Here is a 72,089-nt window from a genome sequence, read left to right as displayed (position 1 = left end):
AATTAGAGGCTCCGTCGCCTTTGGTGAAACACTCCGGTAAGCGATCCTGCTGCAACTCGACTCCTCGTCATCCTTGTTGTCTTCTTCGTCTTCTTCTTCTTCTTCTTCTTCTCCTTTCTTTCCTTCGCTTCTTCTTCGTCTCTCTTAACGTTGCCCGTTCTTTCCCCTTTCGCCCGTCATTTTTGCGGTTTTCTTCAGATATACTTTTTTTGCACTCTTCTTTTAGTCTCGTAAGTTGATCTACTCATATATATTCCAGCTTTTTCTAGATCATTATCTTTCTTTTTTTCTTTTTTCCCCTGTATTTTATCTTTTACATTCCAATATAATTTCGTAACTACTGAGCATCGATTTTAAAACATCACTTTTTAAATTTAGATCTTTAGGGTAGAGTTCTAGATAATCAAAAAGACGACATTGAGAAGTATGATCTGATTAACTGTTTAAAGTAAAAAGCATTGTTTAATCAGTCCATTGATCTATTATAGTAAAAGGAAATATAAAATGGCGCTGTGTAGTACTCATAAGCACTTTCCATCATGAAAATAAAATAGCGACTTTCAAAATGATATATGGCGACATCGACTGTGACTGTGTGTGTGTCGCCTCTCTATCTAGAACTCTAATTTAGAATAGTTATATATTTTTTTTATTGCTTTTTAAAATTATTATAGGCTAGAGACAGGATTCTCATTTCCCGTACTCAATTATGTTTCTTTAAAGTATTTTAGAAAATCAATAACTTCTTAAACGCGAAAGTCATTCTCTTTCTCTCTCGCGACTGACAAAGTGTATGTGCGGAGTATCTTACTGGGTTTTCAAGTAACAGTTTTCTTCAGTTGAATATATTTTTCCGTTTCACTAATTTATTGGCGTTTAATTAAATCATTATGTTTAACTATGTTTAGTCGTTAGTTGTTTAGTCTATTATATAATCATTAGCTGGGTGTCTACTTTTTTTGATTGCTTTCAGTGGGTATTAAATATCTTCTTTTATTGAATTGAAAAATAAGTTGAATATTTTAACGGCCACACATTAGAAACCACATTGATTCACGTCGTATTGTAGATACATGAAAGATTGTCGAAGTGCATACCTATATGAAACACATGTAGTGGTTCCAGCATATCAGATAATACCGGAAATACCTACGTGAGTTTCATTATCAGACTTATTATCTTCCCATGTAAGATTCGAACTCGAGTGATATTTCTGGATAGAAAATACTTTCCAGTAGCAGGATTCGATTCTTGACGACTCTTGACATCTGCTTACAATTGCAGGAATCAACGGAGAAGAAAATCGGTTTCTCATCGTCTTACTAACGTTTCTTAGATCGCTTATTCAATAATTATGTCAATACGTTTGTTCACTGTCTCATAAAGTTTGATCGAGGTTACAAGATATTCTCGACAGGATCGATTTTATAGAATCGCAGATACGCGAAGATAATCTTCAAGAATTGAATTTCGACTTCATTTGAGAAGCGATAATTATAGTCTTCCTCTTGAGATGTTCCATCGTACTTCGATTTCCCTCTCGATAAAATAGAACGGCAAGCCTTTCAAAAATATTACAATTTTTTTGTTATCGCACGACCGATACAACGGATCTAGATTTGCATGCCGCAGATGGATCTTCTGCGGGAAGGCTCCTTATTATTGTTATAACTGCTATCGAAAAATAATCTCATCAATTCACAATTGTAACGGTTTTCGTCAACCGTTTAATCTTTCAATTTCGAATAACTCGAAGAAAAAGATGCGTTCTCTCGTTTCTTTTCGGTATTTCCTCCCGGATCGGGGATGCGTTAATCGAAGAATAATGAGTAATTACGGATAGTTGATTTTCGCCATAATCGATTAAGGCCACCAGTTGTAAAAAAATAAAAAAAGTAAAAAGAATTTGTGCATCTAACAGATACGATTTCTAGCGTAACAAAAAATTGCAATTTACGTGAAAAAGATGAGATATTATATTGTTAGATCGTTAGAACATAAGTTTGAAGCTATGATTTGCTGTATTAATACATTGCAAGCTGTGTGTAGGTATTAATAGATATTATTTCTATAATTTTTTAAAGGATAAAATTATCTCAGTAGCTTTTTCTATTAAAAAAAAATTAAACGATTATTCTATTCGTTTTCTTAGCAATCACTGAACACTAAATTAATAGCGATATATAAAGAAAGTTCAAGGGCGTCTTTTTTCCGACTTGGCGCTTGGACATAAGAAAACAGATATTTTTAGAAACATAAGTATGCTGTATTTAATAAGTATGTTTCTGACATGTCAAGCTACCATCGAAGGGAGCTGCGTAGTGTGAAAGGCGTTTCCGGCTCCCTTCCTCCCTTCGAAGGATGAGGGTTTTAGTGACCAGGAATCTCAAACCTTGTAAGCCGCCCACCGACTTGAAGTAGATAGACCGTTGAGACTACGGTCCACTCTATGCTACAAATGCTTCGAAGCATATTTTGATTGGTCAATTAGTAAAATTCTTTTTTCCTGATTGGTTTAAAATTTTCAAACGTTTCAAAGCATTTGTATAGTGTTAAGTGAACTTAACCGCATCGTGGACATTGAGTTTCTACTTCTCCGGGGTGACTACCCCAGAATGAAGCTTTTCCCCACCTAAAAAATGTTCCTGATAATTTATACAATTTCAGCAGAAATATGAGAAGAGATATTTCCTGAAGACAAAAATCGCTTTAGCCATCCACTCGAGATTTCCGAGAATAACATAAAAAAGTGTTATTCAATGCGCAGAGATTATTAAGATAGAAAAAAATTACTGTAAATGCGTTGCGCCTGTTCGCATCGTTTGGCGCGAGAGAATCTTACTGCGAATATATAAATAATAAAATTTTCAGATACCGCGCAAATATCGTTACAACCTATGCGAGAGCAAAAACAGGAATTGCCGGCCTTACTGTAAATCGGATTAACCGCAACTTATCGCGAAACATCGGAGATAAATCTTTTTCACGCTCTGATAAATCATATATATAAAAAATTCGATTATAAAACATCATTGCAATTTCCAGAGAGCATATCGCAGTGGCTCATTGGGACTTTGTTCGACATTTCGCGCTCTCGTGGAATGCACGATGCAAAGTCGATGATGCATTTTGCCGCTTTTCTTGTCCGTGTGTATCGTCGACCACGTACAAATTTAATCCTGTCGTGCCGGACTTTTCGAAGAAATCGCTTGACATAATCGTTATAATGGGCCGATGACTGGACGAAATAATGGCACGCACGTTATTCCGGACTAGCACGAGGAATTTCCACGGTTTTTACGACAGATACGTGAATTCGGAAGGGGCCTTATCCGTGCCATTAACCACAAAGATTCTCGGAGGGCTTTATGACGTTTCCCCTGGTTATAACGGTGCTCGATAAACGCCTCGGCGTCGCACAATATCCGAACTTCGTCGATCACCGTAAAGCTGACCGACTATGTAACGGAAATTTGCTCCTATTTTCATTCCGCGCCCTCCATGAGAAACGCGGTCCGGCTTGATGGCCCATCAGGTGTCTGGGATAAACATTCGCGGGATAATGGCAAATTATAACGCGAATAGCTCGAATACGATGCATCGACGATCGATTTCCCATGATATTTAGGGTTGGGGATCAGCCTTTTATTCAAAGGTAACTGAAACTGAATGATTTACTATTACTTTGTATATATACTATATAATAATCATAATGGTTTGCTAATTAATCTTTCGTTTCAATATACTTCTTTTAGAGTTTTCCTAAATATTAACCCGCCTACTGGTGAGTGGTGGAAAAAGAAGTGAAAAAAGCAAGCGTAGGGGTAAAAAACAAGTTACGGAGAGGAAGAAGTAACAAATATCAGCTTTCTTGGAACGTCTTATAAAGAAAAAAAATAAATTCACATCCAATTTAAGTGATGTTAAAACAAATCCAGAAAAACTGATACTTATTTTATTAATTTTATTAATCTCTCCCTCTCCCTGATCTCGTTGCTCTGCAAGAAAATATTTTATATCTTTCGATAATAGATACTCGTAGCCTTAAAAAAAATTTTATAAAAGACATAACGTTTCTTGGGACTCCTCCCTCTTGTCCTTGTTATCCGTGGAACTTGTTATCGTAGAATATATAATCGTATTTATTATTGTAAAAAATTGATTAAAACAACTACTTGAGAGTCTTGACTTGTCAAACATGTGTCGTGAAAGCAATGCATTGAATCAGCAACCTTGCGATTAATATTCTTTGAAATGACTTAATTACAGAAAGAAATTAATTTTATTATTATCTTTTACCTTGTGTGTAATTTTACCATTAAAAACATTTTTTTTAGAAGAGATTGTTGCGTATCAAGGGCCCATTCACACCGCGGGGGAACCGCTGTCGTAACAATTTTCTCTCGATTGAACAAATTGCACACATTTATTATCTCATAATTGGGACTTTCGCGTGTGGCGAAGTAAAAAAAAAAAAGTAAAGCCAGCGAAGTAAAACCAGCGAAGAGCGGCACCTCCGAAATGCAATTGGCCGCATCGGCCCGTCGTGACGTCCCGCAACTTTTGAAATTAATAAACGAGCGATGGGTAAAATATGGCGCCGACAAAAGCTGGCGAAAATTACGAAAGAGAGCAGGCCGCACGCGTACCACACGTTTCACCGCTCGTAATGGGCGACATAGAAAGAGAAAAAGAAAGAGAGAGAGACACTGCGTCTCCTGTTGTACATTTCGTTGAAAAAGTGAAATCTGGCTAATCTCGCAGTCGCACTCTCGCAGATGCAGATGCAATTACGATTATTGCCCCGCTCTTGCGCCTGCTGTAACGCTGATGAAGTTTTCTATTAACCGCCACACCGCTACCGGGGATTTACGCCGCGTGCCGAGCGTACGTCCGGCACAACGTTTACCGGATCCGAATGTTTTACAGAAGTGTTTACGCAGCCGATACGAGAGTAAATTACGGATACGCACAAATTAAATTTAAAAATGTACCGGTAGCAATAACAGGCTAAAACAACCTCAGGTTCCGTGCAAATGTATAAAAAAAATTTCTGCTGCGAAATGTTTAATTGCTTTTCCATTATACCTCCGCAAACTTAAAGTTTACTTAAAACAATTTAAATAGTGTCATCGTCAGCCGCGAAATTATTTGATATTAAAAATACATATTTCAGAAGAATTAAATTTTTAAAGAGAGACGATTGCTACCGGAATTAAGTCAATTGAAGAATCGAAAGTCGAATCGATCGAAAAAAACTTATGGATTTCATGTTAATTATAACTAGCTTCTTTTAGAAATTTAATATAAAAAGTCGATTTTTAATTTGTCAAAAAATCTCTGTGGATTCAAAAATTGTAGATGTTGCGCAGCAAACGGCTACAAAATTGTTCCGACAAGCAATCGACATATATTAGAAAAGTCGACTCTAACGCCTTCTTGTATATGATCTGATGTAAAGTTGAGGAAAATGACTTCGAAGACGAGAGTGTAACAACGAGACAGAAGAAAGTTTTCGGTGTACATATATGACTCGTGTCGTCGGGACGGGAAGCGCAGCTGGTCCCTAAAGGGATTGGCCAGCTGTTGATGGAAGCTTTAGGTATGTCGGCCGCGGCCGAACCACGGCCGTGAGAAAAAGACGGACCGGTCGATCGAGTGACTCGCTTCGTGAAGCCGAGGCCGACGAGGAAGACCTTCAGGGACGTGGAACAGGCTCTCTTTCCTTTCATCGAGAGCCAGCCAGCCTTATCGAGCGTCGAAACGAGCGTTGCGAGAGCGCCTTTGCTTTTCAACAACGAACGAACGTCTTCGCCCGGCGCGACCGGCGCGGCGCTTGCGAAAACGTTGCGAAAATGTTATACGTGGCGGAAGAGTATATGATGCGTTTGTCAAAGTGTAACTTTATGTAACGGCCAGAGGTGAAAGGTGGAATCGAGGACAAGTGTGGTGTTGGCGTTGGTAAGCGCAGGTCGAAATAGGCTCTCTAAGACTTTGTTTAATACATTGAAGTAAATAGGCTAAAAAATAAACGCTTTGAAACTATATAAAGTTTCAAAAACGACATTACTTTTTGCTCCTCGACAGATTGCTAGATTGTGAAGGTTTATTTTTAATTGTCCAGAAACTTAAGTACAATTAGAAATATTGTAATATAATTTTTATTAAGGTTAAAATGATAAACGGGCTAATGAGTACTCAGCGCAATAGTCTTCTTATTAAATTATTTTATTCGAAATCTCATGGACGTTTCGACTATATTTTGGACCATCTTCAGCAATATAAAAATTTAGAATTTGAAATACTCTCGACAAGAACGGAATTTTCATCCGTCATCTATCCTCCGTTGCTGACACGTGGTTGGAAGGTCAGATAGCAACGAACATAATTTTTATTAATCAATAATCCAAATAATCTAATTAAATTTTTAATATTGTAGGAGTATTTACTCTGACTTAAATGTTTAATATTATATAACTCACGTTGAGATACATCTATTTTCGAAGGCTATCAATTATCGAAAGATATCATAAAATATTTTCTTGCAGAGCAGCGAGATCAGTTCCAAAGTCATCTGGTAGTGTCTTTTCTGGCGTGGAACGCGCCTCCTCTGCTCGGCTCGAAGGGTGCTCGCCGTATAAAAGAAACGTGTTTTATTCAGACGCAGCCTGGTTGTTATGAATAAATTCTCATTCAACGTTTTCATTCTTCAATTGTACAGTTTCTATCTTACGCGGTCGGGATTACTTCAAATCATTTTAGCTCTCGTCTCTTCGCCGTCTCTTTTAAACGTATTTAAAGTGTTTGCTCGTATGTTAACACGACACAAAAGAGCCGTCTGGCTCGAGTTGGAACGAAACCCTCGGTCAAATTTTTCAACCGTTCGTTCGGACAGAATTTTCACATTTGCAAAGAATGCTAGGGGATACTGAACTCAGGTCCTAACTATCCTCTCCGCGAGGAGAGAACGGAAAGAACGGTTTTGAAATGTCTAAAACGTTAGCTAGAGATGCAGATCTGAAAATAGTTTCGTTGGATTATCAAAAGAATTATGTAGGACGCTTGTTAGAATGTCAAAACTTTTTGAAACATTGCTCATCATTAAAATCTTCTTAATTAAGATTAATTTAATGATTCAACAAAATGCTTTTCAGATCTACATCTCTATCTAAATTTTTAGATGTTTCAACAAAATCGATTTTTCCGCGTTACAATTCGGTGAAAATTGTTACCGAGTGAATCATTGTTCTACACGATCTGCCGTATTTGCTGGAAGGTTTGCTTATATAAATCGAAAGCTTAAAACGGTCTCAACATAATCGAAGTTCGCGTGACGGGAGGCCAGAGAGAGAATGTATATACCGAGAGACATTGAGGAAAGCGAAACTCGATAATCTGTATCGCTTATAATTCGTCGAGTCACTTTTAATCGTATTCCGGGAAAGACAAGTGACTGTTTATGAATCATACTCTCGCGTACAAGTATCAGCAGGAAGGCATGTGTACGCGGGGCGTCCCAGATTTCCTCCGCTTTGTGTTCCATATATATAAATTCATCGACCGGAATTCAAAGATAAGAGTTTTTCTTAACGGAAGTTAATTAATTAGATACTATTATTTTCCATAACGCGTTTGACCATTTTCCATAACACGTTTTACCATTTAGCTTTAAGTTATCTTCACGAGCAATCTCGAGGAAGAGAAAAAGTCCATTAAGGTTCTCTTATAATTACATTACAAGTAAGATTTTAGCTGCACTTGCAGCCTTGAATTTTAAAATTGAAAATTCTACACTACACATTTGGAATTATAATCGAATTATGTACCCCGTGAAGAGAGTTAATATTAATCCGGGCAACAGTCGACGCCGATCAGACCTACATTTTTTTCCGGTTTGCCGATCACCCTTCTCGCATCGGGACGAAAGATTTAATAGTACAAAGAAAAAAAGAGGTTGTTTTCAAAGAGCGGCGGAAGTTGAAAAAAAAAGACCGATCAGGAAATACGTTCGTTCGCAATTTCCCTCGTGATTCTTCGGCTGTTTTCCCGGGGCACATTCTCCCCCCGCCGGGCGGACTTTCCGTACATGGCGACGTACGCGCGTACCCACCATCGTTTTCCCGGCACTCGATTGTCGCTCTCCGTGCACCTGTCATTGATTGCACGCGCGCTAGAAGGTTTACTTATGTAAATGCGTCCTTAGGAGAGCAGGGAGCCGCGAAAGGAGTGGCCGCCGCGCCGCGCGAGAAAACGCGCCCCAGAGAAACCATAATTCCTTTCTTACGGCGGGCGCGCGAGCCGCCTACCGCGCAACGCTTTACCTCCTATCTGCCCGAGTGCGACTGATTACAAGTAGCGGAGTTTAACGGTGTCCATAAATCTCCGGTACAATGTTGAGAGGCGTTAAAGACCGCGATATCGGCGCGTATGAGCCGTATTCGAAATGTTACGCCGCACATTTCGATTAGAGCGACACAGTATCCAATAGTTATCGGCTGCCGTGGCGCAAAAAAAGTCGTTATATCTTTCATCACGCAAACCCGCTCGTTTTGATTTGCATTTACGACGCGGGAAGGACTGTCATTTGGTGCAGTTACCGAATAAGGTATGCGCGTATTAAATTTATTAATGCCAGAGATTTCGCCAATGTTGTTCAATTCTTAATTTTCATTTAAAAACCAAGAGGGATTTAAAAAGAATAAAGACTTAGCTAGCTCAATCCTGATTAATTAAAATTAATAAAGTTAAAGGAGGAAACAAATTACATATAAATAAATATATAACAATTATGAGCAGGAATTAAATTATAAACAAATGTGTTTTTTTATTCGCGCAAGTATTTTCAATTCGAAGAAATAATTGTGGGTTTCGTAACCGCTATTTCATCGTAATAATTGGTTGTAAAATTGATCGTATCTTCACCCCGCAACCCGAATATTTCCTGCAACGCGGGAAGGAAACACATTTCGAACAAAAACCATCGTGTGTAGTACCGACTTGGGTCTTTTTTTTTTGCTCTTTCAACGCGAAGAGGAAGCGCAAACGAAGGAACGTGTAAATAAGGCGGGACGAAAAAACGTGCCGCGAAATGAACGCGGTCGCGCACCATATAGGAGCGATGATACATGGCCACGGTGCAACGACGTGCCTCATTGTTGCACGAGAGAACGAAGGGACGTTTCGTGCTCCCTCAAATCCGCGCTATATACGCGCAACAGCAGCGGAGCTACCGTACAGATACCGTACCGTGCATTTGTCAGTTTTCTCAGGGTTTTATTTTTTCCCAAGCTAAACAACGTTGCTTTTTCAAATTCTATAAAATACACATGTAAAATATTAGAATTCTTTTTACAAGAAGTGTAACACACCGATTGGGAAATATTGTACAAAGAAATCGGTAATTTCATAAACAATCGCAGAAATTAGAAAGTACTGTTTTGTAAAGTAATATTGTGAAATGAATCTTATTGTAGGTTACATAAAACACTTTTAATTTCAATTGTAATGATACTTGCTACTCGCTTAGCTCAAGCTACGTAGATTCACATACGCGAAGCCGACGATTAAACGCTTCTTCCCTCGTGACACACGCACGTGTCTTCCCTACAAACTTTTTCATCCCCGAAAGAAGCCGATTCGAAGCCGAATATCGAAGCCATGTTACCAACCTCGATTTTCTTTCAGCGACCAGTCCGTCTGCGGACACAAAGAAAGGTGATAAACGGAAAAAGATGAGGGAGAGAGAGAAAGAGAAGAGTACAATGACCTACTGCGCAACGATAAACGGCAGTGCAGTAGCTGTAGCATTCCGGGACTATTTCAGGCGCATTGTTGCATGCACACACAAGAAGTTTCATCCCTTGAGATCTTCCGGGGATGAAAGCGGGAGGGGGGGGGAGGGAAAGGTAGCGGTCGATCGTGATCATCGAGAACATCTGTCAGGTACGGCACGTCGCGAAAGCGCGGGGATAAAATGCCAGGGTGAGAGAAAAGGCACCCACGCTTTCGAAACGATGATGAAGACTACGACGACGGAGGGAGGGATAGATCCGCGGTTTATACGAAAGAATCGCAGCTATCGTGTATACCTGGCGCAGCTGCGCGCGTTTGATAGGTTTTCTGGGATTTCATGATGCACCTTGTATACACAGCGCGTAGATAGGTAGGTAGGTAGGTAGGTAGGTAGGTAGGTAGGTAGGTAGGTAGGTAGACAGATAGGTAGGTAGGTACGTATGTACGTGGGGTATTTCCGAAATATCGCCGGGTAGGGACTATTGTCGTCTCGTAAATATGGGAATAAATATACGTGTATGTGTACCTGAATCGAAGGGAATCAAACCGCTCCGATACTCGATTTTCCGCACAAGAAATCGTACGAAAAGCGATCGTATTATTAAAGATATTATAACATTCTTACGCGATATGAATTTGGGCTTAATGTGAAACCTAAAAATAAATCGCAATAGATGTGAGCAAGAAAATTATATCGTCTCACATTATATTTTTCCGTAGTCTAGTTCTTAAATCAAGATTATTAATAATGTATGGTGGCTTTCATTGTACGCGAACATATTTTGTACCCGTCATCTAAATAATTGAAATAAACTTTAATGGAAACAGACATTAAGAGGGATAATCTGTGACATATTGAAATTTTTTATGATAATGGGAATAATTATATAGATCTTTATAAAATCAGGAATTGTGATTATGAAAATTCAAGAAGTAATACTTTGTCTAAATTGACTACATCAATATTTAAACAGAACGATATATATTATACAATCAACATTCTAGAATTTTATACGATAGAAATGCAACCATATAAATATTGTCGGAGTTAATTATTTTAGCGTATTAAATTAATATTAAATTAAAGTACATAACAACAAAGTTTATCTATATAAATTTATTCGCGAATGATGATTCATTCATCGGCGTAGTCATTCGCGAAAATTCTGCGCATGAAACAGGCTGCGCACCTTTAAAGCCTTCTCGAGAAAAGTTCATCGAACTTTTGTACGGTAGACAAACACATTAAAGACTGGTTAATGTGGGTGTAATAACGCGGGACGCAGAAGGGTTCGAGGTAAAAAAAATGCAAGGGTCGGTGAAGTGTTAGTGAAAAAAAAACCATATCGAACTCTGATAAACTCTTGTTAAACATTGTGGGGAAGAATCTAATCCTCTTGTGTATAGAAGTCGAGGGTGCCGTTGCTTTTCTGAAAAAATTTAAAAAACAAAGAACTTATGGGCAACCGTGTAAGCATTAAACATTTGCGCTTGTAACAAAGAAATCTCGCGGCTTAAAGGCAGAGAGAGAGAGAGAGAGAGAGAGAGAGAGAAAGAGAGAGAGCAAAAAATACCATAAATTTAAAACAATAAATATTATTTTGAGAATAATATAAAAGATCGTTATAAATACTGAAACGTTATAAATACTGATCGTTATAAAAACTGAATAAAGAATAATTAACATAAATGATTAACAGCATGCTTATTATAATAACAAATTTAATAAATCTAGAATAGACCTTTCTAAAGAAAATGCTAATCAACGGTCGGAAATTATTTCTTCAGATATCATTCATTTACGTCACATTTAGATAAAGCGTGGAATTAACGTATAGGAGGGCATACGAAAAAAAATAAATAAATGCTATAAGATTTCTCAGTATTTTTTTTTTTGGAGTGATAGAAATTAATAAATTTACAGAGTGAGCTTTATGGAACTACCAAAAATGCTAATAAACGAAATAATCGTTGCTCCATCACAATTTCAATGCTATCAGATATTTTCATTGGTACCTCTGACACCAGTCATTTTCAGCAGGAATTTTTATATATTGTAATTTATCAGCGAGATAGGTTTACCGTGAGTAAATTGCGTTTAAGAATACGAACGGAAAACCACGTAGGTGCATCTTAACGAAGGTGCAAACAGCTGGCTTAGTTTCATTAGAAAGGTTCTGAAGTCCAAGAACAGGAGATTGACAGGCACAGTCGAGCCATAACGATCATCCCGCATTACCTTTCCATAAGTCAGTCGCTCGTAAATCATAAAGAGACGCGATGAAATACGAGGCGTCGCGTGCAACGATCGCTAAATTAATACATAGAAACTTGCGTCTAGCCGGACGGGCGTGCGTGGGATCTACATTCTTAAAGAGCTCATAAATGATAACTGAGATTAATGTATATGTATATACACAGATAGATATGGCTAGATGGAGATACGCGTTTGAAATATCGCCGAACCATTGTCAAAATATCGCAAAATCTACACGATCATGTCCTTCTGCTCGATTTGTCGAAGATTAATTTCTATTTTTATTACACGACAGCGACGTGACGTTGTCGATCGCGATCAAAAAGGATCGATATGTAATCGCCATGTATGCGTGCGATTTCTCATTGGAACGAGATCGGCGGCAAGCCTCGTGTTCGAAGTTCGGCGCGAGAATGTGTCGGGCGGTGCTTGTTGTTCCTTTCGCGAGTATAACGCGCGTGGACACTGCGGATCGCGCGCCGCGATAAGGCGAGTCGCGTGCCGATCGCTTCCGCGTTTTGTACCGTTATTACGTATACACGCGCGCGCGCGCGCGCGATTCCTTCGTCGTGCCGGCGTGAAACGCGTTACGCGCGTATTTGTGCGTATACGAGCGAGCATTCACGAACAGACTATCGGACCGGGCCGGTTCGCAATTCCTTTTCCTTTTGACGCGAGACTAGTCTCAATTTTGTCTTACAACTCAACGCCTTCGCTCTCAATCCTCGGCGCTGTCCGATTCGCGAGATTTATTTCGACGAACGGAGGAAACAGGAACGTATGTTCCGCTTTTAGACGATTTAATATAAGAGAGATTCTTATTTATAATTATAAAAATGTGTATAAATGTATATATAAAATGATTTTTATTTTATTAATTTAGATAATAAGAAAATAGATTTTTACAAGAAAAAAAATATAATAATGCTTAATTTATTAGCGTGTCGAGAGAAGCTCTCTATTTTAGAATATATATAATAATTATACTGTCGATTGCATTTAAAATATTGGAATGGGGAAAAAAGATGATACTACGCGATGATACTTATAATTAAGTTTTTTAAATTTACATCGTGTGTTACTGCGCTAATCATATAACAGAAATCGTAAAAGGATTGTTATTTCGAAACCCCTTTGTTTCTTTTTCTGGGATACAGAGTTCAGCGATTAGGCCACGACATGCCTTCGCATACATTAATATTCTATACGTCGATTTATGCTCGGTACATATGTACAAGATCGTTGTCGTGGAATTCGGCTGAACGGTAATCGATAATTATCAGCAAAAAGTGGAATTCGAAAAATCGGGAAAGAATCGATGGCTCAATCGCTAGATTTCTTTTTTACGGCGGCGCGACGCGAGGCCGCACAAACGGCTGACTCCGTCGGAATCGAATCGCACGAAATTAATGATCCCTGAAAGAGCCAACGGTGTCGCGAGTCAAAGATCACACGCGTCCGCATCCAGCCGCGACCTCAAGATTCCTCCAGTTCAATATCGCGCTCTTATCTCCGCGCACCTCGCCTTCGTCTTTTTGTTCCGCGTGACCGTTAAGGCCCCCTCTGCTAAATTGACTAATAAACTTTACCGTTTTTCTATGATATAATATTTCTGATCCTCGCTCCTGACCTCTGGCTAAATTATCATCCATCGTAATGTTAATTGCAACCGCAGCGTAAACCTGTGGCTATATGTAAGCTTACGCTATATCGCGTTAAATCATCCCATCATTTGTATGGTGACGCGTAAAGATGTAATCGCTTATTCACAAAAAGTAAGAATTAATAATTAATTAAGTTTCTAGAAAATTATATGCATAAGCATGACATGGCATTAAATAATAATATCATATTTTATTATACAAGTGACAAGCCCTGACAACTGAACTTCTTTTAAGAAATTGATATGATAAATTGATTTTAATTAATTATTAAATTCTAAGACAGCCTGATTCGAGTATTTACAGTGACCAACTGATATAGGGAGATATCACGAAAACTTGAATTGTCTGTGAACAGGATTTAGATCTGGCATGCGAAAAATGTTGTGCATACAGGGACTTTCACTCGACCGGCTGCGTGGCAGAAAGAAATGTCGAAAAATTTGCGAGCTAGAGAAAACTGGAACGCACGCATATAATCGATTGGGAATTATCATTTGCGATCTCCTTGGGATCAACCTTGCTTTCATTACTCGCATTCCGCGGCTGTTACCGAGCAATACAATGTCTCTCTACGTTTAACTGTCATCCACAAATTATTACTAATAACATTGATAAATAAAGTTATTTGTGAGCATTATTTGTGAAATCACATCACGATGCAGTGAGATGTCAATAAAATTAAGTGTAAAGATAACAGAAATAAAATAAGAAATCTGTTTTTTTCGACAGCTTTTTTTACTACTTGAGTATGATTAGCTAAAATAAAAAACTGGAGGGTGTATCAATAATAGTGTTTGATATAACGTTTAATACTTTTTAATTTTTCATATCATGTAGTTTATATTTTATTAAATAAATCATTCTATATTAATGACAATACAATTTAATTTAAATCAATACTGTTTCTTAATTTTTTATATACGTTAAATTACAATTATTGTAAACATTTCTCACTACAATATGAAATGTTTACTGTTTCGTTAGTTTTTGTTATTGGCCAGGCTTGGAAAAGTGATGCAAACGTCGATGACATATGGAAAAGCGGTAAGCTTTTAAATCCGCGAGGGGAAAGGATCGCATCCATGAGCCTCGGGGTTTGATAGAAAGGACAGATTTAATGCGTTGACAGTTAACTCCTTTATCCCATTTTGTCATTTGTACTTAACATCGACTTCTAACGGACCTTATATATTGCGCGAGCTTAAAGGAAATTCCATTAATTCAAAAGCTACATATATACAACTATGTTAATTTAAAACGCGAATATTACAAGACAATTTAAAAGCTGTTAAATAATTTAACAGCTTGAAATAATGCAATACTTCCCTGTCTCTCATTTACGTTACGTCATTGTTTAATTATGTTCACGGAAAACAAGTTATATTTTTTTCACTTCAATTCATTGCAATATGTATTACTTATAGTTCTTGAATACAAAGTACATAAAAAGTAATAGAAGACTAGTGCTTTTACTTTTCACTTCATGTAATAATCTCGAAGACAAACCGGAGCAGCTGATATCGTTGATATTTTTCGTGATCTAAGAAGATGATACACGAAAAATCGCTGTTGCGTTACTACAGCTTGTTTGATTCGTGTTTTGTGCCAAGCACCGAAAAATCATCACGCAATATCACGCGATTGAGAAGAAACCGACGCTTCGGACACGCATTCGTGCACAGCACCTCGTGGATTTTATTACCCGCTAATGATCCTCGGTCCTGACGGTCGGAGATATTTCGATCGCGCGCTGCATGGCGCTTCTCTCTTCTCGGATTCATTCCGCCGTTCGTGAGAAATCGGACCTAACGAGAAATAAACGAGGAGAAGGAAAAAAAGCGCGCGCAGGTTCGCAGCTGGCGGAAGGATAAAATTGGCGTAGCCGTGGCGGGATCATTTTCGCCAGGACTTTCGTGGTTCGTCGACCCGGTTTTCTCGCGACGCGTCTCGCTGCCGCGATCGCGAACGAGATGCGATTCCGCGAAGAAACAAGAAGAAGAGACCGAGGGACGGACCAATTGAAAACACATGATCGAGGCAACGAAAAAGGAAGCCGCGCGACGTTGTCGGCGACCTCGGAGGAGGTTCATTGGACGAGAAGAGTCAGCAGATCGTGTAATCAGATGCCGGGCTGAATTATATCTATTATATACGGAACGTTTATGGCGCCGATAAAGATCCAAAGTGCACTTCCTGTCGGTCATTACGAGGCGAAGGACGAGAATATTTCGAGCGATCGATGAAGTCGATACTCCTCGAGCGTGATAATAATTTGATCGACGCGGAGACGATCGCTCTCTCAAGTAGGCACCGACAGCTTGACGAAGAGGTGAGGAGGAGGGGGAGGGGGGAAGGGGGGAACGATGAAAATTGTGCTAATCGTAATTGCAATTACGATGCACGGTAGACATTCGCGGCGTATTGAGCGTGACGTTTAGTAATGATCTCGCATGCAGCGAAATTTTCCTCTCGACGCGCCGAGATCGTAGGGGCGATCGATTATTACGCACGAATTGATATGTGGCGAAGAATAAGTCTTTAGCAAGTGGTCGGACATGCGGGATCGGTTAAAAACACGCGAAACGGTGACGCATGAGATAAACGAACGTTCTGTTTTATTAACGTGGAATCGGTCAAAATATGCGAAACAGTTACGCATGAAATAGACGGACATTCTTCTTTTATTAATGTGGAATCGGTTAAAAAAAATATGCGAAACGGTTACGCATGAAATAAACGAACATTTTTTTTTTTTGATCAGCGAGAAATCGGTCGAAACACGCGAACGGTTACGCATGAAATAAACGAATATTCTTTTTTTTAATTTTATTTTGATTTAACTTTGATGACAATTTGCGGCGCGTCAACCACTTGGTCATTACCGAATCGGAACGTTTAATCCGTGGGGCGAAACGGATCTCTATGTCGGGGACGTTATTGGTAATGCCTCTTTCCCTACATTTTCTGTTCTGGATTCCTGTTTAATTAAGCAGGAATCCGTTGATTGGGTTAATGGACGAGTAATCGATCTGTTTGCAATTATTAGAAATGACTGAATAACATGGAATTAATGGACGATTTATTATGCCATAAATTTATTATCTCTACAGCCCCGTAATTGTATTGCCGCGCTGGGCTGGACAAAATAAGCTATAACCGCACGCATATTGCGAAGCTTTATCGCCGCTACTTCTTAAAAACCCACTTCATTCTGAAATTCAATTTCCCGGAAAGAATAGACTTATCGTCGACCTCCCTAGTGCCCGAGTTTCGGGAGGATCGTTGTCGAGAGGTTTCGCGATAGGTGCATGGTGATATTGCTTACCTAAGCGGTCGAGCTGCTTTAAGACGGCCCGAGGCCACGATCCTGCTTTATCAATCATTTGTTAAGCTCATCCCACGCCGTTCGCCCGAGGTTTCGCACGAGGTTGCCCGGTGTATCGCGCGATATCGTATTGCTCGCTAGCCGACTAACACCTACACGTGGACGGGTGCACGTGCACCTTGAGTGCGTCACTCTGAAATTAATAATGGATCGAGGATATACGCGGTCTGCGCACGGTCATACCGCGGAAGCACGCACCGATCGTTCTACCGGGTGTGCTCTTTGAGCGGGAACGCGTCGTTCCGCGTGCTTATCGATGAAAGCCGAGCGCGCATCCTGCGCACTGCAAGAATATATTTTTCTTTTTTTTTTCGCACGCTCATTCCGCCGGACTTAACTCCCTATTGTATACGACAGGCAAAAGTGACTTGCAATACGGAGTGTTTACGAATACCCCCCTGAGGCCGCCTACTATCCAATTACCGCGAAAAGATAATTAAGAGACTCGCCGAGCGCTTCGCGACAGGTGACAATAATACGTATGATTACGCCGCGTGATAACCGCGGCGACGCGGTATTTCTTATTTGGATTTTATAACACAGTCGGTTAATCACGTAATTATTAGTTTCATATCATCGAAAACGAGTCTCGCTCGTCGCTCGACGGAGTGGGATAAGTGTTGGCTCTCGCTTAAGCCAGATGAAAACATCGGACGACGGAGCGATCATAAAGTGAATTCGTCTAGGTATATTCACAGCCGGAGATGAGAGATGATATTTTTGTATCGCCGGTTACATTAACGCGCACACACCTTCGGCGTTTCTATTCGTGTGGAGACCGGGGGGACCAGCCGTTCATGATCAACGAGCCGTTTGGCTTCATCTTTGTACCTGTATCAATCACCGTATAATTTTTTGCGAATCTACGGGTAAACCGATTTTGAAATTAGAATACCATGATATCTCCACTTTCGAAAAGTAACGTATATTTCATTGTGAATTTAAAGAGAAATAGCTGTAGGATTAGCTCATCTTCGTACCTTCATAATTTTTCAAAAAAATTTTCAGGCTGCGGATAAACCGGTTTTAGAATTTAAATACCACGATATCTCCACTTTCGAATAGTAACATGTATCAAATTCATCGTAAATTTAATTAGATGAAAACAGATATTAGGATTAGTTTGGTGCATTAAATGCGAATATAACGCAGATCCTGCAATTCCAGAAAACTCGCTTAAACAGAATTTCCAATTAGCTGAAACTTTATAATCTAAAATTATAAATATTTATTATATATTTAAATTAAACGCTCGTTTCTTAACGCTCGTCAAAACGCTCGTGGATTAAAATAATTAATCGTGACATTTCCAAAGCTAATTCAATGAAAGTTACTACGTGCGGGCGCTTTGATCTCGCAGCTCCTCGATAAATTGAATCCTGAATTATTAGGAAGTGTTGCAATATTGAATCAGCTGGTTTATCTCGCGGCGCGCACGCGAAAAGGAGGTGACCGGAGGCGCGCGTGCATCAGCACGTGGCTTATTGTTGGCGCGGCGGCGCGGCGCTTTGCAATTTATAACTGCGCGGCGACGTCTCCTCATTCATTTCGTCGGGGAGGGGGGGGGGGAGACTCGCGTTTTTCGCGAGTGAGGATTCGGCGCGGTGCTCGTCGTCTATCGATCGATCGTCCCCCGTGGCCGCGATTCTAGGCGAAGAGACGGCTCTAGGCGTCGCTAGAGACGCCCGTCGTATAGGGCGGGATGACGGGAGATTGCACGTAGGATCTTTCTCTTTTTGTTCTTGACCTCCTGCGGGAGAGAAGTGCGCTCGACACTCCGCTCGCTAATATCGTGGGCGGCGTATCGTGGTGGTAGCGGTGCTATCGTGTCAAGGAGCCGCGAGGCCACCACGCGGCGCGGGCTGTGTTTCCACCCGCTCGCTCGTCACAAGAGCCCAGAGCTGACGATATCATCTGACGCGATGAGATGCAAGACGCGATGCGACACGCCGATTAGGTCGAGCGCTTTCTATCCCGTGGAGCTCTGCGCGCGAGATTCGCGTCGCGCATCCGATTGCGAGATTAGTACCTTGCTTCCAAAATAAAGTTTATCAACAATTTTTTCTTATTATCAGTAGTGTAATTCTAATTCTTGATACTTCAAAGAAATCATTCCGCTGAATTAACTAAAAACATTTCACCCCAGAAATATGAACGGCTTAACTTTATCGCGAATTCAAGCGTTTTGCAAAGGAACATTTAAGTAATGTTTCCCTTCCTCCTCTCTTCAAATTCAATCTCCGACAACATGTGTAATCTGCTAGCGGCAAATATATTTTTTTATCTCGAATTTAACATTTTAATGAAACTTGCAATTTTTAATTAAGTTAAACTAAAACATCTCGAATAAGAGAGAGAGATGAAAAGGGCAGGAAGGGAGTAGGCAGATTAGAAATAAATCAATGTTCAAATAAGGCATACCTTGATACTAGCTCATTAAATTTATTGATGAAACCTTAGTCTTGTGTACCTAAGCGTTGACATGAACACAATTGGATATAGATGCCAACTTGCTTACCTGTAATCAGAAAATAAGAAACTTATGTTATTAAAAGGAAAATATTGAATTTTAACTTCGATTTATAAGTCAGGTTATTTATCTGATTTCTCTTCCACAGACATGCAACTTTTATTATTATTACACCTTAATCTCTATCTCGCAACAGCATATCCGATTAGCAACAGATTTTTCGTATGATAACGTATCACACATGTCGCATCGTAAGTTAAAGAATCCCCGCGAGGACGCAGCCGCTATATTACGTAAATTCTCTTTCACCATTAATTTCGTTATTCGTGTCTCGATATTATCGTAGAGGCAATCTTCGCTATATATACATTTCCGCCTTCTCGTCGGCGCATTTAAGCGACGCGGCTTTGGATTTGCGCGATGCAATTCGTATGCATCCGCACGAGTGCAATGTTTATTCGCAGGAGGGACGGCGCCGTACGGAGCTCGTGAGTCATCCGCGCAAAGGATTGCGCTGCGCGCCTGAGGTATATGAGATGACGTGATGAGATATGAAAATTCACCTAAATGCAGCCAGCTTTGGAAACGACTCTAAAGAGAAGAGATATATACAGGATGTCCCGAAATTCGCGAATCAAAATATCATAGCAAGAAAGTCTTCGAAAAATTAAGTAAAAAAGTTATTTGTAAATTTTCAATTTAAGCAGTAGTTATTGAGATATAAGAGTTTAAATTTAGCCAATTATAGATTACGATTAAACGGAAACATGTCCGTGAGCGCATCGTAGTTAGTGGTCGCGAACTTCACGCGAGTACTAATCTATATAATTGGCTAAATTTAAACTTTCATATCTCAATAACTACTGCTTAAATTGAAAATTTACAAATAACTTTTTTACTTAATTTCTCGAAGACTTTCTTCTATGATATTTTGATTCGCGAATTTCGGAACACCCTGTATATAGAGGAATTTTTGCAAAAAATTCTCAGTGCTATCAGCTTAGTTATTACCTAATGCAAGGTTAAAATGCTCGGCGCATACCGATATTCCTTACAGTAATACACGAGCTACATGAAAATAGATCAAATTCTCAAAGTTTTGATCTCGCTGTGTCACTAATAAACGCGTAATGGACCATTGTTCTAATTACGTCGCGATGACAGCGACGTTAAAATACGAAAATTCAAACAATACGATAAAGCGCGGTGCACGAGATAATCGCGATACAATGGCGGGATACTTAATAAGACGCCAACTTGGGATATTCGGAGATTAAAGTGGGATCGGAGACTAAAGTGAGAGGTTTGTGCCGCATTGTGATGGTAAGCGCCATTGAAATGAAGCAATATTAAAAGCATGGCCAGTCGTGCACTCGGCGCACACAGGCCCCGACGTTGTGTCTCGAGCAGCTACGAGAGGATCATCCCGTCGTCCTTTTACCCGTGCACTTTTTATTCCTGCGCCCTTTTGTACTTGCGAAACTTTTGCATCTGAACGACAGCGAGGGAAGGAAAGGGAATGAGCTCTGGGCGCGATCTCGCGCTAGAGTAGGACGGGCAGCAACGGGAAAACAGGTCTCATTTTTCAACGAAAGGAAAGAGGGCACGACAGCAAACCCCGAAGCTTTTAGCCATTCTTTACTTAGCGTACGATTCTACGATAATAATGCGACCTTTTTTGATTGCCTCTCGCCCTCGGCGCGATAAAAACGAATGTTCCGCTATGCAAATTAGATTCTATGCATCCAATTATCTCGAATGCTGGAGATGAATTACGAGAGGCGCGAGCAAATTTATTTTCACGATGCGACTACGTAAGAATTACTTTGCCATTCTGGAGAAATAGCAGCACTTATTTTACGATAAATTAATTCCGATCGCCGTGTGCAATATCAGCGAGAAGTACATGTCACACGTTGTTCCTTCATCAATATTTATTTCGCAACGTTATTAATATAAATTACAAATTGCAAATTGCAAATTAAGATGAATTTGAAATTTGCAAATTTATATTTATAAGATGAAAAAAGTTCGAAAATTTAAAAAGTTATGAAAAATATTTACGCGTGTGCGTTTATATATGAAATTATCTTTACATATTTTGCATCACTTAAATTAAGGCTAATTTTGCTGCAAATTATCAAGAATCAATACCAAGTCTCTTACGTTAGTCTTAAATAAATACATTCAAGTAAAGTGTTTGCGAATACTTATTTAAGGAAAAAACGTGTTATTATGACTACCGTAATAATTTAATAATTTCCCAAACGTCCCGTCGCTTATTTATGTACTGTACCAACGGTTGCATTTTGACCTTTTGTCATAATCACGATTTCCAGGCTCTCTTGTCGCGATAAAAAAACAAAACACTCGAGCCCGCTATGCAAAGTGAATTGCGCGGATTTTGAAACAGCTGTAAATGTCGGCGAACGGACGGTCGGACACGACGGTGAGATCGGAAAGCACTCACCGATACGTGTATGGTAATGGTATGGTCCTCGAGAAATATTTATTTATAGTTTTCGAATGAACTAAACACACATATTTATTCAAAAGATTCCTTTCAACTCGATACCTGTCTCAGTATTGCAAGCGCGAGAGTAAACTGATTACTCGACGTGTAACTTCTACGATTTTTCGAGTAACAAGAAAATTTTATATAAAAAGTAATTTCATTAGATATCGGTAAGGAATTCTAGAATTTCATGTCAATTTCGATATAGCCGTAAACGAAATCGGATTTAAATATTTATATTTTATCTATAGATATGACGTGTGATTCTATAATATTTGATGATAATTTGAAGGAAGGTGCCAGCGCGCCATCGTTCTACGCCAGGGTCTCAAATAGAGATGTTTCCTCGCGTCAGTCCGCGACGCGACGGGATAATGCGACGAGGAAAAAGTTAATGCAACGCGCATCGCGACGGTGTGCGATTCGCCGCTTCGTCTCGTCTAGACAATCTGGAAACAAACATCGGCCGAGAGTTATTCCGGGCGAGCGTTAAAGGTTAAGGACGTGGGTTCGATAGCCTGCAAATCTCGCGAGGAATAATAATAATAATAATGATCCTAATAATAAGAACGTCTGTCGCCGATGAATTTACTCGAGGACGACTGCATTTATCCTCTTTCCCATTACTGGATACTTTTTCGTCAGGTGAAAGGAAACCACCACGGCGGCGACGACGACGGTAAACACGCATCCTCGATGTTACGCACTTCTAAAATTAAAATCGACCGGTCGTTTGTAACGATCGGTGACGAGAGCTCGGCTCGCTGTGTCCTTGGAGAGGCACGTTACTTTGCGCAAACTTAAGTTTCCTTAACCTTCCCTCGGCTGTTCAAGTAATCCTAATGAGAATGTCTATCAAATCGCAGTAAGAAAAAGAGATCTTGGTACTATTTAATATAAAAGTAATATAATAAAATAAAATTATAAATTCTCCTTCACGATGTAACTAAAAAAATATATACTTGGCGGAGACGTTATTGCGTCTCTTGATTAGAATAAAATTTTTTCAATAAGAATTTTTTTTTTATATAACGTCACGAGTCGTGTGAATTGAAGAAAAGAATTAAAATCATATTACTTGAGAATTCAACATTCGTGCGGTATTTAATTCTTGTCGTGAGATCAAAGATTTAACGATAAGTAGCGCATTTTTTTGAACGCACTTGAAGCGAAAGAACGTGTTCGGTGTCGCGCGCACGTTCCCGCGACGCATAATACGTCCGTGTGGAATTTCGCGCGCGGAATTGAGACAAACTGTGAGACTTGCTCGACGGCCCGTGAACGCAAATCGATTCGGTGGCGACACGTTAGTAACAATCGCTAGGTAGGTCGTCGAGCTGGATTGGCGTGGCGTAGCGCGGCGATTTGTTAGCGACCGATCTAGCGCCAGTTTTCTAACTTTAATGGCCCGTGACGGCCCGCAATTACATTCAGCTCGGTTACGCTCGCACATTTCGTGCGTGGGCACCGTGAGCGCCGTGAGAAATCGCCGCGCGATGCTATTGATTCGCCGACGAAAGGGGAAACCGATCGCGCGAGGTCCTACGATGTTAAAGGTCTAATTGAGCTATCGCGACTTTGGAGATGTATCGACTCCCCCGAACTGAAATCCTCTGCTGCATGCAATCTGCTCCACACATTTTCTCCCTTATTTTAAATGTACATTCGTTCAATTTATCAGAAGAACTTAATCAGTCGGATGAATTAGGAAAATTGATTTCTGTTTATTCAAGTATTTTAATTTATTATTAAGATATTTAATTAATTTAGTAAATTAATTAAAGTATTTCATTAATTAATTAGGAATGTATTTTAATTAACTAAATTGATTAACACCAATTTTTTTTAAATTGAATTTTTTTACAAAATTACAGCGCAAAATTATGGTTGCCGATTTGTTTGGAGTCGTGAGACGGTACTGACGTTTCCGTCCTGTCGTGGCGTCCGTGATCGAAAGTCCATGATTGCCGGCGATTTAGAAACGTGCGAGACGTTACGCCTGTCCTTGCGTCGTTAACGCGAATGGACGCAGGTACATACATTCTAACTGCCGGCTATTATGCGTTTCTTTTTTCTCCCCTCCTCCATACATGGGTCTGAAGACGATCCCGCGATTAAATTTGCGCACGTGCGACGTAAACTCTGTCGTAATGTCGTATTAAAACTCCGTTAAAAGCTTAATACGCGCTAATTTATTTGTCTCGTCGCGCGATTTTTGTTTCGTAGAAACTCGATAGCGCGAGATGTGCAGCGTACAAAGCGATTATATTTTTAATCGGATGTTCTTTGTCTTTTTCAACTGAAAGCGTTTAACCTTGGGATTAAATATGCACAAGTACGTGCAACGATTCTGTGACATTGTTAGCACATGTAATATGTTCGTGATAAAGAATGTCGCGCGTGATTTTCGTGGAATTTCACATGAATATAAAATTAGAAAGTTTCTCATTTATATATTACAAAACAATTTTGTACTTATACGTATTAAATAAAATACCTCATTTTTTTTTCGCCTTTCTGATCTCTCTTATTCTCTTTGACAAAGAGCTATAAATCGTCAATCAGTTAATCTGAGAATAACACCAATCCCGTCGATCGGTCGGGAAACCGCGCTTACGCGAAGAACGGGTGCGTATCCGTTTAATGGAAAGTCCGTGATTCTCGCGGCACACACAACCGCTGAGACGTACGCGTGTCCTTGTGTCGTTAACACGATTTGACGTTACTCAACGCGATATGCCGGCGTGTGAGAGAGCGTGCCTACATTATCTTGGCGACGCCAAGTAAGTCGGCGAGTCTCCGCGCGCGCTTGCAAAATCCGTCGCTACACCTCCGTAAAAAGCCTCGCGAAAACGTTTCTTTCGCGTGAAAAATCCAGCCAATGCACGTATCCAGCCGGCTGCGTGTGTTCCGTTTTCTTTTCCTCGCCGACAAAATCGCTCTTACGTCGGATTATAAAAAAAAAAGTATGCAACAATCGCGATCGGCACGACAGCCCCGATGTTGTGTAAGAGTGAGTGTAATGGATTGAGCATATGTTCTTTTGTGAAACTTAATTACAGTTTTATTTAACACGGATCGAAGGAGCTGGACAAATTAGCAGAACTTCGTTCTTCGCTCGATTACACAATTTACAAATTTAAGATGTGAATTCAGAGTTTAAATGCCAAGACATGTAATGGGGACGCTTGTAATATTATGAAAAAAAAAAGATTGTCGACAATTGCGTAAAAAAATATGCTGTATGACTTCCGTGGAAACACCTTTATGAAACACCAGAGGGAATATTTGCAATTATTAAGCAAAATATAGATTTCAAATTTTTTAACTTTGGTGGAGATGCATACTTGCCGAATTGTTCGTTAAATTAGTCATCCTGATCGCGTAGCTTCGCGACAGTAGCCTTGGATAATTTGTAATTAACGCAAAGGCAATGCGGGCAGACGGAAGGATGCGATATGTGGGGACCTTGAATTTACGTGGTGGTAAATTGCGTAAGACTGGGTCTAGGCTCGGCGCCAAATTTCGCGCGATGCGTTGACCGACTTTGCGAGAAAAACAGATCGTGTGGGCTTTTGAAACACAATGTCGAAATGCCGTCTCTCTAGAACAGATATTCTTCAAAGCTGCTCGTAAACGGCATCATAAATGGCTGTAGGGTATCTTCGGGTATTTCGGGACTTCCGGGTTGAGCAAGAGTATCTTTGAGAAAAATTCTTTTCCCGTGTGAAAAGATGACAGAATTAGAAACACGTCGACTGTTCTACCATCGGTTATTTTAAGAACTGTTAAATTACAATAAATATCATTTTCATCTTCTTGTCGATGTTAAAGATTAGGTTCATGTTTAATTTATTATTATTCTCATTATATATATAATTTTCATCATTATAATATTTACAAAAAAAGTAGAGCACAAAAAGTTTAGGATAATTGGGAGTAGTATAATTCGCTCGAAAGAAGGTCACACAGAAAATATACGCCAGTAGGATTGATTAATCCTACGGAAATTGAACCAGGGCAAATCGAAGCAAATATATACGCGATAAAATAATGGATAAAATAACGTCCTAAATCGTAAATAGCGACTATCTTCATCGAGTTACAGATTCCCGGTTGTAGAAATTCCTGGAAAAATCCCCGGGAAAAAGAGATTGTTGACTACTTGGCAAAAATGCTAATCGCATTACAGAATATCACGCGTGTTTTTGTGGGAAACACGCGGGAGCGTATTTATAGGATTAACTTCATCGTCGGGAAAGACGGATTGCAGTGTCACACGCGCTGCAAGCCTCGCAGCCAATGAATGAGCCACGGTGCAAGGACACGGGTTGCAACAAATCGAACGTGCCCCAGACTCTCCGCTCTCTTTCTTTCCTGCCCCCTTCCCCTCAATTACGAATTAAAGCGTTCACTGCCGCTTACTCGCGATTCGTATCAAAACTGCAACGTGTTTACACGCTGAGAGAAAGGGTGAACGATCGACACCAATATTTCTTCCAATATTTCTTCTCTCACTAATTAATTCAGCACTTTCTCACTTCTCTCGGTAAAAGTGTCTCTTAAGCAGTTTGATGAAACGTTAGTATTTTCTCGTATTTTTTAAACGTATCCAATATTTTAAAGGCGATACATTTCTCAGAAAATATTTCGAAGATGTTTGCAATTTTAGAGAATTGTTTCGTATATATTTAAATAACATTTTGTTATGCTGTGTACCTTCGAAAATTCTATTTTCTTCTAACAATGTTGGGAACCGGTTTAATTCCCGAGTCCCATTTGTTGGTCTTTTAGCAATATAAAAAGTTTGTTATTCTTGATAACGTACTTGTATTCTCCAACGAGAAAGTATCAACGGTTGCTTGAAAAGTATTTTAGTAGCGTGAGAACTCAGAAACGCAGAGCACTTGTCCTTACACCTTTCACGCCGATTGAAATGACCGATATTAATTACCTGTCTTACGTTACGCGACTCTGCCACACGCTCCAGGCTACCACGGATATTTGTCTCCGGTGCATAGTGTTTGTTTTGAAGGCGAGAAAAATTGAAAACTTTATTACAGAGTAGGAGAGAACGATGACGGGATCTGAATTAGCTTTCGTATGGCCCAAAAAGAAGGAAAAAACATAAAAGAGTAAACATAAAACAATTAAAAAATAAAATAAAATAATAAAAATATTGTATTATATATTATATGAAAAATATTATACACTAAAATATACGTAGCGAGCGCATGATGATCGGGACACAGCACAAATAAACGTACAACAAAAGAGTCAGAAATTCGTTTGAATAATCATAAAGTTTTTGCAAGTGAGTAATTACGTATTGTTCTATATAGGAATTCAGTATCTCTGCATCTGAAAATTAACGAGACATTTAATCTATAAATGCCTTTCGTAATAAAAAGGCTTTTTTAGATAACATGAGATCTTTTGAGCCGTGGCGACACAGATTTGTCAAGCACTGTGTCAAAACGTGATATCGAATAGATCGTGTAACCAATCTCTTACGGCCCGCTCGATCGTCGACTGGTAAACGGAAGGTGTGTACAATTGGCTAGTTAAGTATGCGACGTGGCATGATTGGCGGTTTGGTATTTAGGAAAGGCCAGTCGACCAATGTCACAACTCGTTTGAAAGGCGCTAGAAATCCATAAAGCGCAGGTGAACAGACCCGCGATCGTTCCTCTCTATTGCCGATCTCTCGGATCAACGACAAAGGTTGACGATTGCGAGACGCGTGATTGCCCTGTGACGAAGGTCCGCCGCAAATCTCGATGCTCACAAATCGATGCTCGTCGATCATTGACGATTGGGATGCCTTTTTCTTGGCGAGAACGCGAATCAAATGAACAACGATGTTTCGACATTCATCAAAATTAATCCTACCTATCAGTTTGTCGTTTAACGATTTCGTGAGCAAAATTATGTACATACAAAAATGCTGAAACACTTTCGCCAATTCATTTCAATCTGACGATATATTATCGAAACAGATTTTCTTGACCGATCCAAAAATAAATTCGCCTATAGCTGTATCATCGAGTACAATATCGTTAATGTCGTCATTTATACGCAAACGTAACTGACCCTACTCACGCTCATGAAACGAAACACTATGTGGCGAGGAGAGCCCGAAGGTGAGACGGAATTAATCGCTTTGACGATTCTCAGACGAAAACGATGGACGATGCCCCCACGAGGCGGAGACAGTTAACCGCGTTTCCCATGAACCTTCTCCCGTTCTCAACCCCATCCGGGACTTTACCCCGTCGCGGAGCGGTTCGGGTAGTTTTTGGGTCAAACCGGTCCGACCGGTTTGACGTTCGGTTCCTGAAGAAAAGCCTGGGGGCCCTCTTCGTAAGCGTATTGCCCCCTGCCTCCTTCGCCCCTCTTCTTGCTCTCGAACAGCGAAAGGTAACTTTTGTTTCGGCGAGGTCACATATTTAGACGAAGAACCAAGGCAGAGGCTCCACGGTTGTGACAGAACTTTAACTCTTTAAAGTGCAACTAACATTCCTTGCCAATACGACTATTGATTCTAAAAAATATTCCGGAGAAAATATGAAAATTTTTCTCTTTGTCCAATTTAATTTTTTTTTAAATAAGTATTTCAAGATATAAATAATTCTTAAATTATGAATGCGATTATAAATAAACAATGATTTACAAATAAAGCACTCAAATTTTGTTCTTCAATTTCAATTAGTTATTGTTTTGAAAAATTTTAATTAAAAAATTATTAAAAACTACCATATAATATATGATATTAAAATATATCAAATAAAACTAGAAACCATTCTATAAATTTTTATTAAAAAAACATTTGTTAATATTTTATATCTTTTACTTGCAACATTTTATAATTTTTTAATGACATAGATTTTTTAAGGTATAGATACCTTCTTAAAGTTGGTTCTCTAGAAATATTCTAGAGATAGTTGTTAAACTATTCATTTTTGTTGCTTTCCTTCAGTTCCGAAAAAGTTAAGATGGTCTGTTAACAATCATTTTTTTCGACCCTTTAATTATATTTTATTCTTTAATCCGTATTTTACAAGTTTTAACTCACACAAGTTTTTTGAACTCTCGATGTTATCATTTCTTCTACTTAATATACACAGATAATGGAGAGACTTTTAAATGGAAATTATACATTAGTACAACTCGTTGAATCTAACCAGTTATTCTAGCAATGTAGCAATTAATTATATGCAAGTCGCGGATGCAAATTGTGCGATACTACCGTGACACAGGCTCATAAAGATAAATACTCTTATTTGCAATTTTCAATAAATCATAATTCAATGCACCTGGTAGAGGTTCTTTCTAGCGAGAAATTATCAACGATCGGGTTGCTTTTTGCTTGATGTATTTAAAAACGAGTGAATTAATACCTGAAAATCTATTCGAAAAAAAAATTAATGCAATTATTGAAATTTGATTACTTATAAAACCATTTTTATTTCATATGTTTAAAAAAATATATTTTTTTTGTCAAATTACTTTTGTGCCTGGTTTATCTAAATTGCGATATAATAATTAAAAATAGGAAATGAATAAAATCATAATAAGAAAAATATAAGCTATTTCACTTTTAACGAATCATTCAGTCAGCGATGCGAAATGCGAGAGGCAAAAAAGGTCAAATGGAGGAAGCGCGAGATCGCTCTAATATCGAGTATCGCACATCGCGCGGCGATCGCTAGTTCGAAGGTTATTCACGCATTGGATGTTCATTGAAGAACGAGGCCGACCGTAGAAAAATCCACGAACGAGGTTGATGAGTTTTCCAGCAACTTTCAGCCGAACCAAAAGTACCACGACCGCGCTTGCGCGATAGTGACGCCTTCCTCGAAGGAAACTAGAACATCGTAGAAATTGCGAAGTTGGTCCTTGCATCGCGTGCAGGTGCACGAAACGCTTTTCCATGTTCTACCTGTTTACTCCATTGTGCTGCCTTGAAAGCGAGCAAGATCGAGCGTCGGGCAAGAAGAGTTTTTCGAAAAAAAAGCCATTTAAACGTTATATTATTGCTATTGTGGAAAAAGTCATTTTTCTTTTGGTTTGAGGGTCATAAGAAATTGGAAGTAAAAATTTCTCGACGCAATTATCGGCGTTTCTCACGAGATATTATGCACTAATTGCATTTTCGTAGATTGATTATTTCCGGGGGAGTTACAAGGTCGAAAATATGGAGATTGATTTCTAGCGTGAGAACCAAACGCAGTCGAGAATATATTATATCGTATAGTGACAAATTGAAACATCAATACAATAAAATTTGACACTTTTCTCTGTCTTATTACTTGTTACGCTTATTTTCTTTAATTTCCTTCGTGTTTTCTTTCCAATTCTCCCTATTATCTGTATCAACAGTTACTGCACCGTCAGATGTTATTATTAGATCATTGGCTTTTATGCTTTTTACTGGAGAAAAGAAAATAACACACTCGGGCAGAACTATTATTGTTTTCGTACTATCACTGTTTTTGCGCAGTCTGCTATGCAGTTATGTAAATGTTAGCGAATGTATTTTGTGTACATTTTACTTGATTTAAATAATACAGAATAAAATATAACCAAGTTTTTTTAAATATAAAACTATTGCAGCAGCAACAATAGCTGGCAAAGTCAAAATTCCAATATCCGGTTTTTAGATTATATATATATATATATATGTTATAATTACATTATAATATTCCTGTTATTATTATTTTGAGTTTTCGGAGTTACGAGACTTTGAGGAAAAACAAAGTTTTATAAGTCGCAACATCGATCGACAGAGATCTCGACTAAAGGAAACAGTTTTTACGGTTTTCTTGTCTCTGTTATCCTGACAGATATTTTTCCGATGAAACTCCAAGTTTTTGTTTCCCGATAAAACCTGGCACTCAATTACACTTCCCTTAATTACAGTCAAGATTCTTCGACGGCGAATGGAGGTCGATTGTGGTACTTGTGATGTCACCGTACAGTCATTACCGTCGTTATTATTCCACTAGGCACTCTATATTGCTTCTCGGGTTTAATAACGTCTGCGGCAAGGAGTATATCCTATTTCCCGTTTTGCTCGTTGCAGCGCGGGTACCAGGATTAATTAATCGTTGTAAGTTGTGTCCAATAATCGTCCGCCATCTCGCAGTCACTTCATCACGGCGATGTTATTTTCGAGGGGGAAAAAAAAGCACCTCCACCACGGTGAAAGGTTGCTAAAGGTTACGCTTTAAATGATTTTATTACGTAAGTTATACAGCGGCATTGTAACGTATATACATACGCATGCAACGTAACGCGCCTGGTATAAATCCCTTTTACATTGCAATAAGGGCAGGGGGACAAGATTACGCTCACGCACGGTTTACATACTACACTACACGCGAGGAGAGACCTTTAAGGGAGTTTCCCTTAAAGGGGCTTGTACGGGAGGTAAAAGCCCCTCAGGTAGTAGCGGAAGGATGAGAATACTATCAAGAGAGACAACTTGACCATGATGCACGGAGGGTGTCGAGACGAGCGAAGGGCTGATATAAGGGCGGCCAGCATTGTCTGTCCGCCGACAAAAGCTGCTCTTGTACTTAAGTACAACCGTCCCTTGAAAGTCTAGTTATCCCCTACCCTGGAACCTAATTCGAACTTCATTCCCAAGACCAAACTTTCGACATAGATGGCAATCTTCCCTTTCAATCTTTGCCTAAGAAACCTAATTCCGTCTCCGTCGCTCGAAAGTAATGTTCAGATCGTATCGTTTTGCAAATATTAAAATTACCTTTGTTCAATCGTTTGTACAGTCCTCAAACTGGAATTCGTGTTTTTGTTACAAACGAGATTTGTGGCCTGCGATGAAAAGTTCGAATTAGCTCGTTGACTAGGCAATGAAATATAACGTTGTCACAGCACGACAACGTGTAATTTCATACGAAAGTGTTTATTACGAGGTGATAACCAGACAAGATATTAGTGTTACAACCAATAAGTTAGACACATAAATATTAACAAAAAAGATAAATTCGAAAATATTTCAAGGAAATTACAATTCTCTTCTTTATAATAAATTTTTATTTATAAATAAAAATTATTTATTATTTATAAATAATACATTTTATTTATAACCTTTATAATAATTTTTAACACAAATCGTAACGATACCAAATGAAAGACTATAATTCTCTAGATTAATGAGACGTTTTAAATACATATAAAAATGCTATCTATATTTTATTTAATAATTCATAGTATATAATCGTATAGCTACAGTGGCAATAAAAGAGTTAACAGTTGAACTAGTTCATGCCGCATTATATTATCTTCATAAGATGATTTTGCTGTTAATCATCGAGATATCCAACTCTCTGACAATTAGAAAGTAGCAAAAACGAACGATGTCCGATTAAAATTGTACTTGCAAATTGATTTCGTGTTTGATGAAAAGAAAAAAATGCAGTTGTGTATGGGAGTACATGATATTCTAGAGCGCTGTGTATAATCGAGTTAAAAATAAAAGCAATTAGCGCGAACGAGAGCGATCGCGGCACTTACATCCGCAATGCGATACGCGCGCAAGCCGAGCCGCATTTACGTGCAAGTTGTTTACGTTTGCCGGCGTAAATAGAACGTGCGGAAGTTTTCTTTCACCAGAGGCGCGTTAGCGCACCGTTCTCCGTGAAAATTCTAATAACTCGCGCCTTTCCCTCCATACGCCGCGGCCGTGCCGCGCCGGGACGTTACGAAAAAGAAAATCGGGGCTGAAATTCCTAGCGGTCGCGGGCCGTAAATACGTCGCAGCTAATTATCGGAGTTAATCACAGCGGAGTCGGGCAAGCAAGAAAAAAAGGGACAGCGCACGACAATTATCCAATACGTCGGCGGTGGTATTTTACTCTCCCGCCGGACTTTTCGCGAAAATCAACCGTTCATTATGTCGATACGTATGTACGTACGCGGCTGGACAAGCCGAGTAAGTGGCAAACAGGTTTTCCTCGAGCACTTCGGACCTCTGCCCCATACAAACGCGTATCTCCGCAATTCAATTAGTATCTATATCTAATTAACGGCTGAGTTACGCGATTGCGCTATTTGCCAAGCCGAATTCTGTGCCCGCGTCCTATAACATCGTCAAACGATTTCTTCTGCTTCTCTCTCGAGACTTCAAATTAAACGACGCAATCGAAATGATTTTAGCACCAATCTAAGCGTATTTATAACTGATATGAAATCAGGTCATCCCGTTTCTGTCAATTTTCCGAATGTGTCTCCAAGGATACTATGAATATCGCCGATCATAAATTGATGTTATGAATTATTAAATTGTCCTGAAAAGGAGATGTAATATTAATGTTATATTAATAGAAATTTGATTTGTATTTTTTCAGTTAATATTTATATACTTAATTAAATTAAATTAATATTTATATACTTAATTAAATTATACACAGAATGTTTCTTAAGTATTGTCTAATATTTTAGGAGTTAATTTTTATATGAAGTCTTTTTATGAAGGAAAAGTATAAGCATATGATTTCAAAACCTCGTTCAAGGATATAGAATGTTAAGCATTTATAAAATTGTTTTTTTTTCTAAATAACTCCTAGATAACAAAGTCTGATAAACTTAACTTTATTATGTTTAATTTTTCTCAAAGTATTAACATCGAATTTGACACAAGTATATTTTTGAATTAAATTAATCATCCATTAACGTATAAATTTAAGGAAATAATGTACTATCTAAACTCTGTTTCTACATTATTGATTTTTTACAAAAGGGCGATTATAAATATAAAAAAAAATAAAAAATCTCTAGTCATTTACTTGCTCGAGTTTGAAAAAGAAACGTTTAAGAGTTCTAAAAAAAATTTTTTTATAAAATTAATACCTTGTATTTCTGAAATGATGCTATTGAAACCTTATGACCTATAAATTTTTTTTTCATAAAATGATTTCAAAAATCATTTTCTAAAATATTGAACAGAATTTAAAAACTCTATATAAAACATAAAATAAATATTAATATTAAACTTCAATATTTTAATTAATATTAAATTAATATTAAAATTTATAATAAATATTTTATATTAAAATAATATTTCAATGTATTTCTATATGCAACTATTTATTTCAAAAATTAAATTTCTAAAATGCAAATCAATGGAAAGTAAGCCCTGTTCTACATAAGCTTATGTGGTAAGGGCGTACGATACTCGGCAACTTTTGATTGCTCAATTTATAATCGCAATCGCTCGGGCGCAATCGTAAGAATACACCTATTTCAAAAGACCTTGGCATTTGGCGTTAGATATTTCGGGGGCGACGGTATGAATCGGCCTTCAGGCAAGCTCTTTTAAAATACGAAAGTCGCTATTAGTCATTCATACGTGCAACAGGATACTCGGGCCACTCGGCACGATTTTTCGAAATTGTGCCGGTGACTTTGTAGAAGGAATGTCTACGGGGTTCCGTTTTACGAATTATGATCGTTACGGCTCGCTCTCTAATATTCTCAATTCGGCAAGGTTCTAATGAAGATTCTCGAGATACTTATGTCGAAAAAAAAAAAAACCGAAAACTTTCTCTTGTGCAAATAACTGTACGTACGGGACCGTGTCGTGTGTCGCGTTTCGTGCTCACCCATTTCCGCGGCACGTTTTTCGCTTGCCTCGTGTTTTACAATATTCAATGACACTTGCACGTGAACGCTCTGATCGATGATGGGAATTGCGCTTGGATAAATGTCAACAATGTTTCAACGTTACAGTGAACGTTAATCTTTTATTATGTTAAAGTAGAGCTCAAAATTTAACTATAAAATCAGAAGGTTCGATTTCAAATTATAAAACGATAGAAGTTAAAAGATTAAAAAATTTCATAAAAAACCTCACAAAGGTAAAAAAATGTATATTAAAAAATGTATGTATTATTAAGTGAACAATTATTACAAAATAGACAAAATAAAAAAATCTTTTTCATAATAAACGATGTAAACTAAACCATGAATTACTGCATGTATGAGTATAAATAAAATGTAAAAATGATTGAATAAATTCAAAAGGATGCGAAGCAAATAAATTCAAACAAATTATTTGGACTTCACGTAAATTGCGATGTTCTTATTGTTGCAATCTCGTTTTTCCTAAATTACAAAATTTTTCAAGACAATGAATTACTTGATATTTCTTCACAATACAAAAATGAAAGAATTACAATTCAAAGAAAAATGCGACACATTAAAGTAAATTAAAGATAAGAGTTAAAACTTTTAATGAAATGCGTTAGCAAGTGTTACGTTTTGTACGTGCGTTTCATATGACATAGTTCGCGTTCTAACACTTCGGGACGTAAGTTTGACGGTGGCTGGCGATAGGTTCAATAGGGACACTTGCGGCAGAACTGTGTCAGCGTTGCTACATGAAGAAAGGAAACAGGACGAAAAAGGAGTCGTAGCGTGGGCGAACTTAATCAACTAGTAATCGGCCAAGAAGTCGGTGAAAGAGAAAAAGCAATCTCGTCGTATCGCCGAGCAACAAAGCGACCTACGTACTTGGAAACCTTTCTAGGAAAAACGTGATGTAAGACAGAGAGAAAAAGAGAGAGAGAGAGAGAGGGAGAGAGAGAGAGAGAGAGAAGGTAAGGGAGAAGAAAAAAATTCTTCGAATCAATGTTAAAGCGATGGTGACAACCGAGGTGTCTCTCCGTGGGTGCATTAAATCGATGCTCGCGATTGATTACCTGACAACGAGAAAATAGCTAGGCGCTCGAGGATATCATTGCTCACGTGACAGGTAGGTTTTGCCTTTACGAAGTAGAACAGCGCAAACATTACGGCATAGGTGATATATGTATGTCACGTTTAAATACCTTAAAATTTAGAACTTTGCAATAATCAAACGAATAAAGATTTAAATTCTCATATTTTTGAAGATCAATAAGCAATTGATTTTTGTAAACAAGTCACACACATCGTAGATACGATTGTATATTAATTGTTCTTCTGTACAAATATTATAATAAGATCCACGTGCAATTACTCTACCACATAATTATGAAATTAAATTCTGAAAATAACTTACGTATTTTAAAGAATGCGAAATAATGCCTAGCTATTTCGGTCTCAAGTGAGTCGAGTGAAATTTTTATATAGCAATCTCACAGAACGAGGTATCGACTACGCATGAATGAACGCGTAACTTTCCTAAAAGGCGCGTCGAAAGTGCCAATAGGATGAATGAGAAGGGAAGCGTGGGTGCGGTTAATCGAGCGCTTGGCGGCCAGGAGGAAAGACAGGGAGAAAGGAAAAATAACTAATTTTCAAGAGCGTCAGAAAGAAATGTAAACTCGCGAGTTTCTCTTAATTGATACACACAGAGCGAGATGTGTAACGAGCTCTTCATGATAGGTGGAAAGTGTGGGTGCACGAATGTAGTAATGAGAAAAGGAAAGAGGGAGCGTGCGCGCGCGAAAGAGAGAGAAAGAGAGATAGAGAGGGGGAGGGAGAGAGAAAAGAGGTGATTGGATCGTATCGGTGAGCAACAAAGCGCGGGAGAACCTTGTGAAAGTTACATCACCAAGGCTACCATGCCTATCATTATATGCATTAGACGTCCGCATTATTCTTAGGAACTACGCTCGGTGCATCGTGCGCTACCGCGCTTTGGTGCACGCCGTAAAACGCTTTCCCACTCGAATAAGAAACGAAACTTGGACACAGTTCTGCTATCGCTCGCTTGTAAACAACATATTTGCGAGTTGGAGAAATTACTAGAATTAAACTCTCATCTCTGCGATAAAATCATTCCTTCTGACTAATGCCACATCCACATGCGTGTACTCGCGCGTGTGGTTGCGCTTTTATTTTTAATTCGCAAGTGAAGTGTAAACAGCAAATAGCTTTCACGGTTAAAATTTCTATAATTAATTTTACGACGCGATATACGCAACGTTACTTTTTGTGTAATGTCGGCGTAACTTCTGCTTCGTATGTTATTTATTGTGCCGCGCGTCTGAATGTGTATACGACTGTTAATAAATGTAAGAATACGACGAAACGAATAATTTAAATACTATTCGCGGATTTAGCCTAATTCCGTTTAACTTATGATGTAATTAACACGACTTTTGACGCAATTCGGGAATTCGGTTACGTTGCCTGAAAGTTAGAAACCTGGCATTTGAACCGGAATTATCGCGGTTAGAAAAATATCCTTTTTTTGCATGGTGAGTGAGTTTATCTAATCGTGGCAAGCGTCAATGTATATAATTTATTAAAATTTAACGAGCTTATAAAATAATTCTGTACTTAGAATTCCTTAGGATTAAAAATTAAAAGTTTCAATATAAATGCTAAATATTAATATTTTTATGTAAAATTTTATCGATGCCCTCAGAAAACTTGAAAGTACATCAGATTGTATCATCCAATGTTATTTAATTAATTACTTAAATACTTTATTTTCAACGGAAATACGATAAAATGTACTATTAACAATTTTTTTATGAGCCAGTCGGATCGATTCATTTACGTGTTATTTATAGACGAACAATCTGTATAAATTGATGAAGGAATGGGAATTAGTTTCCGGAGATCGTGACTAAACGCAATATCGGTATTACATAGACGATTGATGTTAAAATAAGGTACTATAAGTCATAAGTGCAGTCGGACGACGCCGCAGTATCTATATTATTCTCACCACGATTCTTATGCATGATCAAGATCAAGGATTTTCAACTTTCCTGTTACTATATACTTTTCCTTCTCGAATGTATTTCCGTTGTACATGTCGATAACATTAACTACCAAACATAGAATATACTATTAAAATATGTTATAGAAGAGTATATTAATCATATAATATTATATATACTAATTAAATAATATTTAATATATTATATAAATTATAATATATTAATTATATAGTATATAATATTAATTGATTAAATATATATTGTTTAATCGTTCGTTATTCTTACAAATAAAATTTTAACAAATAAATATAGTTTCTTATTTTTCTCATTAAGATTTTCATCTAGAAGAAAAAATTTTTTATTGCCAAAGAATATAAGTGTCAAACTTCATTTGAGATCGGGTTTATGTTTCATGAATCGGATAAAAATATTCTCTTCATTCATGATTGCTTCATGCATGATTTAAGTTATCACAAGAAAATTTTTGAGCAGTTTAAATGTGAAGATTTGCCATCTTGTCGCAACGATACTATTCCTCGCCCCTTTAATTTTTCGTTTGCCGTAACAATACTGCGCAATGACGTTTTGCTGCGCGGGGTACATTCCACGATGCGGTGCTACGGGGCAATCGTTCCTCAAGTGTGCGCCTGGACAACGATGCTGACAGAAGTTCGTGGCATCGAAGAAGGAAGGCACGGGTTATGGGAGAAAGGACCCGAGAACGTGAGAAAGGGAGAAAAGAAGGTGGGGTGAGGGAGAGACGCGACGGTGGACACGTCTTATGCATAATTCATGCAGGTGCCTTCCACGTATATTTTCGTGTTTAAATATTTGAATACCTCGTTCGCTGCAATACCGTGGAAGAGCGGGTTAAGAAAATATTCCGCCGCTTATTCACCGAGGTTCTCTCGAGGGCGGGTGAAGCCAAACGAAGTATATCCCGATCTGCCTCTTCTTCACGACTCCTCCTTCGTTTTTGTCATTTTCTTCTTCTTATTTAGCGCATTTTGACAGGACGCGCCGAACTAGAACGGATCAGGTTTCTCTCAGGATTCTTCGCTGGACGATGACGTGGCGGAATATTATAATGGAAAGCGTTAACGAGACCGTGATATTCGCAAAAGGCAATGAAAAAGCTCACGGCCTGTCCTCGAGTATCGGCGTTTCGTCCGCGCGTTGGTGATTATTTCTACTCTTGTACGCAATTGTTCATTGTTCAGCGAATAATAAGGTCGATTACGTCTTATGCGTCATTCTTGCACTGCGAAATTATCGCGTGCGTGGTTTATCTGCGGCTTTATTCCCAAGGCTACTTAGAATGACTTAAAAAGAACGCAACAAAATTTCGCGAAACTTTTACAAAAATTAATAATAATATGAAATTATTAAAATGCTCAAATTGAATGCACTTACAATTAGTTACAACCTCATAATCACGCAGACTACATTGCGTGTTAATATAATTTTTATAAGTAATTATAGTTCGTTTCGCAAGTATCTTTTGTCAGATCCGAACAAAACAATATGATAACATTGTAGTTCAAAAGATTCAAGTAAAATAATTAAAATATATTATGTGCATTGCAAATTTTCCTTTGACAGAAAAATTTTAAATTAAAATAATATTAAATTTCTTCTTGATTCTAATTAATAAAGTAGAATCAAATCACCTCATGAAAAATACAAAAACATTTTTATTTATATATTTTGTTATTTATTCGTAAATCTAAAACTGTCTTCGAATTCGTTAAAATTCTTTTATTTTCAAGGCTAAATAAATTTATAATCTGGCTTTAAATCTTTGCAAAGGGAAAAGCTATAATCATCTCCAAAAATATTTTCGTAAAGTTTATAAGGTGAATTCGATAAAAAAAATATGCACATTATTTATTTGTATAAATGAAGCTTCGTGTTATACCCGAGAGCTTTAAATAATCGATAAAGGGAGTTCGATGCGTTCGTTTATAAACGTTAATACTCTCATGGTAGTATTTTTTGTTCCGAACTGCCGCGAATCTATACGAGTATTTTCGAGATGCACACGTGCGCGGAGAAATGATAAAAAGAGCGAGAGCGATATGTCACACTTAGGGGTCGATAATGGAAGGGACAGAGAACAATGTCGCGTCATCAGACAAATCGTGCAATATGGCTCTGCCGCTCTTTTGTGGAGAACGATAGGAGGAATATTTCGTTATACGGATACAGCACACACGTTCCTCCAAAGCGCGCTCCAAAGGGAACGATCTGATTTTATTTATTGCCATGTCGCAACCGTAAAACTGACAGGTGATGATAGTATATTAAACCATATTAATAATACAGCTCGCGAAATGCAACAGCGCGAGAAAGTATTGGGGCGATATAAATTAATTATTATCGCAACAGTGTTGCAAATCAATTACATCTCGTATGCATAATTAATGCAACAGCTTGCGCTTGTCCGCTGCCGCGACATTGCAGTCACTGTTAGAGGAAGCATTAAAGCTGCAAATCTGAGCACACGTGTGAAACAAACTTTCACACAACTAATTTTACAAATTATATTTTATTATACACTAAAACTTAGCTATCGTTGCTTAGTTTAAAATAAATATTATACACGTATGACAAAATATCGCGCTTTAATATATTTTTTTTACTGTTTTAATATTTTCATTTATATTTTTCGCAAAAGACATATTCAAAATTTCTGAAAATTGTAGCAAATTACCTTTAATTGTTTACTCTAAATGATTTTATGCTCTTTTAGGAGTTGCAATTGCTCTCCTGCATTCGTTCGGGCGACAACTATCTCGGATTCTCGTTCTATCGTTTCTTTTGTATCGAGGAACAACAACAGCGCGAGGATTGGTCGCCACCTGCCTCTTTTAATTAATGGCAATCGGTAATTCATGCCGATAATTGGCCGTCGACGACAATGACGGCGGTGGCGGAGTGTATACCTTTTCGCGAAACAAACTCGCGATAACGCGTGCGCGAGCACGCGTGCTGACACGAGTAATTATACGGACTTAATGAGCGGGCCCACCCCGCGATAACGAGTATAAGAGCGCACGTATGTCACGTGGGACCTTATCTCGCTCGTGGGTACGAAATAGGGGAACGGGTAACTCCACCTTTTGCAAATTATACACAATTCTATTTAGAAGGCATCACAAAAACGTAATAGTGTAGCTAAATTTGTCCTTAACAGCGGTACAATTAACGATATTTGATATCGCGCAAACTTACACGGTGTAATCAAATTTTCATTTATTTCATAACCAGAACGCTAACGGATATCTGCAAACGTTAATGCACGTTAATGTAATTACACAGCATGGATAATTTCAAATATTATAAATGACCATTGGCCGAAACGTAACACACACGCACACACACACACTTGGCGCTAAATGAGGTGACATAAATGCGTATATATTCGTGTGTTTTTCGCTGTTGTTTAATCGCAGCGTAAGAATCGACAAACGGGCAATCGTTGTAATTAAACGAGCTCTAAAAAACCAGTAACGAACGCGCGAGACCCACGGCGAGTTGCAAAAACGACAAAAGGACGAAAAGGCAGGAAGGGGAGGGGGAGGGGGAAAAAAGGAACACGGTCCGAAAGCAGTCCCTGCGCCTCGATGCGCACTCAACATGCTCGAGGTATATGCGCCTTGATAAAGCGGCAAGCACGACCGCGCTATTTATAGGGCGCCGTCGAGCTTGTAAGTGCAGTAGGTACCTGTCTGCAAACACGTACCTGAATATCGCGCCAGTGGCGCGAGGGATTAATGCCTTTTCAGACGGCCCCGGTCGAGCGCATTGGAGATTAGTTTTAGAGCATCTATACCAACGGCACGCTGGACCAGAGAGCCGAGGCTTTTATTACAGGCTCGCTGATTTTCGGCGTGTATACCACGAAAAATCCCTCTGGTTAACGCGAACGCGCGTATCTCCTCGTTGCGTACGTATATCTCCCACACATACATTCGTATATATATATATATATATATATACGCGCATACGTACATACTTACGTGTACATACGTACATATGTACATACATACGTACGTACGTACATATATATCTATGTATATACATATATGATGTATACATATGTATGCGTTTACCGCTTATTTCGGGGGCTCTCGACCCATTGGGGTGAACGACCCGACTGTCTGGGATCGACGTTAACCCACAGATGTCACCGTCCAGTTTTTGTCTTGGCTGCGCGAGGCATAATTCAAGATGTCAATGAACGAATCTAGCTTGAGCTATATCATTGGAAAAATTTAACAGTTCTAGAATTTCAGTCGCAGATCTCGCGTGTCGCGAGGAGTTTTAATAGCGCAAGTCATTGCTCAAATGCTAAAAATGGTACAAACAATTTAAAAAGAAAGAAGGAAGGAAAAAATTAATCGGCAAGAGAGAAATCTGGAATGTTCTAAAACACTTCTCGGAACAGGGTTAATTGCTCGTGTCGATTTTGATGAGACGAAGATACATTTGTGACACTATTGACAGATTGCACCCTATTTTCGGAACTAGCCCGATGATTGATTTACTTCGAGAATTGATTCTCCTATATAGCCGGTCGGAAATACAAATTGGATCCCTGGAATTTGCCGTAATGCGATTTTCAAAATCAATCGAGGAATTATCCGGACACGCGCAAACGATCTAATAAACGTCGTCGACGCGAATTTCCACGCTTTGATGATAATTCGTATCGTATATTGTTAGTCCTTCGTCACAAAGCTGCCGATTCGTACAGCCGCGTGTTACTGGCAAATTAATTTATCGCGTACCGCTAGTTGCCTAAATGTAATTAATTAACGACGCAAAAGCGGAATTTTGAGGTGCCACGAGGTGCAATCCGCTATTTCAAAAATCTTCAAATTTAGATGATAATAATTATCTATCTAGCAATCGCTTCTATATTATTCCAGCTCAATTTTAAGAAGGTTTTGAGAAGTAGATATCTTTCAGATAGTAAAATAACACAATAATATTAAAAAAAATGTATTTGAAAATTATTTTGAATCCTTTGATAAATTCGTTTTTGCTGACGAAATTATCTTTATTCTTTCGACAAATGTTAGGAACTGTATTTTCCTAAACTAACAATTAGTTACAAATATACACATATGTATAATATTGCTTAATACTGTCGATATTGTCAACACTATCGGCAGATGCAGCAATGATCTTAATCGGCGCTATTAATCAATGTCATGGAACTAGGAAATCGCAGGATTACGATGACCATTCGATCATACACGTTTGGACATTGGTCGACAGATTTGAGCGGGATGGAATCAGTGATTATCATGGGAAGTGTGCAAGGCGGGCAGATACAGCATTGAGACGGAGGAGCGAAAAGGACAGGGTTCATCGACACCATGAGATAGAAACAGGGAAGGTGGGAGATTTAGAGGCGAGAGCGGGGGGAGGAGAGATAGTCTCGCCATGTATTTTCGGCGGAACCCTCTTGCTGTCGTTACCGAGGGACGTTTCGACACGACCGACAATCCCAACTCCGAAATGCACTCTGGACGGTCGTTTGCATAGCTGCATAAAAAAGCGCCTGATGTTGGACGACATATTAACGTGCCATATGGCGTTTGATAAGCGAGACTCGTGGCACGATTCGTAACGAGACGTAGGCGCTACCATTTTCGCCGAACAAAGTTCCTTGACGTGGCAATTAAGTTTCTACAGCTGTTTTTCTTCGCCAGAAACGTAAATTTCTCACAAGAATTAAATTATTTACGTTGCAGCGTCTAATTATCCTTTGTAAAATTATTAACGTATAATTATCCTTCGTGCATGTTTAGACTTCAGTAAAATATTTACGTGTATAGAGTTGTTTCGTTATAATAATATTCCAAAACATTTCCCAATGCCATCAAATTCCTACTTAAATTTCTGCAAACGAAACGTATTTTCCACAATGTGCGTAACGTCAACCGTCATGTTATGTTAAACAAATCGTGCTCGACGCCTCGTGTCGTTCACATGTCGGCGCGAATTTTGGCGAGCGGACATCTCCATAAAGCGGCGCGTAAAAAGCGATTAAAATGCTTTTTCCCGGCGCGGCGCGGCCGGTGCGATCGTCCGTCCCAGCGCGAATACATTTTTGTAATTACGGGGGAGCGGCTTTGCATACTGCGATCGAGAGCTCCGTGTCCCCCCGCTTGCGCGCGCGACGAGAGCGAGTATCCTCATCGGTGCCGACGCGGCGGGTTGCAGCGGTGCCGTCCGCCCCCTCTGGGACTCGCGTAAGTTGACTTCTTTACGCAAGTGGTGGTGCCACGGATATCCCGGGTCGGGTTGTACGGGCCTGCAGGTTAGGTTGGGACTAGATTCGAGGGGGTTGGTTCGGTTTTGGGGTGTGTGTCAGTCACCGGGGGATGTTCCACGGCTAAACTCACCCTTCTTCTCCCGGCGGTTTCCTCCCTGCCTCACGGGCTCTCTCGCTATTCCCCTCTTCCAGTCTCGCTCTCTGTCATTCCGCCTCACTGTCAAACATATACGTACATACACGGTACACGCGCGCGCGCGCCCCTGAGAGCATATACGCGTGTGTGCAGCCAAAGCTCTCTCTTCATCCCTCTTGCTCTCGGGTTCTTTCAGCCCCTGTACACCCCCGCGAGGATCAATACGAGCCAGTGGTTATCGTGCCGATACTCTCTCTCTCTCTCTCTCTCTCTCTCTGCGCTCGTCAGCCATCCCTCGAAAAGATTTCGAGAATCAGTAGAGAGGTTTGGCCGCTTTATATAAGCAACAATAATTCTAAAAAACTATCTCGTGATTAGAGATTTAGATATTTAGAATATGCAATAGAAACTCATTTTGGTAGAGCAACTTGTTTACAGCTTCCGTTAAAACAAAGCAAAAACATTAGATACAGTTTTTTTCTCATGACGTTCTATAAATATTTTAACTTTGTTCTTAAAATTAGATAAATCGTGTCGTAATCCGTTATTATTATTATTATTGCATCGCCAAATTATTTTCCGCTGGGTAATAAAAACAATTTTAAAATTAAAAAACTCGAACATCATGTCGCAATTAAAAAATTTAATGAACGCGCGTGCCTCCTCCCCACGTCCAAACTTAACGCAAAAATGAAGTTATGCGATGGTGAAATTCACATCGATACGTTCAACGCCGGGATACCGCAGGAAAAAAAAGCAACGGTGTTTCATCTCGACAATACGAAGCGTCAGAGAATTCATTAAAAATTTTAATTAACGACGCATTTCGAATGTGCTCGATGGTAACAAAGCAACTTCATGAATTGCAAAAAAGGGGGAAAAAACAGCGACAGCGTAGTTAAGCGAGCATGTGTAAAAGCTTGCAGGCTCACATGGTTTTCGAGTATCATACATGCGAACGTTGTAATACGACTTATATTACTCATCCATGGAGAGAATCGTACACATTAATAAATTTATGAAATGAAAGAGAGAAAGAGAGAGAAAGAGAGAGAGAGATATATTATCGATGAAAAAATTTTATTTCATGCTTACTTCGAGATGTAAGCTTATTATAAAAGAACTATTAAAAAAAAAACCTGAGAAATATGCATAATATTAATATAGTACCATGTCTGTAAATTTAAAGCTAAAAACTATTTCTTCAGCGAATTATGTTTGTAAGTGGATTACATGTAAGAATAAAGAATGAAGAAGCATCGTACCAATTTTTTGCGATATTTTAAGTGATCTGTACGCCAGATGATAAAATGCATTAAAAATCGAAATTATCATGGAAATTTATTCGTTTGTAGTGAATATGAAATTTTTGATAATAAAATTGTCGTTAGCGATACTTAATCAAGAATTTGTTATCGATATGTTAAAAGTATTTTCTCGCAGTTCCGTTTTAAAAGAGCTGCTCGTTTCGCGTATTGTATAATTTAGTAGTCTATAAAGCGTAAATTACGGTGATCTGAAATGTAACTCTTAAGTCGTAGTTCCTGACTATTCCTCTTATTATTTATAGAAGCTGTCCCTGTGCTAGTAATCTACGTAAATCCGTAAGCTTTAACATCGTACTTATGCCCATTAAACATTTTGTATAAGACACATAGCTTTAATCTGCAGCATTGAAGCAAAGATATAGTTGTATATGAGAGAGGGAGAAACAGAGAGAAAGAGAGAGAAATAATATTAATATTATATTAATTGAAGAATCAAAAGCAGACTGATTGATTAGGTTAATTACTAATTATTCAATAAAAATTTAATTAGTGTATATATATGTATATATGTGTGTATATATATGTATATGCGATCAAATTTTTCGTATATTTTAATTTGTTTTATAATCAGTTTATATTATTAATAAAAAATGTTTAACTTATAAATGTAGTTATAAAATATTTCGTGTTAATTTAAATCGTACAATTTGTACAATATAAAAGTACAAAAATTATGTAAAAAGAAATTAAATTATTTGCAACAGATATATAAGTAAAAAGAAAAATCAATGTTAAAATATGTTACAAGTATATAAAAATTTAAATTTACCATATCGCGGCAATAATCTTTGTTCAAAATATCAGATAATTAGAAGATGGAACGTTCAGAAACTATTGAAGTCAAGGACATACAATTGAATTTTGTTTCTTGAATACTGCGAAATACACATGTCTGAATGGTCGAAACACCCTGTTTGCGCAATTGTTTCGCTAGTCGCCAGCTCCAACAAGTCCTGCGGTCAACAGTGCATTCGAAGTTGCCATGAATCGGCTCGGCGATCGATAACGCATCGTGCAATAGGATTGGCTAACGAGGTGCTATTTGCTTACGGGTTCCCATGGCTTTTCCACGGAAGCCACGGATGACTTTCCCAACGAGAGAAGGGTTTCAAAGTTTAACGATCCGACAAAGGTAAGTATAATGCATACGAACGAACGAACGAACGAACGAACGAATGAACACAATGGGGTTGCAGCCCTTCAAGAATACGCGACGTGGTGACGTTGGACTTTTCAGCCGCAAGTTTTGCCATGCCAAGTAATTAACGATTCCTCTTTCACTAACAGTTTCACCGACAATTGTAGCTACTTACCCTAACTTTAGCCCTAACTTAACTAAACCCCGAAAATAATATTAATTATAATATAATTTCCGTATAACACAAATTTTTCTTGATGTTTACACTTCAATAAAATTATTATTAAAAAGAAGCTAAAAAGTGAACAGATTTCAAATTTATAACAACAGTTTGTGTTTATATAGCAAAAAATTTCTCGACAATTTTAATCATGCGCAACGGTCGGACGATATCAAAATTCCACATAAATTTATATATTTTTGATGGCGTAATATAAGATGGAGTAACCCCAGAACGAACCATATACTATAAATATTCCATCTTCGAGATTAAATATCCCGAGGCACATGGAATAGGAGGTTCGCCAGTGGTACGCTACATTGCTATCGAGCAGAGGCTGTATAACGCGAGGACCAATAGGGAACGCTGACAGTAAATCCGGCGGAAGCTTTACCTATTCTAGGACAATATCGCGGAATGGCAGTACTCCCGCAAAACACGACATAAGCTCCCAACAGTGGTGATAATGGTTGTCGGCTGTCTATGCGGAAAATAAATTCATTTTGCATAAGATATTACGTTTTAAATAATCTAAATACGAAATAATGTTTTTTTCTTCAGAAAGCATTTGTATAATAACAGTATTCTAAATTTTTTTTTTTTCAAATAAAATATATCTCACAGTTCTTCGTTTATGAATTTCTTTTTGATTTGTAAAACGGATTTGAAATAAGAGGCTTATATCAAACAAATCTCAAAAATAACTTTTACCTTCAAAATATAAATTACTTATTTCACTTGCTAGACGAAATTATTCTGTTTGTGACGAGACGTGTAATTCTCCAAGAAGAGAGATATTCTTTAAAGCGATACCGTCCGGTTATCACCGAGATGCGTGCCGTGTCTGCGGCATGATTGATTTAAAATCATTATAGAAGCCGCGGTGAAAAGAAGAGACGAGACGATTTTTGCAATTGGTTCGCGTTAGTTGCGTGCAGGGAGAACACGCGCGGAAGATAGCACGTGATCTATCACCGAGAACAGACAACGAAGCAGGCAACAAGCAACGAGCACCGCGGCAAAGCAGTGAAGCATGTATACCGCGATGCACGTGGTAGCCGGGCACTGCAACTGACAGCGAAGCACATACACGCGCTCGATATTTTGCACGTATTCTACTCTCCACGCGAAAAAAAAAGAGAATTAACGTGACTTCTTTCCTGTTAAAAATGTCCGATCAACATTCCGCTATTGTCACACGCGCCATTGCGCGACGGTTGCATATCTGCCACCCTTCGCATTCCTGCCACGGAAAAGCGACCGGCAAAGCCGGATGAAAAATGCAATGCTACCGCGCTTCTTTCGCAATCGAGAATTCCGCCCGCGGAAACTTCGAAGACTTCGTTAACCCGGGCGAATGGGAAAAAGCGAATCTCGGCGCGGATTCTTGCGCCGTGGGCGGAAAACTTTCCGATGACGGCTCCGCTCCTGCCGGATGCAGCTTGAATAATTGCGGAAAATAATTGAAACGGAAGACTCAATTTATGACCGGACGGTCTCGCGCCGGCGCGAGGTACCGAGCGCAGAGAGAAAAAAAAATTATGAACTCGGTCGCCGAGATTTATCGTGAAGAGCGAATCTTATTATAGTATCTATGTTTGCACGCGCCCTCGTAATACGTTTTTAATGGAGGATTAATTTAAATAACTCAATTCTCGCTGTGCTCGGATATAGTAATTACTTCAACGGTATAGATAGTGAACAGCGGGACAATGCAGTTACAGTTTTTTATTCCCCTGAATACTTGTATCGTTGAAAGTAACGCGACGGTTGAAATGGAAAAGCAGGTGCACATAAAAATTGTACGCATTGAATTAAAGTAATATTGTCAGTAAGTGAACACATTATTACACAGACTGCCATCCTTAAAATTATCTTGTCACAAATTACAATCATTACTCAACGCGAATGCAACGCAATGACGTTACGCTCGATATTTTTTATAGACCATATGGATACCTTCCGTATATACGAACCATTTAATTGTTTCCGCCTTTCTCGGACCTTCATAATACGTTAAAAAAGCGTTTGCTTTATTAAGAATAAAAACAAATCAAATAGGTACTGCAGACATTTAAATATATCTTATGAAAAGTGACGCTAAGTGCAATACGTTTAATCGAGCGTAAAAAATTTATTTAAGTTTTTTTTTATATGCAGTGGGGAAAAGAACAATTGTTAACAAAAACATGAAAACAACTATGCAGTTTTACAATTTCTTTACAGATTATCGAAAAATAGACTTATTTTAGGTATTTTAAGTATGATCTAAAGTCTAAACTATAAATTATAGATTCAATTTACGTTCTTGCCAATTATTCTTTTTCGAGCGGAGCTCGAAGTGTACGAGTTAATAAACGCGTGGCGTGCCACGCCGACGTGAACGTATTCGTCACAATTTTTCGCATAATTTTCAAGGCGGCGGCGCGTACACGCAGATGTCGCAAACAGCTGGCAGCGTGCACGTGTTTGTATAAATGACGTCATCATTGATTTTAGTCGCCGATACAGCTCAGATGCATAGATTGCGCCTATTTCATCCCTTCTCACCTTCTTCATCTCACTCCCGCTTCCCTTCTCTCCTTTCCGCTCTTTTTCGAGCCCTCGCGCCGAGGTTGATGTACGTGATACCAGAAGATTTTACAACTATCCCCAAGGGTCCAAGGGGAATCATCCCCGCGGAAAAAAAGGAAACCAATAAATTATTCTTCAGGTACAATTAATTCCCTTAGTTTCCGTTATACGCGAGAACAGGGGTTCTACCGAATTTGTCGCACGGATTTGACACATTTGTATCGAGTGTCGTGTCGTCAAAGTTATTCAATAGAAAATTGAAGTATAATATTAAACGTCGTATATATACCTAAACACACTCCGAGCAAAAATCCAAAAGTTCTTCCCATCAATACAGATTCATTAATAAAAATTTTGGCCACCAAGATGGAACTTGTCATTATCGTCAGTCGCAAAATGTCGCTGTCGAATGAGATTTTTAATGCAGCGTTTACGACGATGGCGCGTAATAAAGCGTCGTTCTCGGTTCTTCTTTTATGTCGAAAATCTACCCGAAGCAGCGCATCGTAAAATTTTTATTTCACCGCGGGAAAAAAAAAGAAAGAGAGAGAAATAATCGCGCCGTATTAAATGTTCACAATGGGGTTGAAGTTTCGCGCGGAAAGCGAGAGAAGCGAGGTTGAAGTTCTCGCGCGTGGAACAGCGGAACGCCACCTTCCCTGTCTCGCGCGCATCCTTACAATGACAATCGCGGTAGATGAGGGCACTGAGAAAAACCACGGGACGAAACCGAGGACAACGGCGAAAAAAGGTCGGCGAAACCCTTAAATTTACACGCGTCGCGAGTTCGCCCTTTGCGGTTTCCTCCTGGCCCTCGCGAGCTCGTTAGAAATTCTTTGTAACGTCGCTGGATCATCTTTATTCTCAAAACCGTGGCATTTTTTCCTTTCTTACCATCGTCCGTCGATCGCGCGTTATTACGGGACATGGTAATGCGGTACTCACGAAAAACCGTGGAGACGCGAAGATCCAATTAGGAGACACCAAGAGTATCGCCTTACCTGAAACAAGGAAAATGATCGTTGTCAGTTACATCGCTGTAATAAAATAATGAGAGACAACACTCTAAATGTCGCGAATATTGCAACCGAGCTATCTATGTAATAGTTATGTGAAAAAAAGAGAGAAAGAGAAAGAGAGAGCCGGGATAAAAAGCATTACGCGTTACGACGTAGCTCGCATCGCCGGATTTACTGGCGATCAGACACGCATCAAGTAATTCGAGACATTGAATGTTTCCACGTGGTAATCTCTTTCACGGCGAGCATATGCGGTGCACGCTGCACTGCCGACGAGAACACGTGTGTGTTCACGCGTAATGGTACTAACCCGGCGATTGCACTCGTTGGCTTTTTCATAGCGCGATGGCGTCCGTTCTTTGACAATGGAATCGTTCGGAAAATATTTGCCGAAAGGCCGGGGAATACGGTAGCCGCTGCGCTGCATCAATCGGTCGTGTAATCCGTTGATAAAGAATATCGAGTACACGTTGTACGTGCGCATCGATACTCCATAATGCGTCAATTATTATTTGTAATCCGTTTAGTGTAGATAATGGTAGCAATATCGATGATAATGCATGATATTATAATACTATATCACTGTATTATTATTCATAGGATTATAGGTATGTGCAAGTTATTGAATATCGACGATTACACCGAGTAAGGTGTTGGTATTTTACGGAATAAAGATACGTGTGTGTGACGATTTAAGATAATAACTAAATTAGTTATAAAGCGCTGTTAAAAAGTTTTTCTAAAAGTAGTAGTGTTTGATGAAGGAGAATGTTGCAACGAAGCCATTGTTCGTTACTTTCAATGATTTAATGACTATAATGGGAAAAAGAGGTAATAAGCTCTATAGTAAGAGAGACCTCAAGAAAGAAATGGAGAGAGAGAGAGAGGGGGGGAGGGGGGGGGATAAAGTAGAAAAGAAAAAGCGAACGTGCGCAATTGCAATTGCTGTCGACGACGACATTTTACCTTCGACATCTGATATTTCGAGAGTATTAAATTCCCTGGGTTTGCACGCCCACGCCCTTGTAAGCGACAGCCCCGAGGGAGGTTTTCAACATGGCGGCGCGGTAGCGAAAAAGACACCGTCCCTCACTCTATTTCTCTCCTTTTCCCCAACACATTCCGTTTTTCTCTAGTACTTTAACGAACCATCGTCACGCAGCACCATGTGACCGCGTTTCTTCGAAGATAAGCTCCATCGCAATGTCGTCTTCATCTCTTTTATGTCGACATTCGCCGGCCATGCGTAAATGCGTGTAAAAGATTAAAGAATGTGGGGCAGTAACGCGGTGTACAACTGAGAAAGCTTACGAATTCAGTATTCTTTGTGTGCAGATTATACAGATACCCTAGCTTCCTTTCTTTCAGTTCTTATATAAGCGCGAGATGAAAGCATCTTTAGACGAAAAAATTTGACGTACCCAATTTTTAAAATACTGTGACATTGTCGGACAATTTTTAACAATATTAAATGTAGGAACAATAATTTACATCAAAATATTATATCAATTTAGTAGTCCTATGCCGCTATTAAATTGTGGCAAAAAGAGATGAAAAAGTCCCCTGCTCCACCGGACTTTTATCTCACAATAAAATGAAAAATTGAAGACTTGCGCAATAAAGAGCAATTTCACGAGCAAACAACTGCAATTAATTACGATTTTAAATGAAGTATTTATTTCGCCGTATAAAAAAAATTGCATCAGGAATAAAACTGTCCGTCAAAATGCCGTATTGATGAATCCATCTATTGCATATTTAATAGTAAATATTATTTAATCGAAATGTATGCAAGAATCCTAACTTTTTTATATCGAGACAAAATTTTTATGAAAGTGATGCTGGGCATCACCGTGCCTACGACACCGATATAGACATCACTGTTGCTCGCTGTGATGAAACATCACTTAACGAAGCCAATACTCGCTGGCTATTACGCACGACTCATTAACGATAGCCATTGTTTGATGCACATATCCATTTCGACACAAATGCCAAGGTGACTGTGCGATCACGATTGTTGCGAATGCTGCGAGCCTTAATTAATATGCGAATCTTAGGAGAGATACGAGCGTTGCATTGTCGTGGAAGCGCGCGTTAAAATCGTCGCCGGCGAATTAACTCCCTAATTAACGACCACAGGCCTGTGACATCGTTATTAGAGTGTTAAAATGAGAGATGATATACACCGCCGCTGAAAAAACTCCCATTAGCGCGCTCCAACATGCATCGTTCAAAATTAACCTTCGTGAAGAAAAGATAATCATAATTAACACTATGTAGACGCTTGGTTGCCAACAATTGAAATTTTAACCCAACAAACTTGTATAAATTAATGATTATAGTTACAAAGTTTATCTACTTCTCACAGCATAATCCTGTCATGATAATTTTTATCTCTAACATCATTTACGATAAGGGAAAGGTGCCACGCACAAAGCGATATATCGCAGAGTGTAGCTGCGTAAGAAGGATATAATTTCTTATCTGAACGCGGCGTTCACAACGCGAGCGCACACCTTCCATGAGTTAATCGATCGCGGCGCGAGCGTTCCCATAACTTATCTACGTGCAAGAGCTCGTAGGAACCCGGCGATGTTAGCGGGCGCCGCGTCATAACGCCGCGTGCGTTATACGGGCAAATCGTTCGATCGGCTGGAAATGAAATTTACGAGCCGACTATACGTGCAACGTTGCACCCTGGTAATTTTCCGGCGACAAATCTCGCCTTCTCCCTCTCAGGGCGGGAGAGGAGACACTCTGACAACCGCCGGATTCTCTCCACCTTTCCGCGAGCCGCGTGTGAAAGTCGAATCACCCTGAACAATGTGGTCACCAGATACGCAAGGCTATTATGCAAAATGGAATTAATCCGTCGGATAAAAGTTTTCGGTAAATTGATTTTGACGCGGAGAGTTTTATGCATCTCTCGCGCGTTACGCGTGTATAACATCGTTCCCAACTTCAACGCGAAGTGACACTGTGAATCTAATTTTCGTATAATACAATCTAAATACTCCATCGTGGTAATATCGCGCGACTGAATATCCGTAAGCACGCAATTTACGACTTGGCACGAGAAAATTGCGAGCGAGAATAAACGGGAGAGACGCGCAAGCTCCTTTTTCAATTTTATTAAAACGATTCTTGATTGGTATATCGTATCATTATATATAATCCTTTTCTCTGATATTACAAAAATAAAGATGCTGTTTGTTGTAATAGAACACTGTTTGTGTCGTTATACAAGTACATACATATGGCGTCATGTCGCATAATGTGAATCGACCTTAATCTGTCCTCATCGCCATGAAACCAAAACCGGTTTTCGTATTCTCAGACAGACCGAAGCTTGATCCAGGTATGCACACATCGCCGATTATCATATTAAATGTACCGGTATGTTTGCGGTCATTGGGTTGAGGTGGGACACATACCGGATTTACATTTGGTCTTTCCATTCTCGCGTAGTCGTCGCATAATTAATACGATTCGTCCCATCGCATCCTTTCATTTTTCATGCAATCAATAAACGGTCGGTTTTGAACGGACCAATTAAAACTATTAACTGTTTACGGTCGGTAAAATGATATACATATATATATCCGTTGCAATAATAATTAAGTCTTTGGAAAAATAATAAGGTGTCCGTAGCAGATTTGCATTTAATTGAGTATTGAACGCACAGCATGAATTTTCGTTTAATAACGAATTTACATAGCGAAGCAGAACGAATGTAACAGCAATGATAATAATGCGCTGGTCAATATTAGAGTGTTATCAGAAATTGACAGGTTTGCGAAGAAAAAAAAATCTTAGCTTAACAAATTATTATATACGCGATATAAAATATTAATAAACCATTTGGCTTTAGAGTGGCTTGTGCAACACACAGATATAAAATTAAATTCTGCGCCTTAGGGGGAATAAAAACGGCTATATGTCGGCACTGGTCTCAAATTTTATCGGACGCCCGATTACTTGGAAATTTTTCGAAGCGGTACGATAAATTCTAACGCAGCTCTACTACCTGATACCCGGTCTTCTTTTTTTCACTGTAACGGGTGAACTTGAAAAGGCAAATTAGAGAGTTCCCCGAATCGATCAGTCTGTGGTTACTGCCACGATGATGATAGGTCGAGAATCTCAGGGGCAGCGCCGTCGAATGCACGGTTTGTGTGCACAGCGAGAAGGAGTGCGCCATATACCGCGTTATCCAAGGTTCGCGTTATGCGAATTGCACGAACGTTACTATTATTGTTGTTAGATCGAAGGGAACGCGACATGATTGCGCTGAGAAAGGGACACGTGGCCTTTTGAAAGCTGTCGATTGTGTCCTTTCATAGTCGGTTAGGTTTCACAGTCGGGAGACGGGAATATTTTTTTCCATTTGCGCCGGTTTTTGCCGTCCTTCATTGCCTACACGATCGAAACAATTAATTCTCCTCCGAGACCGTAAGAGGCCGAGATCTATCGGCGAGGTAAGCGTGAAACTTATTCATACGGATCGATCATACTCTTCCACAGTTATCACGGGAGGGGGGGGAGAGGAGGGATTAGCCTGATTCGGTTTATGTTAATCAAGCTTTTCTAAAGATTGGAACGTTTTTCCTCCAGTTTTCGCGCTCACCACTCAGGAGTTCCATAATGTATAAGATTGCAATAAGCGCGCGCGACGTTGGGTAGAACGCCTTAAGCTCTTTCACCCACAAAGGGAATCCGCGGAAATATAGAGGTATCTTCATTATCATAAGCCCTATAATAGCAAATAAACGTCAACGGTAAAGAACGGTAAGATGGAAAGATATTATCGCTGCTGGATTTCCTCGATATAATGGCCGGTGATATCTGCATTTGCAAAATCCATTTGCTCCCCACGATCATCTCAATAGTGCTCACAATTATTTTCACCTCTATGAGTAGCAGTCATTAGTGGCTAAATAATGAAACAGACGACAAGTGTTCTCGAGATAAACGATTGTTGAAACAACGAAACGCAAACACGAAACGTGTGAAACATTCATTTTTTGTTATAACGTAAAATGTTATTTTTAGCGCTTTGACTAATATTTGACTCGCCATTAGTTGGATCTACTATCTACCGCTATCTATCGCGTTTATTGCGATCGCTCGGTTCTTAGGTCGTCATGGCCAGCCGATCGTAGCCGATTTGTTGATTCCGCGCAACGACGTGTAGCCGGCAACAGCAAGCAGCGAAGAGGATCGGGGACCGATTTGAATGATAATCGGACGGATATGATTGATTTATGAATGCGGTATGGTCGGTGCGCGCTAGCTAGACGAGATTAATCTTCATTACACGACGTTATCCCGTCTGGCTGCTCTTGTCGTGCAAAGGGGATCGAGGTACACGCCGCGGTAGGTAGCCGCATTATTAAGATTGGTCCGCGGTCCCCGCAGTCGTTTTCAAGAAACGATACCTCGCAACGGAGATTCTCAGGAACGGACTTGAATGTGCAAGCCGCGAAGAAACATTACTCGATGTAAGAATATAAATGATGCAAGACCTCTTTTCTTAGCTACATTTTCTCACACTTTCGATACGGGGAAACAAATAGATCTATTTCTGTCTCTTTAATAATTGTAACATTTCTTATTTTAGCAATAATAAAATGTTGACCGAATTTAGTAATTTAATAAAATAAACTAAATTTGGTCGATAGACTATTCTTTGCAAGATAAATGCTAGCAATGTTTATTTAGCTTACGATTTATGTAGAATACAATTTTTTATACTATTTTTAAAAATAGTAAATACAATAAATTATTAAAGAAAAATCCGCCTCTCTTCCCTCCAGAGATAAGATAAATCTAATAAATTTGGAAAAATAACTAATTATATGTATGTAGAATTTTATTTTGTTTTTTATATTTATAAATGATCATAGTATAGCTATTTATTTTACAAGTTTAAAAAAGTTGGATAAAAAGAAAGCAAAAATATCACTGAAAAATTGTATTATTCTCTACAAATGTCCAATATGATATCTAAGCAACCCTCGTACATGCCTCCTTCATTTATGAGTGACAGGTCAGACATGACAAGATTGGATTCAATGTTGTCTTCCTTGAATTACCATACTGTTAAATCAGATAGTCCTCTAGAATTTTTTAAATTCGCGAATATTCTTTGAATTTAGGTTGATATGTTTCACAAATAAAGATTATATCATCTTTCCTCTGTTTCTGTTTCCTCTTATTTAACAATAAGTCAACTTGATGCACGCGGAAAAGTATCGTGGAATTTTAAATTTTAATTCTATAACACACGATACTACATTTATAGATCATGTTATCACATTTTCAAAAATTTCTAATGAAATGGATGTCATAATTATACAGACAGAAAAAGAGAAAGATATATTTTGTAAAACATTTAATTTAAGAAATAATTACATTTTATATGATCGGTTTCTATTCAAAGACTGCATAAAGAAATTGTATTGTAAAAATACAATTAGTATAATGTTATTAGAAATGTTATTGAAAATTAAAGATGTGTGAATTTAGAGTTGCTGCATCGATGTGCAACTTTTGATATATTATAGTATTTGTTGTCGATAAAATCTCAAGTTGTCTCAAGCGGATAGTAGCCGATGCATACAAAAGTGGCGGCTGTTAGATTTCACAAATAAAACGGCGAAAAGAGAGTTTATAGCACATCCACGCGATCTCTTTTCTTCGCTTTGCAATTCCAGCAGAAACCGACCCAGATCTGGAATGCCCTTCGACCTCCACCAACCGTTGGATGATGTCTACGGCAAGTCACGAAGTCGAATACTCGGCGACCCGAGGAAAGAGAAGCAGCCGGGTGGAGATCTGAGAGACCAACGCGTCTCCGGGGCGGACCAACTCGAAGATAGATTCAGGTTGATGAAAAACATATCTCCCGCAGATTACACAGATTCCAAATTTATTTCGTGAGAGACGAATCCCTCAGAGAGTCTGGTGAAAATTGTGAAATCATACGTACGCGAAATGAAAAAGGTGCAATTGCAGAAAGAAACGTTAGTACAGTAATACAAGTGTGACATAAAATAAAATAAAAGTAATAGATTCAATTTCATATAATGATTAAGAAAGGAGTTAATTGCTAAAAACAAAAAAAGCAGAGGTAAAGTATTATTGAATATAAGACACAATTTCCGTCCAGATAAAAATTTCATGTTATTCAGCTTGTTTGATCTAATTCGAAATTAGAATCGATTTTATTCACTACGTGCATTTCCAGCTTAACTATCCTGATGCTTCGTTGGCGAGACGCGTCGAAAAGTGTCGGAGAAACATCGAACTTAGCCGGTGTAAGCGAGAAAGTTCGAGCTGTTCGATCTACTCCGATAGTTTGAAACTACTCACGAAATACCAATGCAGTATCAGGAGGTTACGTCCAAACAACGAACAACATCGAACCAAACATAGATCCAAAAGGACAGGTAGAAGGAAACCGAGTTCGTCATCGACAGACGAGTCCTTCATGATCGGCTCGCTTTTATCGAGAGATTGCAGAATGTCGGATATATTGAGTAAAGGAAAGGGAGAGAGGGAGAGAGAGCGAGAGTGACAGCGAGAGAGAGAGAGAGAGAGAGAGAAAGACAGAAATAGAGAAATAGAGCGAAGATCGAGGAAAGAGACGAGAGGAAAGGGAGAAAAAGGGACAATAAAGGTGACGTTGCACCGAGCCGCGGCATCTGTCCTAGGAAGAGATGGAACAGCTGTGTCCGAAGGAGGTGAAGTGGTAGACAGAGAGAAAGAGAGAAAGAGAGAAAGAAAGATAGAAGAAAAAGAGGAAAGAAGAAGTAAAGAGAGAAGAATATGCGAGAAGAAGAAATAGATAGCCGGATAGAGGGAAAAGGCAGAGGAAAAGGGAGACGAGTCTCTAGCCGCGATGGGCTCTGAGTCCGAAGTGGATAAAGAGAGAAATATGGACAGCCATCGGCGAGGAGAAAAAGACAGACAGGGCGGGAGCGAGAGAAAGGGGAGGAGGGCTGCGTTGGAAAGGGGCGATAAAGGGGCATGGAAAAGGAGCTGGCAACGCCGCTCGGTCGATAGAAGAGTGGGACCTGCGAGAGACGTGGCAACGTCGCGAAACGTCTGCTTTAATGCAGTGGTTCTCAACTCCAATCTCTGTTGTTTTTCATATCAAATATAATGAAATCAGAGACAACGTGTTTGTTGTCAGAATTAGAACAGTAGATATAAAGAATTTAAATAGTAAAATTTACACGGTATATATGAATCGATCAATTATAGCCGAGTATTTTTAGAATGCTATAGGTGAGGTCTCGACCTAAATTTTTGTCGGAAAATGTTTCATTGTAATTGGTCAGTTTACATTCTATTGTTTAAGTTTTTGCATATTATGATTCATATTGCGTTGCAATTAAGTTGCTACACACAAAATATATATCTGTATTTCACACAAATGAATACCACTCACGAAGTATTTTAATCACGAATGTGAGACCTCACGGAATGTGAGATTCGTCTTTTTTGCGCGCCTTTGATGATAATTTTGGCTTATTTCAGCATATTTTGCACATGATCAAGCCTGTAGTAATCTTGGATCAATCTTCTATAGAAATATTACCAAATAGAATTATCCTTTGTTTTCGAAGATTGATCAATAGAAGTAAATTAATATAAAATGTATACGATAAATCTATTAGTACAATATGTCAAAAATTTTAAAGTTGTCAAAAAGTATTTCATAAGTTTTCGTTGTAAAAGAATTTTGAAAATTACTCAACATAACAAAATAAATACTTTTTGACAACTTTAAAATTATATATATATATTTATATATATATATATATATATATATATGTATATATACGTTCCTATTAGATTCATTTCCTATGGTAAGATTCCCAGATTTATTTCTAGAAGCCACAAGCAGCATGAAAGTTACGTATATGGAAAACTAAACTTTCAAAGTACGCAGACGTTGTGGAGCTTCAAGGAGCTTGAAGACGTAGAAATATTCTAGGAAACCGGCTGCGATCTGGTTTGCGAGTCTTTCGAGCCGGAGCCTTTTTTACCGGACCGGTTTGCGAATTACAGTCCGAACTTTTCCGTGCACAGAACGATGGGAAGCACGGAGAAGATAGCGGTTGGGCGTGGCGGCGATGTACGCAATAATTTGTCTTAAACGGGCATAATGGAGAGCGAGTGATTAAAAAAGAAGAAGAGTGTATGTTCACGAAGTGTTCACAAAGCGACACGCGCAGCTTTGAGGACAATCTGTTTTATACGGCTGGACCGATATTCCGCTTTGCATGAAACGGTTAAATCACATGTGACGCAAATTGACACGCGGCTTTGAACTCCGAATATCCGTGCGACTATGTATATATACTGGATTTTGTGTGATAATTTAAACCCGGCAAATTCTGCGAAACTTTAGATAAAGACTTATAATAGATATAATATTGCCTTTATTCGTACTTTAAAATGACCCAATTATTTCAATGTTTTATTATATTTTTCTTTTTCCTTTTGTTATTCTCTTTTGTTGCACAGTATTCATAATATTGGGAAGAAGTTAATATCAAAAAATAAATTTGAATTTAAGATCGTTTAATCATATTAATATATAAAATTTGTGATATTTTCACGTTTATATGACTGCTTTTATATATATATTTAGATTTTTATGTTAGTACATTTGAGGCTCCTGACTAGTCGCTGCGGCCATATTAGAATCGTGACAGCATAAGCGAGAAATGAATGTTGAAGTTTCTTGCCATTTGTAAACAAAGAGAATTTGGATTAAAATGCATAAACAATAATGAGATGATTTTAAAACACTTGTAAAAATGAACAGAAGCTAGCCTTTCTCCTCCTGAGAGTCAGTAAATAGTCATAAAAGGCAAGTAAAGTGAAGCCTATTCAGGCAGAAAACACACGATTTGACAGCTGTTGAAAGGAGTGAAAAATATGCTTTTACGTATAAAATTAAAAGATAACTTTATTTTTGGGCTATTTTTACGAATTCGGTAAATACGAGACAAGTCACATTTTCACAATAAACGCACAACATATTAAGCATAATAAACGCATGAAATGGCACGCAAGACAAAATTTTGTCGTCAACACTTTTCATGGTAAGGCTCGTTCTACAATGCGTTGTACGTCGGTGTCATAAGCCATGAGAACTGACCAATCACAACGTAAGGAGAATTATGATTGGTCAATTCTTATGGTTTACGGCTTATGATCCAACGTATTGTAGAGCAGGTCTTATTGTTAGTAAAATGGACAGGGTTCTAACCTACCGCAATACGGTACCATCGCTACCATCAACGCGGAGTTTTTGGCTGAATGAGTAGTCAAAAGCCTCAAAACTTTTTACATTTATGAATTTAACGTATTATGCGATTTTTAACATTGAAAGATAATAGTACAATAAAATAAATTCTTGTAAAATAAGAATTATTCAAACATATAGTCTTTTTCTATGGACATAGAAAATAAATTTTCCTTCTATAATAAATAATACAAACAATTGTAATAATTTTTTATATAAATCACGAATTTTCGCGATAATGCAAATAATTTAAAAAAAGGAGTTTACTAATACGTTTAATTCAAGATCAATATTTTTATGTCTATGAAGTAAATTTCATTATGTGCGGTATTAAACATATTATATATTTTAATATTATAATGTATATTTTAAAAATATTATCGGATATATATTTAATTATACAAATAATAAAATATTAAATTGTTAGAGTATTAATATATCGTATAAACATAAATAATTTTCATGTTACAATTGTTTCCATTTCTACATGCATCTTTTATCGAGTGTTTAGTGCAATTGTGTAATTGCAGTAAATGCGCACGGTCATTCAGAATACATTCTCTCTCCCTTTTCTGTGAAATAAATAATTTATGAATGAGGAATGGCCGACTGTCGGCACCTCGTGTGTATATCTAAGTGTATGTCTCAGAAACGTGTGGTCGAACGTAAAAAGGGGAAGGCAAGCATACGAGTTGTATACAGGAAACACATAATTCTAAATAAGTTTCGCAGGTGTTCGCAATTGTACCGTGCAAAAACCAAACGCGTTTCGAGATCTTCGTCAATACGCGAAATACGAAATAGGAAATATAGTCATAGAAAATATAGTCGGCCATTTGGTAAGATTATAAAAATCGTGCGAACGATCCCTGCGATATTCGTGAAAAAGATCGCTAGAGAGAGAGAGAGAGAGAGAGAGAGAAAGGTTCAAGAGATCAATAATGAAATTGTATCAATAATGAAAGAGCTCAGCATGTAAAATCAATATAAATTTTAGAGAAATAATTACAACACTAGTACCATAAAAACAATATAATGATAAAAGGATTGAGGAGACAATTTCATGCACATATTCAATCCGTCCTCGTTGTGCACAAGCCGTAGTCGGCGTGGCAAGCATTTTATATCCTTAATGGAGACAAACTCAAGTCACACGATACGAGCTTCTTTCCGTTCCTAAGATTCGTCGCACGTTGCCGCCATTGGTATCAACCGGAAGAAGTCGGCGAGAATGTGGCCAATGCGGCATCGGCGAAGACGCTGAAGATTCGAACCGACGCGACGCCCGACGCTTAAATTAAATCTAACGTCACGGCGCGCGACGAGCTACCCTCGCCCCCCCCCCTCTCTTTTCCTCATACTTGTCCGTTATTCCCTTTTATGGAATAGTTTCTGATGGCTTGTGTAACCCGGGAAAGTCCCGGGGAATACGAGGGGTTTTTATCGCCGGACATATCGGGGCGAGCGGGAGAAAGAGAGAGATCTCGGGATGTGTTGGGGGTATAACACCGCGTCATTTTCTTTTTTGTTCTAGACAAACCGTCTTTAGAAACTTTTGCGAGCCCTCTTCGTCCCCGCGATCGTTCGTCAGGATTTTCAGGACGAAGAAGATCTCTCACTCTTTCGCGAACTCCCGATGATATGTGACGCCTATATAATAACGTTCGGTCGATCTTCTCGTCCAATATGAATGCTAGCTCATTTGTCCAAGATTTAATAATATATCTAAACGCAAATTGTGGTCCCGCCGAAAGAGACTTAATAAATTATACGTTGCGCCAATATAAATGTAAAAAAAGGGGGAAATCATTGTGCTGTTTTGTAATAAAGCTTCGTGACTTTTAAAAACCGCCTGTGTAATCATAAAATCATTTTATGGTGCCTCTAATAAAATTCTAATTGCAGGAATAATAACGCATAATCGCAATGTATTTGCTTGAAAGGTTGCGCATAGCGGAATTCAGTTGAAATTTCCAACAACGAATATTAATTATAGTGCAACGATCTCAGCTGATCGAGAAAGTTCGCTTCCGTCGCGACAATTTCCCCCGTCTCTTATCGACTTATGCTGTTTACCTGCATGAAACTGATAATACACTCTAAACTAATTCAATATTAAGATATGACATCAGATAGACGCGTTTTATCATATTATAGAGAAAACGGTACATATGTTGTGAAAAAAGAAACTGATAGCGATTTGCTATTAATTACATTGTAGAAAGAATAACCTGTTTCCTGCAGCGATCAAGATTTTCTCCTTACAGTTAATGTATTTCCTGGTCAAAACGGTAAAGATAAAGGAACTCGTTTTGCTAAAAAAGAGATACAGAATTATAGAATCTCTCCTCTTTATGTTCCGAATTTACTGCGTTACTTCTCTTCCCCTACGTCTCTTCTCTCTCTTCCTCTTCCTCCCTTTCTCTCCTCCGTTTATCTAGATAAAACGTGAATCACTTTAAGAGAGCGATAACGACTACATATGTATAGACCAGTGGTATGTAACACATGGTCGACGAATCGATAACGACTGTTATTTTCGTGAACTTTGCAGTTTCAATTGCGATGGTGGTATCAATCTTTTTTTTCGTAACGCGTGAAGACACCCGTAAAAAATTAAATAAAAATTAAAATTTGACTTCAGTGTCGCAAGAAATTATACGCGATGGCAAGAAGCATCATTATTGTGTATTATTTTGGAATAATTTATTGGACTTGTTATTCATATTTCACATTCGCTAAATATCGAAAAACAAGATTCTCCTCCATAATTTCATTTCCTTCAATGTACGAGTAATTAACTGTGTTCTTGAAACCATTTCAATTTGCCATCACTACTCTTCATATACTTTTGCGAAGAGGTTTATTTGCACAAATCTTATAAAATCTGTAGTAATAAAATATAGAATAAAAACTTTAAAGTAGTGACACATTCATTTGTATAAATTGGAATTGATATTATTTTGTTACCTGGATCATAGTTTAACTTTCTATAATTTGGTTTTACATAATTTTTTATTACAATGTCAATCTCGACGTTACAAATTTTATATATGTATTCAAAATTTAAATAAATCGCAACTACTATTTATAGGTTTTTTCTATGACTGTATGTAATTTTCTGAAGCAATTCATGATTCTGTAGCAATAATGTACGAAAGTAATAAGATTCTACTTCAAGGTTCAAAAGATTTAAATGATGAAAACAAGCAAGATCTTAAAAATTGAAGCAAATATCAAAGAGCAAGAAATGCAAACTGTCTATGTTAAGTTTTCATATGCTCCTCTTTACAAATAAAATTAGAAATAAAATGATTTTTCTGACCATTAGAGATATTACATTTATAAAACATATATTTTTCATTAAAATATTTTATTTTAAAATATCTATACATTTTACATATTAAATTTTCTTAATATGGGGGAAAAAATAGTAAATTTATGTTTCTTTTTATTCGTCATACAAGACGTTAAATAAAGTCAGAAAAAAAGTACTTACATGTCGCGTAACATGATGTACCTGTATTCAGCATTGTATAGTGACAATACATTAATTTTAATGAATGGATAACAACTCTTTCGTCGACCATTGCAGAGCGACATTTGCTCTTTGCATTTTTTATAATGTCGATGTGAACAATTTGTGTCACTTGGGAACGACTCTATGGCCTAGTATGTACGAGCGGACGCTAGAAAAATACGACCGATAAATATTTCTTCATACTCTATAGTAGCGAATCGAAGAACTATGAACGGTAACAACGTTACGAACCAATGAAAATGCTCTCCCGGAATAAAATATAATCCTTACGTAAAGTGTTTAACTTTCGAGTCTCGCGAAGTTTTAATAAGGGTTACATATCGAGAAACAGTCGACGTGCGATTGATCGACACTTTTATCGTGCATCCACTGCGGGGGTAAAATCTTATAAAGAACATTGTGATAATATTCGAGCTTTACAAAGCTATTTTTTTTTTTTTTACGCAAAAGGAAGTCGCTGGCCCAGCGGAAATGGCTTGTCGTGAACGGTCAGCACAAAATCCTCCTCTTTTCGCAATTTTTTTTTCCGCTGTCCGAGTGCGGTTTTTACGAGCGATCGTCCGTCGACCTTTTTATTCCGGACTTATAAAAGAGCCCCGCGGCGAACCGAAGATACGCAATGCTTCTGGGATTTGACGGGCAATCTCGCGTTACACGTCCCCGGCCAATGAGGATACATTTGCATCGTGACAAATGTCCCTGCGCACTTGCGGGGAATCGACTCGCGTGTGTGACGTGACAGAGTTAATATCGAATGTAAAATTTTACGTTCCTCGATTTCCTCCGTTGAATAGAATTCGGGTCCTTTGTTTCGGACGCGACGCGACGCGTGAAATTTACACCGAGAAGCGCGCCATCGTATGGATAATTAAAATATATTAGAGACGCAATGTGTCAAAGTTACAGCACACTATATTCCTCCTCTTTCGTGTTTCCATAATGTAATGTCACATGTTACAAAGCCGTACGCGCTTATTTGCATCGCGCGGGGTATATAACAATCTCAGATTTTCGTAGGAAAATGTGTTGGTTAAGGCTTGTCAGTGGCAGCGGGAGGTAGACTCGAAAGGAGCTGCTCGCGACAGTAGACAGGGCGTTCACCGCTCTTTTTTCTCTCTTCTTTCAGGAGGTAAATAAAGAGAAGAATATCTCGGCATGAGATCATTGTGATTCGCCATCGTTGCATTAACATCGCGCCACGTCGCGCTTATTTTTTAAATCTTCTCGCGACGTGGAAGGGGGGGGGGGACTTCTTCTTGCAAATTGCGCAATTTATCCCATAAATTCAGAAGCAGAATTATAATCCCGTAGATTACCAATGCCAGAATCAGCTGCCGCTCATGTCGAATGTGATATAATTGCACAATGAACATCCGATAAGCCGTGCAGTACCGCGCGAGTGCAATGTTAACTGTATGCGCGATATGCTAATCGGCGAAATAGACTTTGCTATTGTAGGAACACCTGGCACAGTGTCAGCTTACCGCCGTCGAGGTGACGACGAAATGTTTCTATTTCGCTGTCGTATATACGTGGACGAGGGTGCGCCACAAAGATACGAGGAGGGGCAATGAACTGACGCATCGCGTGTCCGAAAAGGCTATGGCCGCATTATGATGGCGGCGAAGTTTATCTATTGCTGTACGTCTATCCGTACCTGAACGTATTCCCATTAGAAAAACGTATGGTTTCAATAAAAATTACTAAAAGGTATAACTATTATCATTAATGTATCGTACTATCAACAAAAGTTGAAATTTAATTCTCTGTCACGCGCATGTGCGTGTCTGGTTATGAATATATCTTGATTAAAAAAAAGAATAAACTCTAATGTTAAAATGTAGAGAAACTTTGATATTATCGTTGTATAAATACCGTTCTAATTAAAATATAATAAAATAATCGATATTTTGTTTCGCGAATAACTTTTGTGATATATACACATTTGATTTTTTTTCATAATAATAATAATGAAATGAGCTTATATTAGTGACATAAATTCGCTTAAAAAGCATTCACTCTTCTGAGATTTGTTTTTAAAAAGTAAAAGATTATAATTCTTTAATTACATAATATAACGCCGGAACGATCCGTCTTTGAAGGTCGAGGTAATTAAACGAAAATTCGTCACGTCGAAGCCATGAAATCCAAACAAGCGACACACCCATGAAAGCCGCAGACCTCAGAATCTCTCGCGCGGTTCCTCGATGTCTCCGGGAGCACACTCACCTTGTTTCCATACCAGAATCCGCAAGGATGTCACGCTGCGCGCCGTACGTAAAACGATGTTCCGAAGGCGGTGGCGTAGGACGTGCCCGCGGCGCTCCTTCAAAGTGTCGTCGACGCTGACGATGCTGTTGTTGATAGTGATGCTGCGATTGTTGATGCTGCTGTTGCTGCTGCTGCTGGTGATGATGATGGACGACCGACGGATTAATCTGGATGCGATGTATTGCGCCTGGCACCCGCCAGCAGAGCACATATGGAATCACGAAGTCAGGCTTGACCTGCACCAGCGGCAGCAGGCGATACTCGATCTCGCGTGGATTAAAGGACACCGATCGCCCGTTTGTATTGCCGCTTGACCCGCGCACCAAAAGACGACCCTCGCCACGGAGGACGTTGTAGTTGCGCCAGCCAAGGTCACGGGGTAACATGTCACGAGGACATCCCTGCCAACCACGAACTACCGGCTCCTTGTGCGTCTCGCCATAATGTCAAGGAGATATCCCTCTTTCGTTCTCTCTGTGCAGGATCTTTAAAGGCGTGAACTCGTTTTATCGCGACGATATCCGATCAATGTCGCTTGATCAATCAAGAGGGCAATTGTCCAGTGTCATAAATAGAGAAAATTCCCTTCGTTTATACGATGAAATATACCGTACGATTATACGATTAAACGAGGAGGTAATGAAGAAGGCTCCTATGAGACGTTTATTAGCGATTACACACGCAGCTGTTTAAATCCACTTGGCAATCGATAGAAGCTTCTATGTACTCGCTGCCACTGAGAGACGAGGCACTTTGTCGCACACAGGAATATTTCCGCGACAACGATGAAATATCGAAAATCTTCCAAGGGCGAGGTCTTGATTTATCGTTTTTTTTTTGTTTTGCAAATCGTGGATTCAATCAAGGATCCAGCGTCTTCGATCGCGAATAATGCCGGGCGTACCAGACGGGCGAGACCATACTCGGGAGCGTCATCCTCGAGCGGCAAGCGCGTGTGCTTGCGAGGAAATTCGGGATCACTGCGAGGACCGGGAGGGCGGCGAGACAGGCGCCCGGCACTCCCTTCTCGCGCGACAGCACTCCGACCTTAGCATCGACTTCCACGACCGGAGCCGAACGGTGCGAGAGCGAACGAACCCAACGAACGAACGGACGTGGAACGAAAGGCGAGAGAGGAAACGCAACCCCCAAGGATCTCCGCTGCGCGCCACGAATTTCAAACTGTGCTGCGCGCGCAATTTACTGTGCCTCAGGGCTGTCTCAAAGAAAGCCCGTCGCGAGAGGGGTGTCGGCCGGCATGCGAAAATGTCGGCGGCCGCTGAGCGCTTTCGACGACGCTTTTGCTCCTGCCACCGAATTTCCCAGCCGGTCTTGACAATATTAAAACTACTATTTGTGATAAACTCATGCGATCTTGAAGAACAATTGATATTGCCAACACAGTGATTATTATTACTATTAATAACTAATTTTGCAAATAAATAATAAATTAGATATAGCGTAATCATCTACGTCGATATTATAGCTTTCTACGAATTTCACTTGAATGATTTTTTATAACTTTTCAAAGAATATTACAGGAGAAGATGGAAAATCTTGTCGTTCAGTCAGATTTAGAAACTTCGGATTACATTCGCACAGCACGCAAGCGATATCAATAAGATATATCCCACGGCATTTACTATTTATTACTGCGATTACGCAACCGTGTATCGATATCGTACCGGATCCGCGGCGCGGAACAATGTTCGCGATTTATAGGAAAACGCGAATCGTGCCTGACATTAGTAAACATAAAAGGTAAAAGGTATACAGCTCTAATGTATCATTCAATAGGTATTTATAACTTGATCTTGGACTAAGTTTAAACGTTGTATCACCTACGTTGTATCACCTGAGCGACGGGATAATTAAACGATTCGATCTACCGAAGCATTAAAAGAGCCTGCCAAGCTCGAAAGACGATAAAACCGCGTACAGCCGGTAGCTGATGTCAATTTAACAAGTGTCTAAATGCCAGTTCAGAAGTCACCGATATCTCTCGCCGAGGCGAAGATTAAAAATTTCTTATTAGTCACTCTTGCGAGAGACTTCCACAGCAGAAAGCTCGTTAGAAACGCGCGCACGCAGGTGAGAGGCGGCCTTCTTTCGCAGATTCCCCTCTTTCTTTATCGCTTGTTTTTATCGGCTGCAATCGTGTCATCACTGTTATTATGATTCCACCGACACTTAATACCGTACAATTTTTTTTGTTGTTGCCCGCATACGTTTTTATTTTGCGTCAACGTTTTCGCGCGAATGCACGTCGATCTGTGACGTAGATATGGCAATTTTCCGTGGCTGTTACAAGACATTAAAACAACGTTGAAATAGATACGGGGAAAAAAAGAGTAAATGAGGTAATGCGCTCATTCTCCGTTCGAAAAACAGATTGCACCGTTTAGATATTCGCTATACGTAAATCTGTGTCGAAAAAGAAAAACTAAAATTTCGATCGAATCATTTTTAACAGGTTCGTAAAACCAAAGGCGGCAAAAAATATTCCCCCCGAAGTTGTTGGACGCCGATTCATATAAGAGATTAAAAAATTCAAATTAATTATTAAGCATTAACCGCAAGCATTGCAATAACTTAAGAATACTTAATAACATACGGAAGGTTGAATATTGCTTGCCAGGTATGGAAATAGTATGCACAATATGAAATTTCGCGACGATTTTCGATCGGCCGGCCGCAATTGCCGTTTAATCAGCATCGGTAGCGCCGCTAATGAGCACGAATCAGCCATGAAATCTCGATTATACGGTTATGCGTGTCCGCGGTGCCGTTAGCCCGATATCTTTCCGCCCGGAATGACACTGCACCTGCACCGGGCGCCGCGGTCAAAAACACTTGAAAATTCCGCAGGGGAGGGTCGGGGAGGTTGAAACGATCGCGAAGGTCGTTTGCACCTGCTCGCATCGACCCTCTCGCCGTGCAACTCCCGCAGGTGCATTGGAGGCGCATCAAGGACGCCTCGTGGATTAACGAGTTATTTTTGTTCCTGTTTCGTATAATATCGTCAAAGAAATACACACACCGCTTTTATAAGAAATTTTGCATACCACAAAATATAAGAAGTGCATTCGACAACTATATATATAGATACACATACCTATATTAGTTTTCGAGACAATTTTTTTTCTCGATAACAATTCGATTTTTTATTGACACTTTCTGCGATTTCATATAAAATGTCCGTGACTAATGTAACGATCTCAACGGAATATACGCAATAGTTCTGTTTAAACTAAAATGCGAGTATCTCTCCAAGTTCATACGAGTATCACAATATCATGTACGCCATTAATCAGCTCTCGATAATATTAGAGCGAGATATGTATGTATATGTATATGTAGTGTATCGGGATTAATTAACCGCTTAATTGATTAATGTATTAATCAAGACAGAATTACATCGCTCACGGAACGTTGCGTTGTAATTTTCATCAAGCAATATTTACTTGTTTGTTCATCGGTTAATAAATGTCCATATCAACTTAAATGTCGATGCATGTAATTGTCATATAATGTACTGTATCTGCCACTAAACATTCCCAATAGGATTAAACGCGGCGTGAGCGGACGCTAGCTATTAATTTTTCGACCTAGCCGTTCTCCTTTCTCGCGGAGAAAGGGTGCGAAGTACCCGGAGAGAGGCACGCTGAATGAATCTTAAGGACGTCTGCTTCTTTTAATTTTTCTCTCACGAGAAACGTAGATCAATCACAGATACACCGAGAGAGTGACTGTTAAGGCCACGCGTGCTTGTAATTCTGCGAAAAATCGAGAGTATAGTAATTTCTATGATCGAGAATTTCGAGATTATTTATGTTTTCCCCAAGCAGAAATAAAAATATATAGCCACTTGGAGAAGAAATGATCCAATCTATCATCCACCGCGAAAAAAAAGGTAATCATTATTATCGTCAATCCGAAACGAAGAAACAACTTATGTTGTACAAAGAAATTTCTTTGATTACATACCTCCGTCGAGGATATGTCAAACGATGGTTAAAGATCCGCGTTCATCTTTCGTTCGTACATTACAAAGAAATCCATCCTCAAGAAAAACTGATTTTTCTCGTCGATAAATCAATCAATCAATTAAGCTTGTTATCGCGGATCCTGAAGATAAAAGGTTTATATTGATTTTCAACCATAAAATGTTAGAGCATAATAAACTATCGTACTTTTAGATATACTCAATTTAGAAATTTACTAGAGTACATTTAGTATATGTACAAGAGATATATGCATTGTTATATATATCACACATTGAGAGTTGCCGCGTTCCGCACACCTGATGTGATCCCGGTGAACGAAACCTCGATGCGTCACGATTCACGGGTACAGCGGCGAGATGCGCCGCGCTGACCTTCGCCGGCGATTGGAAAATCGATCGATCATATCGTTGCAAAAGATCGAGAGTATCCTCTCCCCTTTCCTTGTCCGGCAAACGCGGATCTGATCGCGCTGGGTCGTCGCAGAGGCAGCGCGTAATTATCGGTTATGGCAAGGAAACTAATTGGTAAGAAGATCGCGACGGTCGATAGTGGATCCCGGAGTCGGAATCGTGATCGGCGCGCGATCGATCTTTCCGATGCCGGGCGTGCGCGCGCGCGCGCGCGCGAGCCGCGGCACGCGGGGACGATTTTCAATTACTGCCACGGGAAAATGCACGCGGTCGCGGCAGCCGTTTATTACTGAACGGTCGGCGCGTTCCCCGTGTTCCCAGCGTAAATAAATTTCTACCGATTGCAACCGGTAATGCGCGGTGTCCGTCCGGCCGATGAGGCAATAATTATGCGCAGGCGATACCGCCGGCTGATAATTCATCGCGGGTTAATTTGGCGCGGCGCTTCTTCTGGGTTAAGGCAATCGCGAGATGCACATGCACGACCTGCATGTCGAATCTTGATACGGCGGCATCAATCGACGTCTCGGTATCGGAGCGAATCCATTTTTCAATTGCCGCTAGCGCGTAGTAGAATAGAGTTATTGCGAGTAATTTGTCAACGGGAACGACGTTAAACTCCGTAGCTTTCTCTTTTGCAGGACTCGTTTCAGCAAAATTGACACTGATTTGTTTTGCACTAATTACATCGATGTGAAAAAAAAAATGTGCCCGAGATACAGGTATAAAAAAATTAATCTTGAATAAATAAGCACAACAAATATTTAAATAAATGTTAAATTGTCCGTAAAAGATGATTTTTTTTTTCGCTTTTGTATTATCGATTTTCTCTACAAAAACATATATGGAATTACGAACAAACATTCAGATTAACATTCAAACTACTGTAGCCATCGTTATAACGAAGGAAGTTCATAAAATAATACTATTCATATAGGGCTTTCTAAAAAAATTTTATCAATAACTCGCACACAATGCCCTTACGTATAATCCCGGCCCTTGATAACGTATACGAAAAATATTTCCAATTACATTTGGCTAATTTATTTCGCCGTTACAGCAG

At 39.0% G+C, this 72,089-nt stretch overlaps 1 protein-coding gene across 1 annotated transcript; it reads right to left on the bottom strand.

Moving 5' to 3' along the window:
• Nucleotides 1-12,917: 12,917 nt before the first annotated feature.
• LOC105459888 (protein dead ringer-like) lies at nt 12,918-67,725 on the bottom strand. The gene is made up of 2 exons (XM_011706228.1): nt 66,568-67,725; nt 12,918-19,616 (listed from the first exon to the last, which is right to left on the bottom strand). The coding sequence occupies exons 1-2, from the start codon at nt 66,993-66,995 to the stop codon at nt 19,613-19,615; spliced, it is 432 nt and encodes a 143-aa protein (XP_011704530.1). The 5' UTR covers nt 66,996-67,725; the 3' UTR covers nt 12,918-19,612.
• Between the last annotated feature and the right edge of the window lie 4,364 nt (nt 67,726-72,089).

The sequence above is a fragment of the Wasmannia auropunctata genome, unplaced genomic scaffold (assembly GCF_000956235.1).
Source record: "Wasmannia auropunctata unplaced genomic scaffold, wasmannia.A_1.0 LD333495.1, whole genome shotgun sequence".
Lineage (NCBI taxonomy): Eukaryota > Metazoa > Arthropoda > Insecta > Hymenoptera > Formicidae > Wasmannia > Wasmannia auropunctata.
This window is presented reverse-complemented; position numbering and strand designations above follow the sequence as displayed.

Bases quoted from the DNA above. Each gene is read 5' to 3' on its own strand.
- LOC105459888 (XM_011706228.1), bottom strand. From the start codon at position 66,995: ATGTTACCCCGTGACCTTGGCTGGCGCAACTACAACGTCCTCCGTGGC.